This window comes from Rhamphochromis sp. 'chilingali' (assembly GCF_963969265.1).
Source record: "Rhamphochromis sp. 'chilingali' genome assembly, chromosome: 10".
NCBI lineage: Eukaryota > Metazoa > Chordata > Actinopteri > Cichliformes > Cichlidae > Rhamphochromis > Rhamphochromis sp. 'chilingali'.
Window position 1 is genome coordinate 19,273,152 of NC_137937.1, and position 72,089 is coordinate 19,345,240.

At 40.5% G+C, this 72,089-nt stretch overlaps 3 protein-coding genes across 4 annotated transcripts in view; 2 read left to right on the forward strand and 1 right to left on the reverse strand.

The window, feature by feature from the left end:
* pip5k1bb (phosphatidylinositol-4-phosphate 5-kinase, type I, beta b) overlaps positions 1–15,241 on the reverse strand; it is a 32,382-nt gene extending 17,141 nt beyond the window's left edge. Inside the window, exons 1-5 of one of the 2 annotated variants that reach the window (XM_080893262.1) lie at positions 15,044–15,241; positions 5,099–5,191; positions 4,936–4,998; positions 4,304–4,434; positions 1,177–1,294 (exon numbers count right to left, since the gene is read on the reverse strand). In XM_080893262.1, coding sequence (XP_080749388.1) covers positions 1,177–1,294; positions 4,304–4,434; positions 4,936–4,998 — 312 coding nt within the window. In that variant the 5' untranslated portion in view covers positions 5,099–5,191; positions 15,044–15,241. Of the gene's footprint in view, positions 1–1,176; positions 1,295–4,303; positions 4,435–4,935; positions 4,999–5,098; positions 5,195–15,043 lie in introns of both variants that reach the window. The other variant, XM_080893261.1, reaches the window with a different exon arrangement.
* A 9,631-nt stretch (positions 15,242–24,872) lies between these two features.
* On the forward strand, positions 24,873–30,245 carry LOC308403930 (uncharacterized protein; the record flags this gene model as incomplete). The annotated part of the gene is made up of 6 exons (XM_080893720.1): positions 24,873–26,368; positions 27,011–27,269; positions 29,017–29,088; positions 29,237–29,366; positions 29,955–30,070; positions 30,184–30,245. The coding sequence occupies exons 1-6, from the start codon at positions 26,342–26,344 to the stop codon at positions 30,243–30,245; spliced, it is 666 nt and encodes a 221-aa protein (XP_080749846.1). The 5' UTR covers positions 24,873–26,341.
* Positions 30,246–40,740: 10,495 nt separating this feature from the next.
* On the forward strand, positions 40,741–48,111 carry LOC308404492 (cobalamin binding intrinsic factor-like). The gene is made up of 9 exons (XM_080894564.1): positions 40,741–40,838; positions 41,288–41,382; positions 41,494–41,629; positions 42,076–42,191; positions 42,299–45,461; positions 46,157–46,228; positions 46,313–46,442; positions 47,103–47,218; positions 47,333–48,111. Exons 6-9 carry the CDS (start codon positions 46,162–46,164, stop codon positions 47,392–47,394), a joined length of 375 nt encoding a protein of 124 aa, XP_080750690.1. The 5' UTR covers positions 40,741–40,838; positions 41,288–41,382; positions 41,494–41,629; positions 42,076–42,191; positions 42,299–45,461; positions 46,157–46,161; the 3' UTR covers positions 47,395–48,111.
* The last annotated feature ends 23,978 nt before the right edge of the window (positions 48,112–72,089 follow it).

Here is a 72,089-nt window from a genome sequence, read left to right on the forward strand (position 1 = left end):
GCCACAGCAGGATAAAGGTCAGAGGAAATCACACCTTTTTGAAATCTAATTTTATTTATATACAGGTAGAGTATCAATTTAGCATTAAATTAGAACTGTCAAGCGTTTGAAATGAACACCAAAGACTTCAGCCAGGGAATATTTTCACAGACAAAAACACGTGCAAACGAGCAAAAACAAAAACATGAATCACACAAAATGCTTCTGTCTAAATGTCAAAATGTGCACCTGTGAGTCTGCATGTGTGAGGATTACAGCTGTGCTAATGAGGGCACATGCTCTGTCATTATTAGCTCCAGTATCTCCACCACCCCAATGTTTTGCCTTGACTTCACCCTCCTGGGGACTGCAGCATTACTGAACCTATTGGATTCTACATTAGTCAGCATTTAGTTGGTGGAAAGAAATTCCAGACAGACAAAAATAACGAGGAATTCTCTCTTCTTTATCAGACTTACAACTGATTATCTATGTCAGTTTGTGACGTGTGCATGTAAGAACCAGGTGAATCTCGCTGTAACACAGGAAATCTCAGCCTGTGTGGTTGTTTCTTTGGCTGCCCACTCCTCCTACACAACCAGGGAGATGACAAATCAAACTTGGCATGTAGAACATCTTAAAAATGCATCTACGTCATTACGTAGACTGGCAACCGCCTAGCAACAGCCTTAAAATGATGCGATTTCAGCATTTATGCCCCTGTAACACCTTACGTTGAATGTGAAGTTATAGCACCTAGCAAGCAGTTAGCTGAGCTTTGCATCGAGGCTGGAACAGGTAAAAAATCAAAATCCAATGTCATAGATCTCACCAATTTATAAAAATGATCTCTGTTTAATCTCATAAACAGCAGTGAGTTTATGCGGGTTATGTGCAGGGAAATACTGGGCAGGCAGTCAGTGACAGGAAGTGACTCAGCATATTTTCTTAAATCTCCTTTTTTTTTTTCCCTTTAAGTCTTGAAAGCAAAAACTTAAAATGACCTTTTTTTACCCCCTTGAATAGGACCAGCAGGTTAATTTCAGTTGCTGTGCTGAGAAATGAGAGTGCACTAGATTTGCTTCCTGCGGCATGGCTCCATACAAATGAGGTGGTGATCCAGACGGAGCTGAGGTCTGGATTATGAGCATGAACACAAATAATGACCTGCAAGGTCTGCCAGGTTTTTAGTCTTACCAGGTAGTCATCTGGCTTGATGCCGAACAGATCTCTGAAGTAGCGGAAGGCCAGCGGGGCGTACGTCTTGAAGCGGAAGTCAGGATAGTGATGTGCTGGAGTCAGGTTGCTTCCCTCACTGGTAATATTTGACCAAGACAAGATGAGACAAACACACAAACGGGTATATTAGATACATCTTTCAACACTAACTGACATGAAATTTAAAAAAGAAGCTTTAACATTACAAAAGGAAACATGTTAGTGTCAGTAACACAGATGCATTCTCGCGCCCCCTGGAAAACTGGCACTACCGCGGGAAATGAACACCAGCACCTAATCTTTGTGCCTGGTATCTACGCTATTGACTCTGGGTAATTTTATCAGAGGGCCCTTGTATTTTCTTCCATTCCTGCTTGAACAGGCTTCAGTAAGTCCTCTATGGGAACCCAGATCCACCAGCATTGTGCTAACAGAGATAGGTCTGTATAGAGTTCTTCGCCTGGAGACTGAAGATGGCTCTAATTACTGGATCGAACAATACCAAATAAAAAACATGCACTTCAGCTCAAATGGGGAGAAAATGGCTCAAATAAAAAGGTTTAAAACCAAACAAAATGAGACACAATAACCTGCATGTTTTTTTTGTTTTTTGCCAAGCGTGGAGTGGGAGACGTTTCCAGACGGGCTTCGACAAAGGCTGACCCTGTTTCTAACTAACCTAACCCATAATCCTGTAAGCACATTGGATAAGGGTAGCGTGAGTCAGCCGTCGAGTCTTTTTTTAAAGCTAAACTTTCATTGGAATCAGTTTTGTAGTTGCAGAAATAGGTTAATAAAGGTTTTGTTTCCCAGGGCACCTCTAAATCTGGTTACTTGGAAGCTGCTCTGGGTAGAGAGGCCCTTTTGTTGTTCCCTGCGTGTGCTATATTCAATGACACGGAGGCAAGGCGCAGGTGTAACACTATATCTGTGATCACGCAACAATGGCATTTGAATGGTTTGTTTAGTGCGCGAGGACAACGGGAATCATTTGCCACTGATTGAGAGTCTACTTAAAAGAAAAAAAACATTAAGCAACACAAGCGCCCGGAAAAATTTCAGTCTAATCAGGGATTCATCTCCCTCTCTGTGTCCGCGTGAGTCTGCGGAAAGGTGTGAGACAAACTGAAAATTAAGCGTGTGGGAGTCAAAGCGACATCTCCGTTTCCATCGTTTAGTCACTTGTTCAGGGTAGTCCTGCGGTGGGAGGAAAGAGAAGGGTTTGTGTGCTATTACAGAACAGAAGATAAATGCTGAGGGAAAGCAGAAAGAATAAAATAGGAAACTGTTATGTCAGAATAAAGATGTAAGACATTCATTTTCTCCCCTCACTCATTACACTCTGTTTGTTCTGTCTTGTGTAATTTTATTTTCTTCCTAACAACATGGCCTAGATTCTTTCTCCCCCTGTGAAAAAGGTGGCCCTGGAGACTGCCACCACTTTCATTTTAATTCAAACTTGGGCTGGATGAAACAAGCCTCATTTTAAACCAATTGTCGCTCGTCATTTTGCGCTTCAGAGCCTCAGCTAGTGTTGCCAACTCCTCAGTAAGGAAAATCGCTATTGGTTGTCCTAAAAGTCGCTAGAAGTCGCTAAATGATGTCATCGCTTAATTTGCATAATTGGTCATGCTAATCTAAATTGTAACCTATGTTGTTGGAGAGAGAAATAACATCGTGGAAGAGACATAAAGTGAGTAAAAACCGTCCTAAATGCATTTAGAGTTTATTTAGAACTACAAATTAAATTTCTTTTAGCAATTATTGTTTTTTTTTATGTCACAATTCCAGCCCTGCTTCTTTACCCGGGCTTGGACCGGCAAAAGTGACCCGAAATAGGCACTCTGGTGGAGTTACTTTGTGTGTGTGTTTATAAGTAGTTTTAAACCTTGTGATCCACAAAACAGCATAAGAGTAAAAGAGTAAAAGAAGAACTGACTGCGTTACAGCACCCGCTGCTTGTTGAGAGTAAAAGCGATACGCGCTTTCACGTCTGTTTTTAGCGACTTTTTTTTAGAAAAAAAGTCGCTAAGGGGTCTGAAAACTCGCTAAATATAGCAACAAAGTCGCTAAGTTGGCAACACTGGTCTCAGCGAGAGATGTGGAGTTTTCATCAAAGTCTTGAAAGTCATCAGGGCCTTTATCAGTCAAACACAACAAGAGCTTTGTTTGGCTGTTGCTGAGGAGCAGGACTGGTGTGCGTGCCAGAAGGAGGTTTGCATAAACCATGCCCAGTTTGCATATCCTGGTGCAGCATCTCTAAGGTAAACCACAAAGTACATCCTGATAGGACTGTAATTCTCCTCCTGACGTCCAAGGGTTAAACACAACATTGAATGACCTTGGATGTATTTACACTGGGATGGACAAACAGCAACTAATAGACATCTTTTGCTCAGCTGCTCCTGATTTAATTTGTTTTTGTAGTTCCTCTACAGCTCTAAAAGAAAACAAAAACTGATAAAGTATGTGCCGCAGCATCAGCTGTGTGTTAATAAACCATATGTGTGGACATAAGGCAACACTTTCGATGAATTCCTCGTCCTGCTTTAGATTATATAAAGCATTTCTTTGAGCTGATGATGTAATTTTGAAGATAGCTCAGCGGCGCGCCGCCGTACGTTTTGCTCTGTGGCAGTTAAGAGGCACACAGTAAGCTGATTCCACAGTTCTTGGCAAGATAATCCACTAGAATAGTTTTATCCCTGCGTCATGACTTAGACTAGCAAAACTGTTGATAAATGATGACGCTGGCAGTTTGAGGTGGTACCACATTTTCTTTGGAGTGGATTTCGAGCGCATGTAGTTTCCACCGAGCGGGATTAATAACAGCGGTTAATGTTTTTCATTCGAGATCCAAACATATAATATTTGCGGAGGCCGTCCAGGCGAAGCGTGCCCTTCACTCACTTCCCATTCATTCATTCACAGCCAACCTACACACAGTCTGTTTTTACGAAGCAGCTCTCCTATTCACCAAGTCCTGCAGATAAATAACCTTGAGCTTACGCGACAAGGACGCAAACCTTCAACGCACAAAAACACATATGCTGAGAGAGTGTTTCCGTGAATGTAACACTGTGGATGTGCGTGTGGGATCACTGACCTGGGCAGAAAGACACTCTCCACCACATAGAAGTCTTGCATAAGAACATCTCTGTCAGGCTTGGAGGTGAGGTTTCCCACTGTATAGCCAATACCAAGCTGAATGGCTCCCTTTAACGCCGAGGATGTGGTCTGGATGGGAAATTCGAAAAGAAAATATCACATTAGTCTAGCCGTGGCACACTTGCTCCCTTGTTTACCCTTTGATTTGATTTGAAATATGAGAATTTCCACACAAACACATCCAACTGCACTTGCAGACTTGGACACAAATCCAGTTTGTGTTTTTATTGCATGACACCTCTAAAACATATTTCCCCAAACCTGAACAGAGGTAGCTAGTATAAAGAAATGCATTATGGGTGAATCTTAAAAAAAAGAAAAGAGAGAGATGTTTCCATAAGGAGTGACGTCTACAGTACAAGAAAGAAAACAAATGTACCCAGCACTTGACTGACTGCTGGCAGCTGGCTGTGGGAGGGTCACGACATAATGTGCTGCAGAAGGAGTTAAGGGACTCGAGTGGCTCAGAAGCAAAAGCTGACTCTAAACAGCAGCATTTCCAAGTAAATGTTAAGGGATCGTGCTCATATTCATCATAACATGAAAATGTTACCAAACACACTCCTTTACCTTCTTGTAGGTTTTCTCTGAGCTCCGATTCCCTCCTGTCCCATTTTCTGTGGCCGTAGACATCTAAAAGTGACACAAAGTCATTCAGGCAACAAACTATAACACCGTAATTCTTGTCAATTGTCGTATCACTCTAAAATTTACTGAGCAGTCAAAAGCATACCTTGCTTAATGAAAAGCTGTGCCTGACGAGCAGCAATCAGGGCAGCAGCTCTTGATTGTCAGGCTGAGCAATCATCAGGAGTTGTCACAGGACCTTCTGTAAGAGAACGGGTGCCCAGTAAGTTACTATAAAATATTTTTAAAAAGGCACTGACATTGCATTAAAGTAAGTGAATCTTGCTGATTCTGCTAATCTCCACCTGATAAAAAAGGCACTTTAACTCTGATAGTCACTCCTGACTCATGAGATGTACATCTGTGTTTTGTAATAAACATCAGAGTTCTGCTCGAGTGCCGTGTTGGAGAAACAGTCCTTTCCTGCCTGTCACTTCAACACCTCACAAATCACAGCGTGCAGATACAGAAATCTTGTTACACTTTAATATAATCGCCGGCTTCTCTGTTTTCATATTGCCTCCATATTCAAGACTTTGTACGTGCAGAACAACACCTCATAAAGGAGTGGAGCTGCACAGCGTGTCACTGCCCGGCTTACAGCTCATCCAAGTCCTCCCTGAGCCACAAAGCACCAGTCTGTCTTGTTTCTACGTATGCTCTCCATGAATTTTCCACTCCTCCTTAAAATGTGTCTGTTTTTCTCCACTAACACTCCCAGAGAAAATGAGACAGAGTGGCGTAAGTCATTTAAATGTTGCCTCAGGACACACTGAGAAGAAGTGAGGAGTAAGAGCACTTGCAAAAGTTGGACTTTGACAAGCTCTCGCAAGGCTGCAGTCACCACATCACCTGCATATAAATGCGCCTGCTGTTACTGGAGCTTTGAGTATCGCACAATGTCTTGCTGCCCTCATGCCCTGCAGTCACCTGTTTTGTGACCAGCTGTCACATCATCATCACATCATCGCCATGCAGTGGAACACTAATTGAAAAAGTCTTGTTTGTGTTTGGTTCTTGCAAAGTAAAATCCTCGCAATATGTTGCACCTTTGTTGGAAATAGTCTCCAAATGGAGTAAGGTGCACTTGGACGAAAATACGCTCACACGCAGAGATTCAGATATTGAGAGTGTAGCAGACACTCAGCTCTTATCTCCAGACTGGCTCCTAATCTGCACACCAGCTTCTCTGTTGCTATAAACACATAAGAGACAAAAGCACAGACCACAGAGACCATCCTGGCTAGAGGCTTACTCGGTCTTATTCTGCCTCTGTGAATCATTCATAGCTTTTATATCACCTTAAAAACAATTTCCTTCCTTACGAAAAGGACACGAGCACATTCGCTCACACAACAAACCCAATATGGTTTTTTGTGCGAGCTCCTGTTTTTTGTAAAGCTCACGTCTGTCATAAAATCCTGTTATTGATCTCGAGCCTCGTCAGTCAGTGTAATGAGGTGTTGATCCACCTGAGCCTTTACACTATGTGCCCTGAGCCTGAGGAATGTTAATAAGCCCGTAGGCAGGCCTGTCTGGCTCTCAGCTCAGCACCGGCCTGAGTGTCAGTGTCAAAATGAATTGTGCGGACCTCTCTTTCGCTCTCTCTCTCGCGCTCCAGCCACCTCTCCCTCACCTGACCCCACAACCCAGCTGGTACTCTAACAGACTGCTTCGAGAACAATCCACGAGAGGCCCGCAGCTGCAGTGAACAACAGCAGGTCTCTTGTTCACCTCTCAACAAAAGAGAGGCAGACAGATGGTCGGTAAAAATGAACGGAGGATCCTAATCAGGAGCGTCTCACCGCTGTCAAACACTCCCATCCCATGGTAAATGCCACTCACACAGGACTCTAACGAGGAAAACAAGAGTACACTGTACACGTGTAACACAATACCTCGTGTTTCACAATTACATTAGACGACCTCGCTAACACAAAAACGCAGCTTTGTTAAATCAATGCCTCTGGTAGACAGTGGATGTGGATATTTGTGGTCTTGGGCGAGAACCAAATGGGGAAAGTGATCCAACGGGTCAATAAAAAGGAAACTTAGTACATGAAAGCCTGAGTCTGAATGGAAAACTCACACAGGCGTGTGCATAGGGAGTTGATATTTCGATGCCTTTGTGAAAAAGCAAGTAAGGTCAAAGATAGCCTATGTTACGATAAGACTTTGCAATGACCTGAAGAAAATTCCTAAGCAATGCAGGAAATGTCATTCCAGGATCAGCTTTCAACAACTTGATAAACTAAACGCAGACATTAAAGCCATTTAGTAAAACATTAAACTTTTTCCCTGACTTACCACAACTTCATTATGAAACGTTACTTTTCGAGCACCGTGTCCTTCCCTTCTTGTGAAGCTTTTTTTGTTTTTGTTTTTCTTTCTAAAACTTTGCATTTACCTCTCATCTCTCCCTGAGCCTCACTGTACGTAAACAACTCCATTCCCACTCGTCCCTACAGCCTTGTCAGAAACTCTACCACCCTTCAAACAAACACACTTGAGTGCAGATCAAACACTGGCTCTCATGCCGTATCTCCTCCGCGGCTTCGGGGTTATTGCCAAGGCTGCCATTCTGCCCCTGTGGAAGTCAAATAGCCACTCTGCAGCCAAGGCAGTCCTTGAAAGGAAAATATGTTGCAGAGAGCAGACGTGGGCTGTCTGGTATGATGATTATGCAGATTGAATAAATCTAAGCTGTCAAAAACTCAAAGTAGCTGTGCTAATATTCCCTCAATGATCCCAGCGGGCAAACCAGTAGTAATAATAAAGGCAGTGGTCAGGCAGATCAATCAACACATCATTAACCATGCTACGGAAATTATACTCTCTTCAAAATGATCTATATCTACCAGTGCCCTTCAGTAGAATAGCTAGGCTAAAATTAGGACAATCTGGATCACAATCTTTTTCAAAACCATCTGACTATGACTTCAAGGCTGTGAGGTATTCAGTCAACAAGGCTCCCACAGTCTCCATCTCCAGAGATATCACATATGGGTTCCTTTTGCTCTGCTTCAGTCCCCGGATACTATTGGATTACTGCTGCAGATTGGAGACATAATGGAAAATCAATAGCAGAGCAGCAATGCTGAGCTTCAAGGACTGGGCTGCTGGGCTTTCATGACCCATGCAATCCCACAACTCAGATGTTAGATAAGCACCGAGATCTGGATTTGGGTGGATACAATCAAGAAGATGCACGGGGAGCCAGCTTAGTCAGCCTGAAGGGGATCAGCTTCATCAACTTAAATGCTCTCATCCTTCACAGAAACTCGGGATGTAGGGCATTCAAAAAATATATACTCAATATTCCCAATAAATACACAGAGAAAAGGCTCATTGTCTGTATGCATCTGTCATGTGGGGCAGTGATCATTATACTTTTGATACCAGTGCTCTTTTGGTGTGTCAGTGTGATTACCTAAGGACTTTGTTTCCCCCATCTTGATACAGTAAGGCAGACAAAGACCATAACAGCAAGGAAGAACTACAGTTTAGCATGTATAGATACATATAGGTTTTCTGGTCCAATGCACAGCCACACACACACACACACACACACACACACACACACAAATACAACAGAAGAAGCCATTATAAAAGAAGCCAGGTATCATTTTGACCTGTTTTTGGCACGTTGTGTTCCATATTTTACGACGTGCTCTGGAGGTACGTTTCTTTTCATCTTTGCTCAGATGTAAAAGCTGTGATGCTGCTTCAGAGTAGTGTTTGTCCCTGAACACCAGGCACTATGCAGCACTGCAGAGCTTTCCAAGTGTTTGCGTATGTGTGCAGCAGGAAGGCTACATGATGAAATCAGACTAAAACGGCAGCCCACAAAGATGGCCGACAGGCTGGAGTAAGATACAGGTAGGCTACGTGACTTTTGATGGCAAAAGTGGCCAAAAAGCGTGGCTAAATGAAAAGACACAGGTCAAGCTGAAAGAAAATATTTCGGTTAATTACTGATATTAAGCCTGTATGTTACCATGAAGGGGCAACCTCCAGGCTGAAAGCCACCATCTCTGAAAACAAGTCGATTGAAATTAAACTTCCATCTTAAAATAATCAGCTGGTACAAAAAAACTGTGACAATACTGACCTGGATCTCCAGAGTTTGTGGTGTTGGTGCCTTTTGGAGCATTTTCAAGGTGAATATCTAAAACTAATATGGCTTAATGTGCTGTTATTTATATTAACAGCACATCAGAAAGTGGGCTCTCCAATTTTTTTACTCTTTTTAAAAATGTTTTTGATGTCTTTACACTAATTTGCAAGTACAGGTATTGATGGCTGTGTGATGCACCACAATACAGTCTATAGGTGGAACTTGCTAACATTAGCTGATAACTGAGCACTGCAGTCTCCTGTTAAAACATGGTCACCTGGGGTTCAAAACAACCAGGACTGATTGATAAAATGTGCTGACATTTTAAAAACAGCACTCCACTACCCAACGAAGAAAGCCATAGTGGCTATGGCCATCTTTTAGATACAGTCTATAGTAAACATGTGCATAATGTATTAGATGTTGATGGAAAGTAAACACTGAACACTGAGGTCTATTCATGAGGTTTACACTGATAAAGTTACCAGAAGAGCTTGTTTGGATTACAAAATAACAAACACCGATCTGTTTTAACATCTTCATGCTGCAAGGAGAGCCCTGACACAAGTGTAAAAAATGGGAGCTCCCTTCACTGAAAGCAGCTACCATCAATCACACAAGACGGAGCGTACAGCGTGTACTGAACACAGCATCCTTCTGAATCCTAAAAAAAACATGTTTCAGTGAGCTCGGCAGTGTGCATGTGGGCACAGTGATGTTCCCCTGACCATGCGTTCATCTCTAAACCTACATTTTATTCTGTGGTATTGCATATTAGCATGGTGTTTGACCTTTTGATGACAAGAAATAAAGCAGAAAAGAAGGCGGGTGGGATTACACCTACAGAGTGGCCTTACCTTTGAAATGCAACATGAACAGAAGAAACAAGCTACACGGGGCGAGGGACGTAGGACAAAAGATGGAGGACAGCGAGAGGCAGAGATTCTGAAAAGCTGTCTTGTAAACGTGTAGTCGGGAGTTATATCAAGTTTTATTCTATGTAAACCCCCTTTTCTTGAGAGAAGAGATAAATCTGTGGTAATAAAGTCACAAAAAATGTCTCCATTTCATTATATAAGATAACTTGAGCAAGAGGAAACCCAGGGAGAAGATTCGGTCTATTTGTAATTCAGAGAGCGTCTCGTTCTAGCTCCACTCCGCATGAGAAGCTGTGAGGAGGAGGTCACCCTCTGTGTCCAGTGTGTCACATGATTCGGCTGAGGGCATGGGGGAGGTGGGGAGAAACATAGAGATGAGTTAATGGACAGAAAACAGAGACAATGTTCTTTAAAGACACAGAAGCAGAGACGCTGCTCCGATGGGACGGTACAGTACAGCACGGCTGTACAGAACGTACTACAGCAGGCTTATTATGCTTAACTACCAGTGATAACTAACCACAGCGAGCCTCTGCTCCCAACGTCAAGGCCCATGGATATCGCTACCATATGGAACAGAAACAATAGGAGACAGACTTGCCCATGTCAGTTTTACTAAAGCCTGCACTGTAGTCCAAAGGTCCTCATATTTCCCTTTAAGCCGAGAGAAGCCGTTTTATTACCTATGCATATCACAAACGTAAATGCTCTACTTCTGAGAATCCATAAATGATGTACTTCTCTGAAGTAGACTATCACATGATTAAAAGGGGAGTATATGGCCAGGCCTTTATTGACCTGAAGTCACAGGTTACTAAAAAAATAAATAAATGAATGAATTTAAAAAAAAAAAATAGAAGATTTATACTTTGACGACCGTCTCCATCCTCTCAACTCATTTCTACTTCCTGCCATCTCGCTCTGGCGCTCTAGTGTCCCCCAAATGGGCCTCCGCAAACCTCGTCATTATCAGGGCATGAGAGTGGGAGGGGGCCACAGGGGACTCAGCCGGCCCAAAACAACAACAACAAAACATCACAACCTCCAAATAATCGGAATTCCTGCGATGCTGCCAACGGATCGCTCTGCCAGCAGCCTCCAACCGGCCAACACAACCACTAATGGTTATGCAGTGTAGAAGAACTATGAGCCAATTATGTCTGCAGGTCTCCTTTTTTTCCACTCTTTCAAAAGCTGGTGCTGACGTGCCGCTCGCCCACAGAGATGGGAATTCCCATTTGGAGGTCATTAAGATCAAAACGATAATACCGGGAAGTTCTGCATCTGCTGCAAAGTACATGAAGACACCATCGCGGCGATGATCGCTGACGTTCTTTTAAAGATTGTCTCTGTATTTATAAGTATGAGGTTAGAAAGTCATTTTAAGTTTGTAGTAAGTTTGAGTTGGTCGCAGAAGCTGTGACATCCTGGCTTTTCATCACTAGAACGGCTGCCACTCAGCAGCATCTTTTCATCGTTCTTCAAGCAATAATTACAACACGCTGAACTTCAAACCACTGACTTAGTGGGGAAACAGCAAAAAAACACTAACATGCTTAAAATAAACACATGCATCACATTTATATCCAAATAAGATCCAACACTTCGATCAATTTAAATGGAGGGTTGCACAAAAGAAGCTAATTCAAGGCTATTTAAGTGGTTTAACTAAAAGAGCAACAAGGATGAGGGTGACGATCTGGAGATAACACATTAACGCTTTGAATATTGTGAGGTTTTCTTTCCATTCGGCAAACAACATGTGAATGTAGCTGAACTGTCATGAAATGCAAGTGAAGAGATCTACAGACGCCTTTTTTAGGGCTCCATGCCTAAAATAAATGATCAGATGGTACAATTGATGATGTGTCCCTTTAACTATCAGTTTGACTTATTTCACTTTGTATGAGAAGAGAAAAACTAAACTAAACACTTTTGATGCTGTGGTCTGCCAGACAAACCTGAACATATTTAATAAATTTGAACTTTTCTGTTCCTATCGCATATTCTCTTTGCGGTTTTTCCTCTTTCTTAGTTCCTGTATCTAACAAGTTACCTGGGGAGATGATTACCTCTTTGCTTATAACTCACAAAGTTTAAAGGGTGTGGCACAAAAATAGATAAGAGACTCTAGATTTAATGTTCTCACTGCCGCTGGTGGCCGTCAGTAGCAGGCCTATGTGGTATGTGCTGACACGAGTGGAGCCTGGCCAGTGAATGAGGACAATAAAACAGAACAGAAAGAGAGGGCGAGCCCACACTCTGCTCAGGAGGTCATGCTGGACAGACGTATGGAGCCTAAACCTCCAAATATGACTCGAGTGTGTCTGACTGGCTTGTTTGAAGGACATACATTGTTTTATTCACCGTCATCTGTATTATAGATGGATACCATTTAGCTCATTTTCTCTGTCCGTGTTAACTTCACAACCAAGGAGACTTTTTAAACCCGGAAACTTAGTGCATGTCGGATATTTAGACTCTCAAATGATACCATTATCTGCCTCAAACATGTACAGCCAGACTATACTAAAGATACTTCAGCTCTGGTATTTGGTCACTTTGACCCAGTGTATTAAATTGTTAATTTAGCAATTGATTAACCAAAAAGACCAACCAATAAAAAAAAAAGTAAATAAATTTCCAAACAGAAACTTTGCTTTGTAGTTTTTCTACTGTACTAGAAAAACTACAAAGCAGTTTTAACCCCATGAGGAGCTGAAGGGCAGAATACTGCTCTTCACTACACTTACTTCAGTACTTCACAAGCAACAAAGCAGGAATTAGCTTGGATTTCGCTACAGCGGAGCATTGAGCAGAAGCAAGAAAAGGCTGACATGGTGTCGGATAACCCAAGATGACAAACTCCAGAAAGAAAGCAAACACTCCCGTTATGCTTTCAGCTCGTTGCAACTGGAGCGCAGCATGTTAGACAGCTTCAAAACAGACTGCAGACAATAGTGAGGGAGGATCCTCAGAGAGAAGAGCTAGAATGGCTGTAGTGGGAGGAGAGGTCGCACTGAACACACACAAACATTACCAGGTACCAGATTTCATTTTCACAACACAGTGAGCCTTTTTTTTTCTCTAATCTGAACATGTCACTCAAACCATTATCTGGAATGAGAGCGCTGCAAGCTAATGTTCAGACCACTGACTTATGTAACTGTCTTAATGAGTCTCATATGCCTGTTATTTTGGTCATATCACTACTCGAATCCCATGGTACAGTACGATCACAGTACACACAGTGCTCTTTGACCCATAAATCACAAGACTGAACTTAAAAACCCTACAGCTGGTAATTGTGCTACCTTTTTACACAGGGTGCTCATATATTTGGGAAAAAAAGCTGTATGAGCGCCCTGTGAGGCCCCTCTGCAAACAAGTACCTCTGTTTAATTACTGAAGTAAGAAAGAATCCGGTAAAACTCCAGGGAAAGACACAAAACTGCAGAAAGTCACAGAATCATCAAATATGATTTGTGTTGACAGTTTGGGCTTCGCGGTGCTGAGGCACTTCTGCTGCCACTCAAATGGAAAACATTATGTAATGCACAAATGCTTTTCACTCTTTTCAGTGCAAAGGCAGCAGGCAGCACAGGACAGGAGCACAGGTGTTACTCCCAAGGAGAGAGCAGGGGATTTGCATGAGCCATTTTCCTGTCAAAAATCCTGCGGCAAGCTGGTCAGCCTGGACAAACCCCACCTGTCTCCCAGTCAAATGAAGCAGGAACAGGAAGTTAATGAAGAGATTACACATTTATATATAGATGCTTTGTCTTTGTAGTATAGGCCGGCTTGGAGCTAGTCAGATTTGACTGATTATTCAAATTAGCGTCTAATTTCTGCAATATCTCAAGGACCAATGAGAAGATATTTGAGCAGCATTTGTTGCTTTATGAACCACAACGTGAATAACACCAGAAGCATTTCCAAAAGGAGGAATTTATCATCAACTGCTCCTCATAACCGAGAGAAAACTGCACTCTTATGCTTTCCATGTGATTATTCACAGCAACAAAGCAAAACTCAGTGAAGTCAATCATATATCACGTAAAAAAGAAACTCGTTAGCTGAGCCGCAACTAAACAGTATCTAAAGCAGCCTACAGGTTGTGGCTCTTCTTCTTTTGGACTCTTAAAACTGTTTCACAGTGGTCGCAGCTCAGGCCTTTGGTGTGGAGGCGCATCGGGATGAAAGGGGCTGTCTGTGAGGAGCTCAGCTGCCAAATACCAGCAGAGAAATGTAGCACCTCGCTGTAGAAAGAGCAGTGAGAACGTGACAGATGCTGAGGCGCGGGCCAGCACGTACAGAGAGAAATTTGGTGTTTTGCATGTCAAATGCAGGAAAGGTTCCTGAGAATTGTATCCACGTGCCAGGCCATGAAATGTGGAAATCTAATTGTCGTTCACCAGGCTCTCAAAACACACACAGGAAGTTAAAAAGATCACTTCACCCATTAACTGTCATCACATTTCGAACCACACTTTCCTTGCTCCATCCTCAGTTGCACAACTTCCAACTATGCTTGCCTCATTTCCCATCAAACTGTCTGTTTCTCTGTAAATGTGCAAGCCCAGGCTCACATGTGCAGATACATGAGGGGGGGAAACTTCATTTAATAGAAAACAGCTATAAAATATATATAAAGGAAGACAGAACTGTAGAGCAGCACTCATCTAAATAAAATCAACAAGATTTACATTCAGAGTGAAGGATGGAATTCACCTGATGTCACACGTGAACTTAGCATGAATATGTTAAGAAGATCTAAAATTATGACTCTTTCGGCAGAACATATCTTTTCTTTCTTTTTTTAAACTGAGTTATTCAGAGAAATGACACCTCCACCTCTTTATCAGACAACAAACGGAGCAGCTGGCTGACTCGCACACCTGCAGTTGTTCACCTGTCGTGACAACACCTGAGAACTGACGCTGTGAGACACAATGTCCACAAGGTTGTAAAAGATGTTGGGTGAACATCTGTGTCGGTGGCTACTGTCATTTTGTTTTCGTCTGTACGAATCTTTGGTGTGACGCATCAAACTCACAGTAATCGTCTTCTTCTTCTGCGCAGTCTTGTGGAAATATTCCCGTCTGAGCGGCTGCTGCAGTCTTTACCTTTCTGTTTCTTCAACGCGACTAGCCACCGATACAAAACTGCGGTTTAGAGTAGGACACGCAGCGTTTATTTCCACCGCAGGCTGGCTATGAACTGAGTCCTCCTCCTCTGCCGAGCAGACCTGTGTCGTGTGTCTCTGCCTCCCAGCCCTGCCTCTTTACAGCCGTGCCATTCAGTGCGCCACTGGATTCAAGCGAGTACGAAAAGTGGCACGAGCACGCCCTCTGCTGGCAGCAGCAAATCTCACAGTTTCGTTAAGCATCAATTTAGATCCAAGTTCAGCAGGGGCAGCAGGTGGTGCTGTGTGCTGGCACCATCCACCTTCTAGCAAGAAGGTCCAGGGTGGAGAGTTTCAGTGTCGGCTGTGCGTGTTTTCCCCGTGTCTGCGTGGGTTCCTCCCCAAAATCCAGAAACATGCACGTTAGGGTAGTGATTCTAATGTGAGTGTGTTAGCCCTGTAACAGACTGGCGACCTGTCCAGGGTGTACCCTGCTTCTCGCCCTAGGAAAAAGGGATGGAAGTGACATTAATATAAAGTTATCTTCAAATTCACTGGAGGGTAACTCATCCTGTTAACAAATATTTATTTATCGAAACACACATGATAAATCTTTGCGGTCAGGCTGGGATGCAGTGCTGCAAACATCGTCTGAAAATTTGCATACTTCCATCTATACAGAGTGTGAATGCATTTAATGTTCACTCAGCTCTCAGCGGTGTCTCCAGAGCTGTGGACTTGTGTTAGGTGCACAGTCACAGCAGGCTCACTGAAACATGGTGATATTAATATGAATGATATCACAGTAGAAAACAAATAAATGTTAACAGTTGTTTTGTTTTTTTTTATTTTAGTAACCTTTGTTGTTGTTGATTCTGTGGTGTTGTGTATAGGAGCAAACCAAAGACCAGCAGCCCCCCCCCCCCCCCCCCCAAAAAAAAAACAAAACTGTGGAAACAAGAAGTTGATATTTACAACTTCTAATTACACAATAAATAAAATATGTTAAAATTTAGATCTCACCTGACTATCATCATATTACAAATATTCTGGCCATCAACAAAGTTAGAAGCATTAAATTGGCATAGTTTAAAAAAATGCTGTGTTAGTAGCAGAAGCGATTGTTTTATTAAAAAGAAAACATGTATGAGAAAGTATGGCAACTAAAATCTCCACCACTTACAAACAACACATGTCACAGCTTAGGGTGACTAAGGGTGTGGTGGAAAGGGAGAAACTTCATTTAGAAAGAACAGCATCAGTTACTGTACATTTAAAAGGTACCCGAGGATTTTTGTCAATGTAATTTCTCAGTTTAATTCAAGTAAATGGCTCATTTATGATATCAGCTAACCAAGAACACCACACAGAGCTCAGAGATCCTACATAGACAGAAAAGGATTTACCAAACCCTTCAAAGCAAATGTTTGAACTTTTTTCAGGTAACTTTCTTGAGTCATTACTGACTGACATATATGATACTTGACTACCCTATTTAGATACGGGAAATTGTTAAAAGTCTGGAATGTCTTTGAACACTTTCCTTTCAACAAGTTTAGTTAGTAATTTATTTTTTAGTATATCACTTTCTGATGGTAACCCACTTTCTCTTTAACTGCTCAATCTAGCACTTCTTGTTTTGCTGATAGTCAAAATATGTTGGAAGGCTGGAAGGTTTCTAGAGCTCTGGATGGGTTGTAGGGGATCAAATAGTTACTTCACTCAATGAAATCCCAATCAATCCATAAATTTTATATAATGTGGTTCTCCCCCCCCCCCCCCCCCCCCCCCCTTTTTTTTTTTGGTTGATATTCTGTCTCTCAGCATTGAAATGATGCTGCCAAAATATTAGAGACTTCATTTCTTTGCATATGAACAAACTTGCAAATTCAGCAGGAGATCAAATAATTATTTCCCTGACTGAATTTGTTTTTCTGTCAGATTTGGAGAAACTTGACTTCGGTGCTGTGTCTGGTGAGTATGGGTGTATTGTAAAGCATAATTTAACTTTTTAAATTTGAAGTATTATAGATTGATACAAAAGAATATTGTTTGTGTTTTTGGATTGCGTTATCAGCAGTACTCCAAAGTGTCCACAAGAGGTCTCTCAGGTCCACAATAACAAATCATAAAAGGTTGCATACAGCAGAAAACACATCTGGTAAAAGTGTATAGAATGGTTTTATAGTGGGCCACTTGGCCTACTTGGTACTGAGAAATGCCCACTAGAAGAATGGCCACCAGGGCAAAACAATGGTTTTGACTTAATCAGCATTAACCTCGATTAACCCCCTGAGTTTGATGACTGAGGTTGACCAATATAATTAATTCATTTAGAGTGCTAAAAGAATTAATTGAATACATCAGAGGTCACTAACACTGTGAGTCTGAGTCCAGACCCACAAGCTGTCCCATACAGACATGGACCCACAACCAAAACAGATTTAAAACCTGATGGGCGCTTCTATTTTAATTGGTGCAGTTTTTCTGCTCTTTACGGTAGCGGCTCTCTGGCTGAAGAAACACAGGCAAATTGGATACAAGTTCAGCCACTCAGTCAATTAAATTTGTGCATTCCGGGTGCTAAACACTTGGACTCTGCAGCCCTGACAGCGTAGAGTTACATGTGAAAAGAGTAGAAAGAAGAAGAAAGACAGCAATGTAGAAAAAAAAGGGAGAAATACAGACGATAGCACTGGAGAAAGTGGAGAAAAAGAAAATAGAAAAACAGTGAATTGAAGAAAGGGAGCGAAAAATCAGGAAAAAATATGGTTGTGCAAAAAAAGAAACATGGAAAGTGAAAATAGAGCATTTAATGAGTAAATGCTGGAGTTCTCCACATGCAGTCGGTTGATCGCCTAATAAAACACAAAAGGGGAAATACAAGCTTTTCCTCCATTTATGTAATTTTTCTGTAGTTAGTTTATTTCAAAATGCATCATTTTCTTATTTTCTGTTATTTTGAAAAGGACCTCTACTTTAAAATTTTTAATGTGCGCATTTAACATGTCACTAGTCAAACATATATGTTTAGTTCTATGTTGCGTGAACAGAATATTTTTTTATATACTACATATAATGAAAATGTTTTTGATACATTTATCACACTGTTTATGTGATTAGACATTGTGATGTTTGCTTCAAGAAATTTTCTCCAGCTGGAACTCTTTAAATTTTAGTTGAATACCCCTGAAATACACCATTAAAGAATTAATAAATTAATAATTATTTAATGAAACAGATAATGAATTCATTAAATGTGATTATAAATTAAAATTTGAAATGATAAATTTTTAAAAAAGATTTTCAATGAAATTAATTGTTATTTAATTATTTATTTATGTAATTAATTTATTAATACCTGTGACTGCTGTCACCAGCAGTTATGCAGTTTAAGATAATTTCATGGTTTTAAGTTGCAATAAATAAGTTAAGATACTTTATTTTTAATAAATCAGATTGTAATGTATACATTGTTGGTTTTAAAAACTCACATTTACAGTTTTTTCTGATTGCTTAAGCACATGTTATGTAACTATTGGCTAATTTAGCAAAACTCTACACACAAATAAAACAACCTGTCACCCAATTATCCAAACATTTTAGTTCTCTTGCAAAAGCAAACACAGCTAGATTAACTCTTCACACCTTCGTAAAAATGGTGTTTCCGTATCAAACAGTACACACAAGCCATCATCTACTAAGCACACAATGCGCCAACTGCACACTGATGGTATGAATACAAAACACATCTGGCGTTTGCCTTCCCTGTGCACAAGGTAGGCTATGTCAGTTTGAGCTCATACTTCTGTCATAGATCCATAAGCATGGAGGGATCCAAACTTCAAGTACTGGTGTTTAGTCAAACACATCAAAACAAACACAAGTGTTTATTTCCAAGTATAGGATTATTTGCAATCGCCATAATGACTATATGGGTTACGTGGTCTGCAGTGAACATGCTTCCTCTGCCCCCTCCTCGTCTTCCTCTTGCTCCTCCTTGTCCTTGTCGTCCTCTTCATCCTACTTCTTCACCTCCACGTCCTCTTCCTCGGCCTCCTCTACTTCTCACTCTTTCTGCTCCCACCATTGTACTCCGCACACACAGCTTACCTGTATTATAGTGCTTAGGCTGATTGCAAAGTGAACGAATTATCTAAGAAAGTTTTCACATGTGAAAGTGTGCCAGACAGTTGGCAAATTAGTGTTAATGATAGCCATACATGTGTATACTTTTGCTAGGAGTGTGTTGGAAATTTGGAAATTGAGTGTTGTGCAGTGAATTGTGCCTACAGTCTTGCAAAGTGTGTGTTACAAAATTGCAAACTGAGTGCAAAGCAGTTTTTGTGCTTTTAGTTTTGCACACTCAGTGAGTGGTTTTGCTATAAGTCTGACTAGTTTTAGAAATTGTGCTACAGGATTCACAGTTAGTGTTTAGGCATTCGGTAAAAACTGTAAAGGTTTTACAGAATGTTTCCAGGGTGGAACCAATGTTCAGTCTGTTGTTTGGGTTGACAGTATTTTCAGTTACACGCCACACTCGGTAGAGGGCAGCATGCTTTCCTTTCTTAGTTGGTGCCTGGTACAGATTTGGAGACACATGCAACGAAGTTTTCCACCTGTGGGTAAAGAGTGTGCACTGCAAGATGTGTTTTCATTAAGAACAACTTACTGTGAAAATTGATTATTTTATGTTGTTTATACAGTTCTCACGGCATCGTTGGTAGCACCTGTGTCCAATAAATGCCAGTAAAAATCAAAAACACATTGTGTTTGTTTTTCAACTTAGCGGGAGCTACAAAACCTATTTGAATTAATTAACAACACATTTAATTCATTATTTAAATTATGTATTTATTTAAGTCATTTTGGCACTACTTTGACACGCTGTGAAATAGAGCTACAGATCAAAAATAACTTATGTGGTGTGCACTACATATACCATGGCAGCAGTGGCAAGACCGAGCAAACAGTATAAGCAAGACTGTAGACTGACAGAACAGGTAGTGAGAGACTATCGGATGGCCCTGATGAGGGCTTTTTAAGGGAACTAGCTAAGCCTCTCGGTGTGGCTGGTTAGGTGAGGCTGGCTGCAGTAATCGCTGCCAGTCTGCCGTAGCCATACGAGAGGTGAGTTGTATTGTTCCGCACACGATATAGCTAAGTAGTACAGCCACGTAAAACATGTTTGATTAGCTGACGAGCACCGAGTCTAATAAGTGCTTAGTGGACACATGTCCAACATCAGTTTTATGTACTTTTCATTTGTTTGTTATTGTGTAAAACTGTATGCTAAAGCGGAATGCTAACGAGATGTTCTGCCGTAGTGTGCTGTGCGGAGTGGTGTGTGGCGAGCCTGTGCACTGATAATACACCATTGTTTCCATTCAGCCAATAAAGTGGCAACGATCGATAAGAGACTCCTTGTCTTTTTAAAAAACACAACACAACGCAGAGTCGAGGAGTCTGTTTGGGCCGAACTGTTGCAGCGGGATGAAGCAGAAACCGGTTACACCAGTTATCCGGCACAACTGGTTGGGAAAGAAAAAGGAAAGAATAATACACGGAAAATAGTCTTCTAAGAAGTTTTGGCACCAAACTGGAAGCGCAATTGAAGCCAAAAAATGTTGGCAGCACACCTTACTTTGTGAAGCATGAATGCTGACAATGTGTTATTCATGTTCCAAATGATACAACTCAACACCAAAATATTAGCATTTCACAATGTAACTTAAACATCTCATTCGAGATGACTGTCTGATTGTTTCATTATAGTGATTTAATTATCAATTGATACAACTGCTCAATTACATAATGAAAAAGACCAAAGTCTGAAAAATATTTAATATGCAACTTACAAATAGATTACACAAACATGATACGCTTTCTTGGTCCCCTTCCTGGTCTACACGCATGGTTACTCAGTGAGGGCAAAAGGTAAAAGTGAAAAAGTGTCTCTGTGCTCCCACTAAATAATGTCCACAGTTTACACCAGAGCAAGATATAGGGAAGCACCTCAACACAGTTCACACATTATTCCTCAATGGCTGAAGGGAAACCCGCAGCCGAGGTCCGGTAAAGACACGCTGTGAAATGGAGCTACAGATCAAAAATAACTTATGTGGTGTCTACAAACATCCTGAGTGAAAAAAGATCAGTGCATCATGGAAAGCCCCCACTGAATCATAACTAAGGAAGGATTCACGGTCACCTGATCTAGCCCAGTGCCCATAGCCACTAAATGTTCTGTCAAAAAGAAAGGTTTTACACCTAATCTTAAAAGTAGAGAGTCTGAGTCCCAAATCTAAACTAGGAGCTGGTTTCACAGAACCTGTGCCTGAGTGCTGAAGGCTCTGCCTCCCATTGTACTACTATCCTAGGAACCACAAGTAAACCAGCAGTCTGACAGCAAAGTGCTCTACTGGGATCTTACAGTGCTATGAGGTTACTGAGATAAGATGGGGCCTGATTATCCAAGATCTTGTATGTATGCATGAGGAGAAGAACTTTGAATTTGATTCTGGATTTAAAAGGAAGCCAACAAAGAGAATCCAGCATGGGAGAAATAATATTAGAGATCTGGAAGAAAACAGTTCTACACATTTGTTTAATATACAGATTGACGGACATATCCTGGTCAAAACTGACTCCAAGATTCCTCACAGTGTTACTAGAGACCAAAATAATCCCATCAAGAATAAACATCAGGTTATAAACCACATGGCTAAGTACAATAGATAGTTGTATCTGAATTTAGAAGCAGGAAATTAGAGGTCATACAGGTTTTTACGTCTTTAAGAGATTCCTGCAGTTTAATGAGTCATTGTGTGTTATTTGGTTCATGGATAGATAAGTTAAATGACACTTTGTGTGGAGAAACAATGCGATGAGAACAAATGAGAAGAAGCAGACACTTTAGTAATCAAAACATCACCCCTGCATTATCAGAACAGTTTGAACTTTTGCTCTATTTCAGATAAAGTGTACTAAATCTGAATCACTGATTTGTGTCATGTCAGAAAGAATGAAGTAGTGCTGGCACAGCCTTCCAACATCTCTCTAGCTCTCACTTATATGTTAAAGCTAGTTACCAGCTACGAGCAAAACTTGGAACCCAAAGCATTAGCAATAGGTCTCCTTACTGTCACAGGGCTGGGTCTGTGACCCAATGTTTTTTGTATCTTTTTTCCTCTTTTGTCATTTTTAGGAGATAATGTTGATTTAGGATTATTGATTTGTTTACCTTGGGTTTATACAGTTCTCACGGCATCGTTGGTAGCACCTGTGTCCAATAAATGCCAGTAAAAATCAAAAACACATTGTGTCTGTTTTTCAACTTGGAAGGAGCTACAAAACCTATTTGAATTAATTAACAACACATTTAATTCATTATTTAAATTATGTATTTATTTAAGTCATTTTGGCACTTTGTGCATTCCATATTCCATGGCAGCAGTGGCAAGACCGAGCAAACAGTATAAGCAAGACTGTAGACTGACAGAACAGGTAGTGAGAGACTATCTGATGGCTCTGATGAGGGCTTAAAAAGCAGAGGCAAAGGGAAACTAGCTAAGGAGGAAGAACTGAGACTAAAAGATCAGACTAAAGGCATGCCAGTTATCCAGCACAAATGGTTGGGAAAGAAAAAGGAAAGAAGAATACACTGAAAATAGTCTTACAAGAGGTTTCAGCACCAAACCTGAAAAACAAATGAATGCACACAAATTAGGTCGGGAGGAAAGACTGAGACTGAAAAAAACAAACTCAGGGCGGACCAGTTATCTGCCACAACTGGTTCGGGTAGAACAAGGAAATAGAAGAGTCTTCTAAGAAGTTTCAGCACCAAACCAGAAAAAGGATCAAACCCACACAATGTACTTTCTGTCGGCAGCACACCTTACTCTTTGAAGTATTCATGAAGTATTTATGTTCCAAATGATACAGCTTAGCATCAAATTATTACCATTTCTCAACCTAACTTACACATGCATTTGAGATGACTGTTTGATTGTTTCATTACAGTCTTCACACAAACTTCATTATCTGCCCATTTACTCACCTGCTTCTTGCTGCTCTGTCCTCCCCTTCTTCTTTGCACTGACGGTCATGCACAAACACATTTAACTTCAAGATTACATAGTAATATAATCTGATCAGATTATGATGATAATATACGATATAATATATGAGCAGGTTGGGCATTCATATTTGCTATCAGTATAGCAAACTGCTTAGTTATGTGAAATCATCATAGATGAATATGGGGAAAACAGAAGCTATACTCCCTTTACAATTTTAGTCGTAGAAAAGAGTTTTCTACAGCCATTGCTCTGTCCCTTTCTCTCCCTCTCTTTCCTCTTCTGTCAGTCTTTGTGCTGTCTCCCAAAAGTTAAATGTAACACTGAAACTGAATTTAAACCCATGTAAATTTACACCAATATTCAGACTGAATACAGGCTGCTACTGAACAGAGATAAGTAACACCCTTTGACTCGCTATAACCTGGACCTGGAGCTGTACTGTAAACAAGAAATGAAGCCCAGAATAGGAATAGAAATCTTTTACAAGTAAAATAATAAAGCACATCAGCTCCTTTACTGGTAACTCGCGATACACAAGCAGACTAGTGACTCAGAAAGCTGAAATTAGCTAATAATCTTTAGCGACATAGGCAACCTTAGCTAATGTTGTCGATGTGATGAGAACAAATGAGAAAAAGCAGAAACTTTAGTAATCAAAACATCACCCCTGCATTATCAGAACAGTTTGAACTTTTGCTCTATTTCAGATAAAGTGTACTAAATCTGAATCACTGATTTGTGTCATGTCAGAAAGAATGAAGTAGTGCTGGCACAGCCTCCCAACATCTCTCTAGCTCTCACTTATATGTTAAAGCTAGTTACCAGCTACGAGCAAAACTTGGAACCCAAAGCATTAGCAAGAGGTCTCCTTACTGTCACAGGGCTGGGTCTCTGACCCAATGTTTTTTGTATCTTTTTTCCTCTTTTGTCATTTTTAGGAGATAATGTTGATTTAGGATTATTGATTTGTTTACCTTGGGTTTATACAGTTCTCACGGCATCGTTGGTAGCACCTGTGTCCAATAAATGCCAGTAAAAATCAAAAACACATTGTGTCTGTTTTTCAACTTGGAAGGAGTTACAATACCTATTTGAATTAATTAACAACACATTTAATTCATTATTTAAATTATGTATTTATTTAAGTCATTTTGGCACTTTGTGCATTCCATATTCCATGGCAGCAGTGGCAAGACCGAGCAAACAGTATAAGCAAGACTGTAGACTGACAGAACAGGTAGTGAGAGACTATCTGATGGCTCTGATGAGGGCTTAAAAAGCAGAGGCAAAGGGAAACTAGCTAAGGAGGAAGAACTGAGACTAAAAGATCAGACTAAAGGCATGCCAGTTATCTGGCACAAATGGTTGGGAAAGAAAAAGGAAAGAAGAATACACTGAAAATAGTCTTACAAGAGGTTTCAGCACCAAACCTGAAAAACAAATGAATGCACACAAATTAGGTCGGGAGGAAAGACTGAGACTGAAAAAAACAAACTCAGGGCGGACCAGTTATCTGCCACAACTGGTTTGGGTAGAACAAGGAAATAGAAGAGTCTTCTAAGAAGTTTCAGCACCAAACCAGAAAAAGGATCAAACCCACACAATGTACTTTCTGTCGGCAGCACACCTTACTCTTTTTTTTTTTTTTTTTTTTTTTTTTTTTAAATGACATCAGAAACAGCAGTATGCGACATTACGTGATGGCAGAGCTTCAGTTCATCCTTTGTCATTTTTTTTTTTTTTTTTTTTTTTTTTAATAAATAGGACAGGGGGAATGAATGAGAGAAAGAGGGGGAGAGAAAGAAAGAAAACCAAAGGGGAGAAGAGACGGTGAGAAGGGGGGGGAAGAGAGAGAGAAAAAAAAAAAAAGAACTCCTGGGTCACCTGTATGGAGAAAAAAACAAACAAACAAACAAACAAAAAAAACAAACAGAGGAGACAGCAAACAACAAAGAGCAACATAATAATAGAGAAAACAAAGCACCATCACAATAAACTAGCTAGTCATAGCTATCAATATTTACTAAATAATAAACGATATTGTGCAGCACGCAAGATAGACAGCGCACAGTGTGCTTTGAGGCAGCAGCCAAGAAAGCTTTAGTCCGCGTCTGTGAATACCCATGTGTGCATACCTGTGTGGATCAGCATGCTTGCATTCCAGAGGTTTCTCCATGTAATGATCTGCTAGGGAGTGTGGGGGGGCCACAGCCCCGTCCTCCAGGGTGTGAAGCGGGTATGGAGGAGATCAAAACTCCAGACATCCAGAGGCCCCCAGAACACAAGAGACCATGGAAGACCAACAGAGGGGCAGCCGCGCCACTGTCCCAGTAAGAGCTGAGGAGAGTCCCAGATGAGGGCTCGCCCAGCAGCCGCGGAGCAGAAGTCAGGGGGAGTTGCAGTGACGCGCCCGTGAGCTCCGCCGGCCCCCAGCTGTGCCTGAGTGACCGAGCCCCAGGCCGAGAGGCCGGGGGCACCCCACCTCCAAAGGGGCCCGAGCGAGCCCCAGGCCCCAGGCCCCAACAAGCGGCCGCCAAGGAGTGAGCCGGTGTGTACCCGGACGCCCACCCCCAGACACAAAGAACCACCAACACACCGACACCTGAGGGAGTCCGCCACCGGCAGGGGAAGTGGTGGTGGGTGGAGATAGGCCTCCAAACCTTGGAGGGCCTGAGGTGTCCCCAGAGAGGTGGCGTCTGATACCCAACCTGACATATAGACACAGACATACAGGCACACACAGACACAAACATCCATTCCCACCCTCATACTCTCATATGCACTCACTCCACACTCAACCAACGTGGAGACAGACATAAAGAGACGCTGTACACACAATCACACTCCCCAAGCGTACTCTACAAACCGGGTCTAGGTACCCTTGCCCCTGGAGGGGGGAATTGCACCCAGACCCAGGTGGTGTTACCCTTTTCCCTGCGGTGGGGAGAGGCAGACCACCCCGACTCCGCAGCAGCAGGGAGGCCCCACACCCCAGACCGCAGTCGGACGGCCAACTCCTCCTACTAGCCCTCCCGCTCCAGCAGGCCGCAGAGAATGGGGGTGGGAGAAGACTCCAAACCTCCCTCCACCCGCTCATTGTAGTGTTGATGCATGTGTGTTCTAAGGTGCAATTAAAACCCAGGAGGGCATGGAGCTACCTGCCAAGGAGCAGCAGGTAAGCGCATAGTCCCTCCTGCTAGCCCTCAATGACTAAGTGTATTTAAAATTGAGAGGTGGGCAACGACGTCAGGGGTGAGGTATACACCCTGATGGTGATTTGGACTCCGTGATTGTGCCCACCCCCAAGATCCTATATGTATGTGTAATGAGAGTGTGAATAATGTGAATGTCTAAGTTGTGGGATAAAATTGAGGCAGAGGCAGCCAGAAGGGGACGGGGGGGGGGGGGGGGGGGGGGGGGGGGGGGTAGCCTCCTCTGCACCCTGGTGACATACCCCCACTCCAAGGCCCTGCATGTGTGGGTGGTTGTGGAGGAGCGGGAAGAGGGAGGCAGCTGGAGATGGGGAGGGAAGGAAGGGAGGGGCAGGTAACCCCTCCCTGGGGCCAGCTCCCCCGCTGACCCCAGTAGGCACTCCCACCCTCCGCGACCCGCCAGGGAAGGGGGGCCCAGGCCCATCAGACCGGGGCCCAGTGCAGTAGCGCCCCCCGGCTCCACAGAGCCCTGGACAGTCCACCCAACCCCACCACAGAGAAAACTGCACCCACCCCACCATCCACACATCTTCCAGACTACATAAGACGGTAAACGCCCAGGCTGAGATCTTCCTCCACCTCTCCTGTATCTCCCCCTCCTGCAGAGAGTTCCTGAAGAGAAGAAAGCTCCTGCAAGATGTGACCATCCCCCCCACCAGTTGAAGAGCCCCCCAGGCGGCTCGACGCACCGGCGGCACCCTGCTCCAGGGCCGGGCCCCCATGCACCCACCCGCCCACAACCCCGGCAACACACCAACCAGGACCCAAGCCCCCGAGGCCCGGCCCGGGCCCCAGCCCAGAGACGGAGCGCCCCCAGAACCTCACGCCCATCCCGGACCCACCCAGGGGCAGCCAGGTTGCCAGGTCAGTGACCCACGTCCGTCAGCACAGACCCTCCCCTAGCCCCGCTGCACGCAGCCGCGAGGAAACAGTCACCTGAGAGCCAACAGAGCCCCCAACCGGACGTGACCGCTACCCCGGGTTGAGCCCCCCCTTACTCTTTGAAGTATTCATGAAGTATTCATGTTCCAAATGATACAGCTTAGCATCAAATTATTACCATTTCTCAACCTAACTTACACATGCATTTGAGATGACTGTTTGATTGTTTCATTACAGTCTTCTAACTGTCAAGGAATAAAAGTGCTCAATTATGTAAAGAAAAACAAAGACTGAAGTCTGACAAATAAGGTACGTGTAAATTCAAACAGAGATCCTGGAAACACGATTAACTTTCTAGGTCACCCTCCTGGCCTACTTGCATGGCTACTCAGCAAGAAGGCAAAAGTGAAAAATTCTCTGTGCTCCTATTAAACAGTGTAAAACAATTTCCACATTTTTTACACAGGACCAAGATAAAGGCAAGCAATACACAGGATACACAATTCATTAAATTACAATTTAATATAAGGTTATACTTTATAAAGGATTTGCAGACACAAGCACGCAGGATTTTCTCACTGTGAAAATCCTTAATAAAAATTGCACATTACATTTTTAAATTAGCATTATTTTTTGTCCTTTTATAGTGAGAGGGGAACACATACAGCAAATTCAAACCTGCAATTAAACAATTAATTGCAGAAAAAATTGCCAGATGTAGCAAATGTTATATGAATTAAAAGTCCTCCTATGCAATTTAATATACATGGTCACCTTTTGTCATTCGATAACATCCATGGTTAGTCAACACAGATTTAAGCTTCTCTTTTTTTTGATTGCACAAGTAAAGGGCTTGGTTATTTTTGTGTATCATCATTGGTTGTTTCTGTATAATGCTATGTGTGGCGCAGAGGTATAAAAGTTCCTAATCTGTAGTTCAGCTTCAACTTGAGGAGGAGGAACTGTTCAACTGAAAAGTTACAACCTCCACGGCTGCATTCTTACACATTTATTGAAAACAGAACTTGAAAAAGGTAAGAATATCTTTAAATATCATTGATAATAAATAAAAGCAGTTTACCTTTGATCTACTAACATACTAAAGCGATTTCCATGTCTCCTTTTTTTTCAAAGGCACAGTAACCTTTAATATTTAAATGTATCCAGTCTAAGATTTCAGATTTCTAACATGCAGTCTTTATATTAGAAATAAAAGGCAGCACCCAAAGCGGTCAAAATTAAAATAGTTTACTTGAATTAAAATGTTTCTTTTACTGCTCTGTGCGGTTCTGTTACATTTTTCATGTTTTTTACAGATTTTTGTCACCATTTTATCATCTGCTAACGTCTCTGGTTAGAGTAGGCTACACTCACAGGGATAACATGACACATGAAATCCTGGGCATTCAGAGTCTGAAGCAGAAAGCCTGACTTAACAGGGAAAGTTGATGGCCACTAATGAGATACTCTTTATCTCCAACTTAGACTTTAGGGTTTATCAAGCAAGAAAAGCTTAACTTTGTTGAACTTCCTTAATATTGCACACCTCACTTTTAGATGACTTGATAAACTCACGTACCAAATAAAAATAATAATAAAACATGAAGAGGTTTTATTCCATTATAAATGCTGTATTTTGGGATGGTGATACTCAGTGTTCAGGAACTGCTTTCCACAACGTATGTTTGTGTTCATGTTTGCATATCAAAATTTTATGTTTGCCCTGCAGTTGAAATGAAGAAGCCTGCTCTCCTCTCTGCAGCCCTGCTGCTGCTGTTTTTTGTTGGGACATCAGCTCAGGGTAACCTTTAGTGTTTTTTTCCTGTGTTGCTAAATAAAAAACAAAAAGAAATGCCAAAAAATCCTTGAAAAGTCACATAGATTAATCGCCTTTATTGTTTTTCTGCTCATCTTCGGTAAACTAACTTCACCCTCCTTTGTTATTTAAGGTAACACTAACTTCAGAGTGCAAGTGAATGTGCCACCCACTAACATTAAGACCTACAACACTTTTACTGCTTATAGAGGCAGCCTCTTCGGTGGACTGACGAGACTGAGATACTCAAACCAAGGCTTCAAGTAAGACCATCACATCAACTATTTCCTTACTAGAAGAAGCCATACATTTACTTTTGTTCTCTTAATGTTTAATTAAAATTGAGACCCCGTATATCTGGGTGTGAATTTTTAATTCCAGATGACTAATTGTGCCCTGGAATGTTTGTTGACATCTTAAAAAAACAAATCTTCATACTTTTTTCTTACAGTAGACCACAGAAACCTGTATATGTACAGTACAGTCAAAAATCACATAACATCTTTAGCTTTAAGAAATGCCTTCCTTTCATTAATGTTTCACATGGCCCCATATGAGCAAGCACTTGGCGACAGTAGAAAGATAAACTCCCTTTTAACAGAGAAGAACTTCGCACTGAACCAGGCTCAGGGGGACCCATCTGCTGTGACCTGCTGGGTGTGAGGGGAGGGAGACAGGACAAAAGACGCACCGTGGAAAAGAGCCAGAGATTAATAATAACTAATAACTGAATGCAGAGTTCTGTGTAAAAACATAGAGAGTGAAACTATTTGCATTGTTAAAAAGGATTTCATAGTTATATTAAAAACTGTCCACTTCACTCTTTAAAAAGTCATTCCCTATGTTTCCAGCTTTCAGTACATACCACATGATGACTATGGACCATTCCTTCAGAGTGTAAATGGTTTGGCAGGAAATTCATCACACTACTGGCAACTGCTGAGTGGTAAAACCCCACTCAATGTTGGTGAGTGAACCAATCTCACAATGTGTAAGATAAGCTGAGGTCAGACATTTGATGCACACAATCTAACTTGTCGTATTATATAATATTCTCTGAACTTTTACATTTTTTTACAGGTATGGGATGCTACCTTCCAAAGGCAAATGAAGTCGTCACCCTGAAATACACGAAAATTTAAGACCATCTAAAGTCTTATTATGACTCATGGTCAACCAATACACTTTGATCTTTGGCAAGTTGAGGTGAATAATTGACTTGTGTCATTTTTTGGCTTGGGAGTCTTCTAATCATAAATCAGTAGCCTATCACTGGCTTAGATTCTTTTACTGGGTTTCTGTCAGACTTTATGAATTAAGATTACAGCGTTAATCTACAATTCTGCCACAGTGTAGTAATCTGGAGTAATAGAAAACTCCATTAGTCACAAGAGCAGTCAGTAAAACATATACAACAACTTGAACTGTTTTTTAATTTACTGCCTTTATGGCAACTTTTATTGTGTTTGAGAGCAATTAGTAGTTTCTCAACTTGCCCCTGACTGCCATAATTTTACATTCAAATTCCATATTTGATGCTTACAAGTGGTCTCAGTTTTACTGTAAAAGGATGGTGTGGTTATACAGTAGACTGCCCAGAGACTGCTGGCCAGCAAAAACAGCAGGGGGGGTCAGCTGCTGACTCCATGTCAAAATAGCTTCTTTATCCTGCAAATCAAGTTATCAACAGCTTGCGAGTCAAAAGGCTTCTGAGATTGACTGGGCTGCTGACCTCCCCTATTTTTGAGCTTTTGGGGGTTTATTAGAGTGGCAAAATAAGATCAAATTCATTGCTGAATAATTTTTGTATGAGTGCATTTTTATTGTTGAATAAAATGTTACTGATTATTAGTGTTATCTTCCTCAGGCATTAAATAAAGCATGTAACTTGTAGTCCAAGTAAAATGTTTCTAGCCTTGGTTTGTTTTATTTTTACACAGGCTTATTTAAAGTGTTGTTAGCATGTCCACCATTATGTATCCTAAAACAATGACAGCTCTAGACCAGGGGTGTCAAAAATCAGGCCAGAGGCCAGAAACGGCTGTGAGATTATCATACTATCTTATGCCACCTTATCCTTCTAATCAAATAATTGTTGAATCATTATACGGCTATAGGCCACATTATGCCTTGGATTAAAAATTATGAAATCATTACACTGTTTTATGATGCATTATACTGCTGAGTTATAAGAAATGCTGCTTGTGTAGAATCATGGCCTTCCTTTTCTGATTACAAAGAGAACAGAACATACTGTAGAGGTTTTCTGCCCCATCTCATCAGGCAGAGATAAAACAGGAAGCCAAAGCCGTCACTTAGGCGCCGTAAGAGAGAAAGAATGTGGATGTTTATGTTTTATGACTTTGGAGGGGGGCTGAAGCTATAAGAATGTGAGAAACAGTCAGACACTTCCAGATCTGGCGGACACCCTCCTGTCCACATCTCCCATCCGGATGTTTATGCTCAAAGTGTTGTATGGAATAATGAGAATCGTATGGAATGAAGAGATTGTTGATTGAGCATTTATACACCGAGTGCTGTTCTTCCTTCAGCCCAAAGATAAAAGAATTGGGAGATTTAACACGGCCCGTCAAAGACTCCATTCCGACCCTCTGGATGGCTCAGGAAAATGTGAAGGAGTGCATAGATTTTGAACTTCTAACTGTATTTTCATAAGTTTAAAGCTTTTCCTATTAATAAAGAGCCCGCCTCATTTATACTACAGCAAAGTAATTAATAGATAAACAATTAAATGACAGAAATTTCTCTACTATATAAATTCACAGGAGAAAGTATCTTTTAGATCTTTAGAAATATGGGATAGTCTGGATAATGAATTACTTTTTGTGTAATTTTAAACATTTATCATGTAAATTCACTTTGGATCAAAGTAGCTTGTAAGTGGCCCACGATGTAAAATGAGTTTTACATCCCTGGGTCAAACTGCAAAACTAACATTTAGTTTACAGTAAAAGTATTCTGACAACTAACAACAAAGCTAAGAAGCTACTAAAAACTGTTACATTTAGGAGAGAACTGTTATTAGCCAAAGTGTTTTATATATATTCTTGGGGCAGGTTAACAGTGTCCCTATAAAAAGGTAGCAGTGGCGTCTTTGGAAAGATCATCAGCAGCTGCACAAATGTCTTTGACCTCAGGTTAATTCATGGACTGCTCAGCATCTGAGAAATCACCCCCACAATCAAACAGCCCCATATGAACAAGCACTTTTCTACAATGGGATGGAAAAAACAGAACCGTGTTAAGGATGGGCCAGCCAACTCCCCTAACCACGAAGATCTTCTAGATGAGCGCAAACCCATTTCCTCTTCAGCTTACTCATTATTAGACCAAGTCCTTTTCCACTGCTTCCAAGCACTTTGCTCTCCATTGTGTGCCTTTCTCTTCTTTTGTATATATTCCTCTAGTTTGTATCTCTTCTGTTTGATATTTGTTTCTGATGTGTTTACTATTAACAAGACAATTGAAAAGTGAATAAGAATAGCATTTTTATTTTATGACAAAAAATTTAATGTATTCTACATGCTTTTGCATTATTGTGAAATATATTTAGATACCATTCAGAAACTGTTACTAGTTGTTTTTTACAATGTGAATTTTTGTATTAGTGTTCTCAAATATTGAACTTCTTTGGGTGGTGTGACGTTGGTGGGTGTTTTTTGTTTTGTTTTGTTTTGTTTTGTTACATTCTAGTCAATACTCAGACATTTATATGTTTACATATCAGATTACAGATCCTGATTTATTTCGATGGTCAGGAAAAAATTGTGAGAACTTCAGGCTTTCATCTTCAAGAGGTTGAGCTGAAGGTGGTGAGAAACATTTTGTTCTTTGTTATTTTAAATTAGTCTAGCTGGGGCTTGTCTTTTATGGAAGGCCATGAGGGACAAAATTAATTAATTATATATGTTATTAAATAATTTAAATGTTTCACTGCTTAATTAAAATTGTAATTAATTAATTAAATAAATAGTTCAATAATTAATTAGATGCATATTTGTTTTATTTAAATCATTTAATAATGTGTTTATTTTAAATTTTGTTTAATTAATAACACTTTTCATTAATTAATTAGTAGGGGTGGGACTCAATTTAAAAAAATAAAATGCTAATTTAAGTACATTTTTAAAATGGTAGTGTCTCTTATAATAATAATAATATTTTCAACATAAATTGCAGTTTTTCTTCTTAAAAAACTAAGGCAGAAACATGAAAGGTTATTTGACCAGCTTCACATTTAAACTCTGTTATGACCTGTAACAGATGTTTTGTCTTGTAAATAAAGTGTTTATACCTGATTACACACTACAGTTGCCATTAGGATTCAACAAACAACAATGATAATTGTGTTAGACTGTATTAAATAATTGTATTAGACTGCAGTGGGCAGTCTTTATCGCTGATGGTGGATTCTGCTCAGGGCCCTGTTACACAGGGCTTCCTCATCTGAATCATCTGAATCAGAGTCTGGAGACATTGAAGAGAGGAGGAGGCTCTTTGTCTTTGCTGGCTCCTTTGTGGTGGCATCTTTACACTGTTCCTGCAGTAACGTCAAGGCTGGTCCAAACCTCTTCTCCCTCTCCCCCTTGAGCCACTGATGGTTGAGTGTAGCTACATGTTGGAATAGGTAAAGGCAGTCTTAAATTTCACCATGTAGTCTGGGTCATCATTGGAGACCTCCATGGTGTGATGCAGGTGGCAGTAAGCAGGTAAAACCACTGAACATGAGACATATGTCTCACCTCCAAGAAGCTCAGTCACAAACCTGTAATAGACAGTTAAAGAAAAGAATTATTAATCTACACAATAACTGTCAACTATAGAGCTTTTAGAAGAAACAGTAACAATAAGTTAAAAATTGTTTTATTTACCTGAATGGCCTAAGGACAGTCGTCAGCTTTTGCCGGCTCTGATGGAGTAGAAACCAACAAAAAGTGGATAAATTACATTAAGGATTTGCTAATTTCACTAGACTTTGAGCTGTATGAGAGCAAATGGATACAACTAGTTTCATGCAGTGTTGGGTAAGTTACTTTAAATTAGTAACTTAGTTACATTACTAGTTACTTCTATCAAAAGTAACTCAGTTACTTCAAGTTACTCGTTACTTTCAAAGTAACTAGTTACTAGGGAAAGTAACTTTGGTTTTTACTCAGAATTCTCCTGTTAATGTGTTGCTTCCGTAACTGGATACCCAGCAAGATTGCCAGTCTTCTAGCTTGTTTACTTGCCACAAGTGCACTGTGCCACCTACCAATAGAAAGGAAAAAATAATGTGCATATTTCCACGAGAGAAATCCCACGCCTGGACCGTCGTTGACCGCCGCCATGATTCTAGCCTACGTCACAGCGTCACGTGCGCTTTTTACATCCAACATGAAAACTGCAGCCGTGGTCCTTTGATTGTACTCAGAAATTCTGCCTTCTGAATAGGAAGATGTAGGCAACACCAGACTGCAGATGAGCTACATACAGGGCTGGACTGGGACAAAAAAATCGGCCCAGGCATTTTGACTAGAGCCCGGCCCACCATTATAGGAAAAACCATAAAGCCTTTGAATGAAAACAAACGCTGTTGTGACAGTGATGTACACTGTCTTGATGGTATATATGCATCAATCTATCAATCGTTTGTTGAAAGATTCAGATAATTATTTTTTAAAAGCTAGACATTTTAAATGCAAATAAGAAAGGATTTCTTTGTGCCCCCCTCTCATTGTTAATGCCCTACCTGGCCCCCTGGCAAAACTTTGCTAGACCCGCCCCTGCACAGTTACCAGCTGTCAGCTACATAGAAAAGGATCCTGGTGTTATTTGTCTCTCAGAAACAGTTCATAACTTCCCTTCAACTCATTCATGTCACCTAAAGGTAAACCTGTTTCTCCATCACCTGTTCAGCTCTGATGATTCAGTAAGGACATCTCCTGGTTTCATCTTCTTGTTTCCCTCTCACCACGTATCCAAACCGACATCATGACCAGCAGCTTTACAGCTGTGGCTCCAGCAAACATCAGCTGATACTAGAAATTAATATTAAATAAATTCTAACAACAGCTGATCAAGCTTAAACGTGCTGCTGTTGTTTAACGCGACATCCGCTGGTTTCTACTTTCTGGCGCAAAGTGGGCGATAAACAAACAAGAGAGACAATCAGCTGATCATTGATCAGTTTCATGACTGAAGTAGAAACAGGAGAGGGAGGGGCCAAAAAGGGTGTAATTTGTGTGTGTGAGCACCCGTGTGTACACCTGTGAGCATGAGCGCGCTTGTATTTAAAAGGTTCCTTCATGTAATGATCTGCTAGAGGGTGTGGGGGGGCCACTGCCCCGTCCTCCAGGGCTTGAAGCAGGTATGGAGGAGATCAAAACTCCAGACATCCAGAGGCCCCTCAGAACACAAGAGACCAATGAAGCCCAACAGAGGGGCAGCCGCGCCACTATCCCAGAAAGAGCTGAGGAGAGTCCCAGATGAGGGCTCACTCAGCAGCTGCAGAGCAGAAGCCAGGGGAGCTTCCTGACATTCCTTTTCACCTTAATATGAAACGCGTAATATTTTCTCTAAATGCGGGACGATTCCGTTTTTTAGAGGACAGTTGGCAACTAACTAACTAACCTTATGAATAAAATAAAGTTCAGCATCAGTAACATCATAGCATCCACCCAGCTGTATAGAAACTCCGTCATGCTAGCTAGTACCCAGTATGAAAAAGCCATCATAACGAAAATAAACTCCACCTAAACTTGGTTTATATCTGACCCAGATAGACTGCAGGTCATAACTTCTTACCTGAAGTTCAGTTCACCTGACACTCGGAGCGGATGGGTCAGAGAAAAAGAAGTTAATTCGGCTTTGGTGTTGTGTGCATGCGCCGCGTGTGTGCAGAAACATTGGGTAGGATGTTTTTTGAGGTAGGATGGATTCCCAGAACACCCGGCCCCGCCTCGGGTCTCTCGTCTTGCCTCCCCTTTCTCTCATCCACCTGCTGGTCTCCACCACTTGCTAATGTTACTGAATCTGTGGAAGCTCCGCGATAGCCACCGCAAGAAGTAACAAATAATGACCCTATCTAAATCCCAGTAACGATTAATGCGTTCCTGATTTTGGCATAATAACTAGTTACCATGCTCGTTACCACAATAATAATGTAGTTACTGTAACGCGTTACTTAATAACGCGTTAGTCCCTACACTGGTCTCATGACATAGCAAAACAGAATGGCTTTGGAGATGCTATTGACAAAAAGAGAAGGAGTGTATTCAATTTTTGAGGGAACTTGTTGCGCATTCATTCCAAATAACACTGCCCCTGTATGCCCCTTGTACAATCCCATGTCTGAGAACTTTCACAGGTAATAGCTCCCCAAAAATTAAGCCAAAATTTCTCTATCGCCCCCTGGTGTCTGGCTGCAGTACAGGTCACAAACCCCACCTCCTCCATTGTTAGTCGATGGGTCTGGGGTCACACTAAAATAACCAAACCTGAAAAACAACTGAACCCACACAATGTAGGTCAGGAGGAAATAATGAGGCCATTTCTCAAAGTTTAAAATTTTACTGTTTCTGTGACACAAAATAAACTTTTACAATATTTTCAGGCAAGAATGTAGATTTGTAAACTTCAAACATCTGCTCAAGTTATCAATATATTACTATTCGCTAAGATAATCTGATATTTTCGGAGATGTCTGTTACCCCACAAGCTTGATAGTTCAAGGCTCACTATAGCTGGTGAGAACGCCTGACTCCCTGCACACTGTTTTCCAACCCGCCGCGGGCGCGTCCTTATTGTCTGATGTAAAAATGTGTTGTTCTCATTTTAACAGCTTACTCTGAATTAAATCCAACATTAAAAACATTTTAATCCAGGAGGAAGTTTTTCACTGGGAGCAGAAACAGCATGTTGGTACATGGAGATACTGAAATGATCTCTTCCAAACACCAGCTGTCTTTTGTAACTTTTGAGTGTCTGCTACTTTTTGACCAATCATGTTAGCATTCTGTTTAACCACACGCGATAAAAGTGTTTACTGCTTGGGTGCGGCAGCCTTTATCTCTCGGAGCCATGTGGAGAGGCCGAGGTCAACAGCACAACAGCATCCATAGTCTTTTAGGAGATAAAGTTTGTGTTTCAGTCATGTAGTGACTGCAGTTAACTGTGTGAAGCTTATTAGACACAATGAAACAGAACGTATGTAAAAGTAAATTTTGTCAAAGTGCTTAAAATACTTGTTTAAAAATTATCCTTTATCTTTAAAAAAAAATCAGCTTATTACATAACGTGTAATTTTAGATCATGTGTAATTTCCATTGCAAATATTAATCACAGTCAAATTAAAAGGGGGGTGGTAGTAAAAACTCTGGGGCTGACGTCGTCAAGTGCCATTTCAATTGTAAAATGATGGTGCTGTGATCTCCAGAAGTCCAGACTCCTGTGTGAACTTGCAAAAGCAAGGATCACCAAGAATGCGTACTTGAGTACTGAGAATGAAAAAACAGAATAATTTATCTGCCACAACTGTTTGGGGAAGAAACCGAAAAAGGAGTTAAACCCACACAATGTCGGTAATGGGGAAAATATGTTATGCAATGTTCCAACTAGTGTGATCTGTATGAGTCAAGTATACACTTTAGGGCTGCCACGAACAATTATTTTGATAGTTGACTAGTCACCAATTATTTTTGCGATTAGTTGACTAATCAGATCATCATCCATTGGACGTAAAACTACAGCTTATTGCGCCAGCATGCATCTGCTCTTATATAACTATCATTAGCTTACAGCTTGAAGTGTTTAAGGTAGGTGCTAACTGAAAATAAAGACAAGATGATAGTTTATTAAACTTTTAATTACATTTGCAGATTGTCTCGGTGGAGTTTAATAAACTCCTTGCTATCTAAAATATAACAGGAGTAAATTCTCGAGCATCTCACACTTCTGTTTAATCAGTTCTGTTTGACATTTATTCAGCTGTGTAAAAACTATAACTTTAATCTCAGCCAAACTGATTTACTCAGGAACAAATAAAACAATGAAAAAAGACAAACAACATTTTTAAGTTATCTAAGTGACTTATATATCATGTTTAACCTGAGTAGCGAAAGACGGATTTGCCGGCAGTCCGGTGTTCTCACGGGTTCTAGTGAGCCTTGCCCCCGGTTAGCTATCGAGCTGCTGGGTAACAGACGTCTCCGAAAACGTCGGGCACTTTTGCAAATATGTGATGTCTTGATAAACTGAGCAGATATTTGAGGTTTACACAGCTACATTCACCTGAAAATATGTTAAGTTCATTTTGTGACCCAGAAATAGTAATAAGAGCAAACTAAGTATTACAGTTTTTTCTGAATGCTTAAACCCTAACTGTGATTCCTGTAGCACAATCTCTAAAACTATTCAGACTTATAGCAAAACCACTCACTGAGTTTGCAAAACTAAAAGCACAAAAACTGCTTTGCACTCAGTTTGCAATTTTGTAACACACACTTTGCAAAACTGTAGGCACAATTCACTGCACAACACTCAATTACCAAATTTCCAACACACTCCTAGCAAAAGTATACACATGTATGGCTATCATTAACACTAACTTGCCAACTGTCTGGCACACTTTCACATGTGAAAACTTTTTTACTTTGCAATCAGCCTAAGCACTATAATACAGGTAAGCTGTGTGTGCGGAGTACAATGGAGGGAGCAGAAAGAGTGAGAAGTAGAGGAGGCCGAGGAAGAGGACGTGGAGGTGAAGAAGTAGGATGAAGAGGACGACAAGGACAAGGAGGAGCAAGAGGAAGACGAGGAGGGGGGAGAGGAAGGGTAGGAAGAGTAAGAAATAGAATTGCTGATGACATCAGAGCTACAATAGTGGACCATGTAATCAACCGTGGAATGACCCTGAGGGTAGCTGGCCAACGGGTCCAGCCTAACTCGAGCCGCTACACTGTAGCAAGCACCATAAGGACATCTTGAAATGAGAATCGGTTAGTACAGTCACTTCGCACAAAGATTTGTAGCACTGCCATATGCCAATGAGAAACACACCAATACCATTGATGTAAAAATACTGAAGTTGTTACTTTACAGAATTGCTAGATGACCAGATGCTGGGGCAGAGGAAGCATGTTCACTGCAGACCAAGTAACCCATATAGTCATTATGGCGATTGCAAATAATCCTATACTTGGAAATAAACACTTGTGTTTGTTTTGATGTGTTTGAATAAACACCAGTACTTGAAGTTTGGATCCCTCTATGCTTATGGATCTATGACAGAAGTATGAGCTCAAACTGACATGGCCTACCTTGTGCACAGAGAAAGCAAAAGCCAGATGTGTTTTGTATTCATACCATCAGTGTGCAGTTGGCGCATTGTGTGCTTAGTAGATGATGGCTTGTGTGTACTGTTTGATACGGAAACACCATTTTTACGAAGGTGTGAAGAGTTAATCTAGCTGTGTTTGCTTTTGCAAGAGAACTACAATGTTTTGATGATTGGGTGACAGGTTTTCTTATTTGTGGGAAGAGTTTTGCAAAATTAGCCAATAGTTACAAAAAATGTGCTTAAGCAATCAGAAAAAACTGTAAAACTAAGTAGCTGCCACCATTGTTGGAGAACTGGAATTGGCTGGGCCGCGCTATGAATCCTGGGATAGGTTGGGCCACGAAGGATGCACTCGACTTATCCTTCAAATCTGGGGAAATGCAGAATGCATTTTTCGGCCGCGTTTGGGAGTCTTCAAATTTGAACAGGCTTCGCCATGTCGCTGTAATGTAATGTAACTGCTTCTTCTTCTTTGGGGTTTAATGGCAGCTGGCATCCTTGTACATGCGGTGCTGCCATCTTCTGTTTCAGTCCATTATTACGCTCTTAAATCCTACTACTTATTCCGCGTCTTTCTTACAAAGCTTCAAACGATGCGTCGACTATTAAATTAGTCGTTGCTGATTTTGATAGTCGACGTAATCATGACTAGTTGACTAATCGTGGCAGTCCTACTACACTTAGTACACTTAGTGCCTGGAAGTACTCCCAGGTTGCAAAAAAATATTAGCTGCTTATTACAGTACACACGTTCATATTTGTTCTTCTGAGAAGCCTGTAGAAGAAAAAGTGTTTATGTGTGACAGTTTTAAGGCAAAGGAGGGTGGGATTGACAAAATGTAATAAACAGGTCACTGGGAACTTCCTCCTTCGAGCACTTGCATGAAACCTTGTATTTGATGTTTTTGCGCCCTTGGAAGAATGAATACTCCAGCTGTTGACTGTTGCTCGTTTTTTTTTAAATATTTATTCTGACAGTAGGTCCAGAGGATAGACTGATAATGAAAAAACAGACTCAGGGAGGGCCAGTTATCTGCCACAACTGGTTGGGGAAGAAACCAAAAAAGTACTAAAACTAGTCAGGAAGAAAATACTATTGTACAAAAAGTCTTTATTCAGTGCTTTAATGTAATGTTATAACTACTAAAGGTTTAATGCAATCAGGCATGCAGAGACATTTACTGGTGGGTGTGGGGATCCAAAGGCAGTCTGTCAGGAAGTATTTTTCTGTATCATCATTGGCTGTTTCTGTGTAATACTATGTGAGGCATAGAGGTGTGAAAGTTCCTTATCTATAGTTGAGCTTCAACTTGAGGAGGAGGAACTGTTCAACTGAAAACTTACCAACCTCCACTGGTGCATTAGTTGTATTTGTTGGAAGGAGTAGGTGAAGAAGGTAAGATTTTTCTAACTGGATATATATATATATATATATATATATATATATATATATATATATATATATATATATATATATATATATATATATATATATATATATATATATATATATATATATATATGAATAAATCATTGTTCATTTTAATGTAAAAAGAAATTTTAAAAAAAGCTAAATTTTAAAAAAAAGCTAAATAACCAAGCTCTTTGTCATTGTTGACAAAAAACAGCCAACAGTGATTATTATACTTTTATTGTGTTGCACACTGACCACTTAGAAAAATTTTAGTGATTTACTGATTATCAACATTTAGTTAATCGTACTCTTACTCTCATGTACCTAAAGAAAAAAAAAGACTAAGAGGTTTTTATTTGCTTTCCACAATGGTTCGATTTATGCATTCCTGATGAATATTTGTGTTCATGTTTGCATATCTAACTTTTTAGGTGTGAATTGTGTTACCCACCAGTCAGAATGAAGAAGCCTGTTCTCCTCTCTGCAGCCCTGCTGCTGCTGGTTTGTGTTTGGCAGTCAGCTCGAAGTAAGCTTCAGTGTAGCTAAATTAAAAAAAGAAAAATAAATTTGAAAATGTCCTTAAATAGTCACGTAGGCCTGACCAGTCGCCTTTATTGTTTTTCATCTTTGCATACAGGTAACGATAACACTTACTTCAAAGTGGTGGTTAATACGCCACCCTTTAGCATTAAGAACTACAACACTTTTACTGCTCCTAATGGAAGCCTCTTCGGTGGACTGATAAGACTGAAAATGTCAGACCAAGGCTTTGAGTAAGACCATCTAATCAGCTATTTCTTTTCTAGAGGAAGCTATACAGTCTCTCTTGTTCTCTCAATGTGTAATTCTAATTGAGACCCTGTGTTTCTGGGTGTGGATTTTTGATTGTCAGATGACCAATTGTTTTCTGCTATTTGTTGACATTTAGTCAAGATGAAACAGCTTTGCTGACCTTTACAAACAATTCTTCACACTTTCATCTGATCATCGTAAACTACAGAAACCTGCATATATTTAGAGGACAGTCAAAAACCACATCACATCTTTAGCTTCAACAAAATGCCTTCCTTTCATTGATGTTTCATAAGTCTTTATGAGTTCTCAAGAGTGTCGGTGCTCTTGTACTTTTGCAATTACAATAACCTTCTTTTGAGCTTCGCAGTTATTTCAAAAACTGTGCATAATTTTGTCCATGAAAAGTCATACCCTGTGTTTACAGCTTTGAATACAAAGTAAATGATGACTATGGACCATTCCTCATCAGTGTGAATGGCTTGACAGGAAATTCATCACACTACTGGCAACTGCTGAGTGGTATAACCTCACTTGATGTTGGTGAGTGAACCATTCTTTCAATGTGTTAGATAAGCTGAGGTCAGACATTTGATGCACGCAGTCCGGCTTGTCCCATTATAATATTCTCTGAAATTTTTTTTTAACAGGTATAGGATGTTACCTTCCAAAGGCAAATGAAGTCATCACCCTTAAATACACCTCAACACAACAGGATCATCTGAAATCTCATTCTGACTTATAGGCAACCAACATGCTTTGGTTTTTGACAGGTTTAAGTTAATACTTAAACCTGGTAATTTTTCTGTTTGGAAGCTTTTCATGACAAAATGTGTCTAATCATAAGTTGGTAGCCTATCACTGTCTTAGTTTCTTTGACTGGGTTTGTGTTAGACTTTATCAATTAAGATTACAGCTTTTATCTACACGTCTGCCACAGTGTAGCAACCTGAAGTAACAGAAAACTCCATTGGTTACAAGAGTAATCAGTAAAACATTTTAAAGTTTAAAGACATGCAAGATTTGCATATTAGTCAACTGAAGTTCTTGAACTGTTTTTTAATTTACTGCGCTTATGGCAACTTTTATTGTGTTTGAGAGTAATTAGTAGTTTCTCGACTTGCCCCTGTGTGCTATAATTTTACATTCAAATTCCATTGTTTGAGAGGTACTTATATACTGACAAGGGATATCAGTTTCAGTGTAAAAAGATTGTTTGGTTATACAGTAGACTCTCCAAAGGCTGCTGGCCAGGAAAAACAGCCAATAAGGGCAGCTTAGCTTTAAAATGGCTTCTGCATTCTGTGAATCCAGTTATCAACAGCTTGGGAGCCAGGAGGTTTCTGAGATTGACTGGGAAGCTGACCTCCTCTTGGACACCAGCAAGTCTCTAAGATCAGCTGTGAAATTACAACTATTTTTGAGCTTTTGGGGGCTCCTATGGGGTTGTGAGCAGAATAAGAACAAATAAATTGCTTAATAATTTTTGTATTAGTGCATTACTGTTGAATAACTGTTTAATAAAAGCCTCCACTAACCACTCTGGTTTGGTGAGGAAAGGAAAAAGAAAACAGTAAAATATGGTGCTATTTCTCGCATTATGTCACAACAAAGTAAAAAAACAACAACTGGAGAATGGGATGTATGGTGAGCAAATCCCCATAAGTCTTTATCTGTCAAAACCTTAACACTTATTTTTTTTAAAGTTCCTATTTACTCCGGTGAATACTTTATGCTCTGTTTTTTTTCCTGGCTTGCTCTCTATCTGCTTGCACTGCAATTATTCTTACAGTTTTTTCTGATTGCTTAAGCACATTTTTTGTAACTATTGGCTCATTTTGCAAAACTCTTCACACAAATAAGAAAACCTGTCACCCAATAATCAAAACATTGTAGTTCTCTTGCAAAAGCAAACACAGCTAGATTAACTCTTCACACCTTCGTAAAAATGGTGTTTCCGTATCAAACAGTACACACAAGCCATCATCTACTAAGCACACAATGCGCCAACTGCACACTGATGGTATGAATACAAAACACATCTGGCTTTTGCTTTCTCTGTGCACAAGGTAGGCCATGTCAGTTTGAGCTCATACTTCTGTCATAGATCCATAAGCATAGAGGGATCCAAACTTCAAGCACTGGTGTTTATTCAAACACATCAAAACAAACACAAGTGTTTATTTCCAAGTATAGGATTATTTGCAATCGCCATAATGACTATATGGGTTACTTGGTCTGCAGTGAACATGCTTCCTCTGCCCCAGCATCTGGTCATCTAGCAATTCTGTAAAGTAACAACTTCAGTATTTTTACATCAATGGTATTGGTGTGTTTCTCATTGGCATATGGCAGTGCTACAAGTCTTTGTGCGAAGTGACTGTACTAACCGATTCTCATTTCAAGATGTCCTTATGGTACTTGCTACAGTGTAGCGGCTCGAGTTAGGCTGGACCCGTTGGCCAGCTACCCTCAGGGTCATTCCACGGTTGATTACATGGTCCACTATTGTAGCTCTGATGTCATCAGCAATTCTATTTCTTACTCTTCTTACCCTTCCTATCCTCCCTCCTCATCTTCCTCTCCCCCCTCCTCATCTTCCTCTCCCCCCTCCTCGTCTTCCTCTTGCTCCTCCTTGTCCTTGTCATCCTCTTCATCCTACTTCTTCACCTCCACGTCCTCTTCCTCGGCCTCCTCTACTTCTCACTCTTTCTGCTCCCTCCATTGTACTCCGCACACACAGCTTACCTGTATTATAGTGCTTAGGCTGATTGCAAAGTGAACTAATTATCTAAAAAAGTTTTCACATGTGAAAGTGTGCCAGACAGTTGGCAAATTAGTGTTAATGATAGCCATACATGTGTATACTTTTGCTAGGAGTGTGTTGGAAATTTGGTAATTGAGTGTTGTGCAGTGAATTGTGCCTACAGTTTTGCAAAGTGTGTGTTACAAAATTGCAAACTGAGTGCAAAGCAGTTTTTGTGCTTTTAGTTTTGCAAACTCAGTGAGTGGTTTTGCTATAAGTCTGAATAGTTTTAGAGATTGTGCTACAGGAATCACAGTTAGGGTTTAAGCATTCAGAAAAAACTGTATTACCTCATAATGCTTTGCAAGACAACTATAGTGCCATCACTCCCCTCTGCTGGATAAAATTGGTACTGCATATATTAAACATTAAAACTGGCTTGAATAGCAGTGGATAACTTTGAGAGGGTTACATTCTCTTCCTCTTAAGCCGCATGCATGTGGAACTTTACACTGTTTCAGTGTCCTGGGGATAAGTTGATCTACACTACGTACACTGTCATGGGTCAAGGCTAAGGTGAAAGCTTGGTCTAACCCAGACAGAATGGAGTGCATGACTCTCACTAAAGCGGACCTTCCCAAAGTGTGGGGCTCAGTTCAACTTCAGTTGACTAATATGCAAATGAAAAGGGGGGGAAAAAAACAAAACGCTTGGACACTGCTAGCACAGAGCGCCCACAGAAACGCAAAGCAGGCAAATGTTATTCAAATTAAAAGTCCTCCTATGCAATTTAATATACATGGTCACCTTTTGTCATTCGAAAACATCCATGGTTAGTCAACACAGATATAAGCTTCTCTTTTTTTTGATTGCACAAGTAAAGGGCTTGGTTATTTTTGTGTATCATCATTGGTTGTTTCTGTATAATGCTATGTGTGGCGCAGAGGTATAAAAGTTCCTAATCTGTAGTTCAGCTTCAACTTGAGGAGGAGGAACTGTTCAACTGAAAAGTTACAACCTCCACGGCTGCATTCTTACACATTTATTGAAAACAGAACTTGAAAAAGGTAAGAATATCTTTAAATATCATTGATAATAAATAAAAGCAGTTTACCTTTGATCTACTAACATACTAAAGCGATTTCCATGTCTCCTTCTTTTTCAAAGGCACAGTAACCTTTAATATTTAAATGTATCCAGTCTAAGGTTTCAGATTTCTAACATGCAGTCTTTATATTAGAAATAAAAGGCAGCACCCAAAGCAGTCAAAATTAAAATAGTTTACTTGAATTAAAATGTTTCTTTTACTGCTCTGTGCGGTTCTGTTACATTTTTCATGTTTTTTACAGATTTTTGTCACCATTTTATCATCTGCTAACGTCTCTGGTTAGAGTAGGCTACACTCACAGGGATAACATGACACATGAAATCCTGGGCATTCAGAGTCTGAAGCAGAAAGCCTGACTTAACAGGGAAAGTTGATGGCCACTAATGAGATACTCTTTATCTCCAACTTAGACTTTAGGGTTTATCAAGCAAGAAAAGCTTAACTTTGCTGAACTTCCTTAATATTGCACACCTCACTTTTAGATGACTTGATAAACTCACGTACCAAATAAAAATAATAATAAAACATGAAGAGGTTTTATTCCATTATAAATGCTGTATTTTGGGATGGTGATACTCAGTGTTCAGGAACTGCTTCCCACAACGTATGTTTGTGTTCATGTTTGCATATCAAAATTTTATGTTTGCTCTGCAGTTGAAATGAAGAAGCCTGCTCTCCTCTCTGCAGCCCTGCTGCTGCTGTTTTTTAGTGGGACATCAGCTCAGGGTAAGCTATAAAGCAAAAAGATCACCTTTATTGTTTTTCTGCTCATCTTCGATAAACTAACTTCACCCTCCTTTGTTATTTAAGGTAACACTAACTTCAGAGTGCAGGTGAATGTGTCACCCACTAACATTAAGACCTACAACACTTCTACTGCTTATAGAGGCAGCCTCTTCGGTGGACTGACGAGACTGAAATACTCAAACCAAGGCTTCAAGTAAGACCATGATATCAACTGTTTCCTTACTAGAAGAAGCCATACCTTTTGTTTTGTTCTCTTAACTTTTAATTAAAATTGAGACCCCGTATATCTGGGTGTGAATTTTTAATTCCAGATGACTAATTGTGCCCTGTAATGTTTGTTGACATCTTAAAATAAAACAAATCTTCATACTTTTTTCTTACAGTAGACCACAGAAACCTGTATATGTACAGTACAGTCAAAAACCACATAACATCTTTAGCTTTAAGAAATGCCGTCCTTTCATTAATGTTTCATAAATCCTCATGAGTTTTTGAAAGTGTCTGTGCTCTTTTGTGCAGTTACAATAGAGGACCTTCTATAACTCTTCTTTTCAGTTGAATTTTATTTATATAGCACCAAATCACCACAACATTTGCTCAAGGTACTTTATTTTGTAAGATAAAGACCCTGCAATAACATACAGAAAGTCCCAACAATCACATGGCCTCACACAGGAGGGAGACAGGACAAAAGACGCAAAACAGCCAGAGATTAATAATAACTAATAACTGAATGCAGAGTTATGTGTAAAAACATAGAGAGTGAAACTATTTGCATTGTTAAAAAGGATTTCATAGTTATATTAAAAACTGTCCACTTCACTCTTTAAAAAGTCATTCCCTATGTTTCCAGCTTTCAGTACATACCACATGATGACTATGGACCATTCCTTCAGAGTGTAAATGGTTTGGCAGGAAATTCATCACACTACTGGCAACTGCTGAGTGGTACAACCCCACTCAATGTTGGTGAGTGAACCAATCTCACAATGTGTAAGATAAGCTGAGGTCAGACATTTGATGCACACAATCTAACTTGTCGTATTATATAATATTCTCTGAACTTTTACATTTTTTTTACAGGTATGGGATGTTACCTTCCAACTGCAAATGAAGTCGTCACCCTGAAATACACGAAAATTTAAGACCATCTAAAGTCTTATTATGACTCATGGTCAACCAATACACTTTGATCTTTGGCAAGTTGAGGTGAATAATTGACTTGTGTCATTTTTTGGCTTGGGAGTCTTCTAATCATAAATCAGTAGCCTATCACTGGCTTAGATTCTTTTACTGGGTTTCTGTCAGACTTTATGAATTAAGATTACAGCGTTAATCTACAATTCTGCCACAGTGTAGTAATCTGGAGTAATAGAAAACTCCATTAGTCACAAGAGCAGTCAGTAAAACATATACAACAACTTGAACTGTTTTTTAATTTACTGCCTTTATGGCAACTTTTATTGTGTTTGAGAGCAATTAGTAGTTTCTCAACTTGCCCCCATGTATCATAATTTTACATTCAAATTCCATATTTGATGCTTACAAGTGGTCTCAGTTTTACTGTAAAAGGATGGTGTGGTTATACAGTAGACTGCCCAGAGACTGCTGGCCAGCAAAAACAGCAGGGGGGGTCAGCTGCTGACTCCATGTCAAAATAGCTTCTTTATCCTGCAAATCAAGTTATCAACAGCTTGCGAGTCAAAAGGCTTCTGAGATTGACTGGGCTGCTGACCTCCCCTATTTTTGAGCTTTTGGGGGTTTATTAGAGTGGCAAAATAAGATCAAATTCATTGCTGAATAATTTTTGTATGAGTGCATTTTTATTGTTGAATAAAATGTTACTGATTATTAGTGTTATCTTCCTCAGGCATTAAATAAAGCATGTAACTTGTAGTCAAAATAAAATGTTTCTAGCCTTGGTTTGTTTTATTTTTACACAGGCTTATTTAAAGTGTTGTTAGCATGTCCATCATTATGTATCCTAAAACAATGACAGCTCTAGACCAGGGGTGTCAAAAATCAGGCCAGAGGCCAGAAACGGCCGTCATTGACTCCACTCTGACCCTCTGGATGGCTCAGGAAAATGTGAAGGAGTGCATAGATTTTGAATTTCTAACTGTATTTTTATAAGTTTACAGCTTTTCCTATTAATAAAGAGCCCGCCTCATTTATACTACAGCAAAGTAATTAATAGATAAACAATCAAATGACAGACATTTCTCTGCTATATAAATTTACAGTGGATTCACAGGAGAAAGTATATTTTCTTTGAATGAATGAAAAATGTATATTTTAGAATCACGGGATAGTCTGGGAAATGAATTACTTTTTGTGTAATTTTACACATGTATCATGTAATTTCACTGGTCTGGCCCACTTTGGATCAAAGTAGCTTGTAAGTGGCCCACGATGTAAAATGAGTTTTACATCCCTGGTTTAAACTGCAAAATTAACATTTAGTTTACAGTAAAAGTATTCTGACAACTAACAGCATTGCTAAGAAGCTACTAAGAACTGTTACATCTAGGAGAGAACTGACATTAGCCAAATGTTTGTAGATATATTCTTAGGGCAGGTTAACATTGTGCCTATGAAAAGGTAGCAGTGGCGTCTTTGGAAAAATCATTAGCAGGTGCACAAATGTCTTTGACCTCAGGTTAATTCATGGACTGCTCAGTATTTGGAAAACATCCCAACAATCAAACAGCCCCATATGAACAAACACTTTTCTACAATGGGATGGAAAAAACTCTGACAGAACCATATTAAAGAATTTAAGGATTAAGCCATCTCCCCTAACCATTTGGAGGATGAGGGGAAAGAAAAAGAAGAAGAGAAGAAAGAACAAAAGACATAATATGGGAGAGGGAAAACAAAATTTAATGACATAGTAAAGCATGCCACTGGTCCACTGTGTCCATTCCATGCTTTGCCTCTCCAGAGCGTGAAATTGACACACATGCAAAAGTTGCAGTACTAGCATATTATATTTGAAGTCAAGAAGTTGCTAATGAGCAAGGAAGGTTAGAGAATTGGCAAAGACAGCTGGACCAGGTAAGAGCTTTTTAACTAATAGGAATAGGAAGATGTCTTAGCTTTACAGACAGCTATGTTTTCAGAGTAAAAAACTATTTCTCCAGGCCAAACAAAGATCTTCTAGATGAGCGCAAATCCATTTCCTCTTCAGCTTACTCATTATTAGATGAAGTACTTTTGTACTGCTTCCAAGCACTTTGCTCTCAGTTAGGTTCTCTTATCCTGTATATATGCCTCTACACTGTATGTATATCTTTTCTGTCTGTTATTTATTTCTGATGTCTTTAATATTTATATATATTCTTTTACCCCTGCACAGCTGGCGTGGAGCACCCATCATTTTGTGGCACATGTACAATGACAAAAAAGGGCTATTCTATTCTAATATTTGCTTTAAAGTGTGTGTTTGAGAGTTACACAGTACCAGGAAATCAAGCATCTCTGTCACAGTCCCGGACTGTGTGATCCAGCGCTTTGAGTTTTCTTGTATTTTGATATTCATTGTTTATGTTTAGTCCTTTTGGTATTAGCTCCTAGGTTCCTCGGTTGTACTTCTTTGTTCATTTAGATTCCTTTGGGTCTTCACTCCTGTTTTAAAGTTCCCCCTGTTGTTGAGTGTGTCTTGCCTGTCATGTTTTTGTCTGCATGGTTAATGTTGTCAAGTTCATGTCATGTCTGCGTTTTGTCATGTTTCCTGTTTATTTTGAAAGTCTGGTTTCAATGTCCATTGTGTTTAATTTACATTTTTCTGTGCATCATTATGTTCATTCTAGTCAGCTGTTTCCTCATGTGTCTCCACTTCCCCTGATCACCTCATATGTGTATTTAAGTCCTTTGTCTCTTACTGTTCATTGTCAGGACGTCTGCCTATTTCCCTTCATATTGATCAAGTCATAGTCACAGTACTAGTTGCAGTCGCAGTCATAGTTCAAGTCACAGGTTTACTTTTGTCTGTTTACCTTCATGTAAACTTGGTCTCGTTTTTAGTTTAGTTCATGTGTTTGGCCAGAATAAAGGCTCGCCTTTAGTTGAGAACGCAGTTCCTTCCTTCAGTGTCTGCTCTTGGGTTTGTGCAACAAAACACACCGGTGTAACCTGCCGTGACAATCTCTGACTTGTCTTGTTTTTCAGAGGAACCATTCAGGGCCGTACACAGTGAGGATGTAACACTATTAACAAGGCAATTACCTTTGTGGGAGTAACGTTTAGGTAGCTGATCTGCATTGTGTTGGCACGTGGCATTGAAGAAGATAACAGTGAAGGAATCATTTGTTGCTTTGCTGTAATCTTAGTTACAGCAAAGCAACAAATGAAATGATTCACTAACAGGGACTTGGAGGAGAGAGGCCTAATGTTTAATACTCCACACTTACTCAATGGTGCAGTTGAGGGTGTTATATTGAAAAGTGAACAAAAATAGCATTTTTATATTGTGACTAAGAATTTCATGTTAGGAAGTTTCATGTATTCTACATGCTTTTTATTTTTATTTTTGCATTATCCTGAAATGTAACTATATACCATTCAGAAACTGTCACTTGTTGTTTTTTACAATGTGAATTTTTTTTTTATTCGTGTTCTCAAATATTGAACTTCTTCAGGTGGTTTGGAAGTTAGTGGGGTTTTTTGTTTGTTTGTTTTTTACATACCAGCCAATACTCAGACAGCTTTCATCTTCAAGAGGTTTTTTTAAATCTAGAAAAGTAGTTTTACAGCACTCATCATATATGTTCAACAAAATGTGTATGCAAATGGTTGTGCAGAAAACAGAACATAGCTAGCAGATGAAAATGTAGGGTGTGCGAAAGGTCTCGCAGCAGTTTAAACTGAAACCTCTAGTAATAATGACCCACACCCACCTTGGCTTGTGTAATGAGGCACATGATTAATAGTGGGGTACTACCCTTCTTAAGGGACAACCCCAACTAGAGTTTAAATACCTGGGACTTTCCACCATTTGGTTTTAGAACTGAAAAAGTCTCTTTGATGAGAGGTGAAAAACTTTCCCAAAACTTAAAGTCCAACTTAATTTTTACTTCTAACAATTTGTTATAAACACAAAAGTGTTAAATTCCAAGTGTCTTCTAATCAACCATACAAACAAAAGAGACCAAAAATTTAAAACATCTGGCAGCAGTAAAGGTTGCCAAAGATGCTTTTATACTAAGAGGACAGGGCAGTAGAAGGGTGACAGGAGACATCCTGATGATACTGCCAAGTGGCAGCATGTAAATAACAAAAAGTACTGGTCCCAGTACTTTTTTTTGGTTCTGTTATTGTGGAACTGTTACTGTGAATTTGGATAAATTTGTCAAAACAGTCATTACAAAGAGGCTTTGAAAACAGATTTGGAAATGGGACGTCTGACCGAGTCAAATCTAAAGATTAATCAGTCATGCAACAATGAATTTGTGCTGTTGTTCTGGTATTTTATTACATGGTCTGCGTTTTACAGGCCCAACTTTTACAGGCATTGCAAACTAGCTTAGGCTATAAAAGCAATGTTGTGTTGCTTGCTTCATGTGACATACCTGTCCCAGTGTAAAACTAAACTAAACTGCATTCAAAGTGGTTTATTTTGACGTTTGTCATGTCACTTCTTAAATCTTGTCCTGAAAACTCAATTAATTAAAAAAATCCAAACAAATGATAATGCTGGTGTTTGTTTACTGAATACTAATACTGAGAGGATGAAACAAGTCATATCTGATAATCCATATGTACTGTATAAACATATATATATGGTCATGGTCCACGGGAGTGTCTGGGGGGTTTCCACCTATGGCAATTGATCTTCTGTCCACCCCTTCGGGGTGGAGCTTCCAGCATCTCACCTGGGGCTCATCTGCAAGCAATCAGTAAGAGAGCTTCTTAAACTGGTGCAACCTGCTACTCCTTGCCAGTTCATTATGCTCTCCGTGGAGGTAACTAGGCAACTCTTCTCAGTTATCTGCTTCCTACTCAAGCAATAACTCCTTCTCCATCTCTACAGCCATTACTTCAGTGTTTTGATGATGTTAAGGGTTGAACGTCTCTTAACTTTTTAAAATTCAGTCACAAAAAAAGAGCACAGACGACAGTCATGACCTAGTGATGGGCAGATAAAGCTTCATGAAACACCGAAGCTTTTCATCCAATTGGTTCACCCCAGCGCAAAGCGTCTTGAAGCTTCATTTGCTCTAGTAGGACACCTACTGGACGTAAAAATATTAATTGGCATGAATTTGAAGAGTGTGGCCTTTTGCACACAGCCTGTAAATGTCAACAACAAAAAGAGTGTGTAAAACATGTATATTGTAGTGATGGCAGTATACTGTGTATATTTATACTGGCAGTATGGAAAAGGATTATTTGGAAATGCTTAAAATGGAAATGATCATTTACTGTGAGGTGAGGTGTGTTTGGGGTGTGGACAGTGGTTGTGCTTTTGTAACGTTGAGGTATGGACAGCTACACACTGAGGCTTTGAGCCTCAGTCCTGCCCACATTTTATTCTGTAAAAACTAAATTTTCACTGCTTTTATGACCTTTTTAGTGGGGAGAACATAGCTAGGATTTAATGATTTAACAAATCTTTTAAATCCTTTGTCCTCCACAATGCTAAATGGCTGGGAGTCCTCAATCACCATGCTGACCAGGTCTTCATCTATTTGAGATTGTTCTCCTGAGGAAAGACAATAAAGACAAAGCACAGATATAAATATCACACATGTAACTTATAACAGTTGTATAATATTGTTATATCATTTAGTAACATTATGGCATGCTATATTATCATGGCATTTGATGGCTCACCTGGTCTTGCTCCACAATCGGTGTTCCCCTTATTCTCACGCAAAGCTCTGTAGTGCCTAAGCATGGATGAGGTGTTGTTGTTATATCCCATCTCCCTGGCACATAGCAAACACTTCACCTTGTACAAAAGTAAAGACAGCTTAACATAAATTGCATTGCACCATCAGTATTATGAAAATACATCTTCTGTAGAAATTTATATACCTTGTTGGGAGGAATAAGATCAAAATGTTCCCACACAGGGGAGGACATCCTCCTCTTCTTAGCTGGCTCCATTCTCTCCTGACTTTCTCTCCTCACTCTCATAAACCTCCAAACTGTCTCCAAACTCTCACTAACCGCAACTCTCCATCAAACACCCACATTTTTGAATGAAGTCTGAGGGGTTTATATCGCTGTCATAGCTCGAGGCAAAGTTCGAACCACTTCATGAACCAGTCACGTGGTACAGCCGGGCAGCGAGGCTTCGGACGTCATCATTTTCAACTCCTCCCATAAATGAAGCAAGCATTGCGGAAACGCCCCCTCAATTAGTCGACACCAGCTTCGAAGCCTCGATACAGAACATCACATCACTATCAGGACCCATTCTCTGACCCGAAGCCTAAGGGAACAAACCCCCTCGTCCACTGGGAGAAACCCCAACATACCAGCAGCAACCCGAAGGGATACCAAGATATCCACCCCAGCCCGACACCTCTCACCAGGGGCAACTCCAGACTGAGACCGAGTCCAGCCCCTCTCCAGGAGACTGGTTCCAGAGCCCTGGCCATGCGTTGAGGTGAGCCCGACTATATCTAGCCGGTACCTCTCAATCTCACGCACTAGCTCAGGCTCCTTCCCCACCAGAGAGGTGGCATTCCATGTACCAATTGCCAGTCTTGGTAGCCGGGGATCAGTCCGCCAGGGCCTCCACTCCTGGCCGCTGCCCGACTCACACTGCACCCGACCCCTACGGTGCCTCCTGCGGGTGATGGGCCTGCAGGAAGATGGGCCTATGTCCCTTTTCCAGGCTGTGCCCGGCCGTGCACTATGGACTAAGGCCTGGCCACCAGACGCTCGCCCTCGGGCACCCTCCCCGGGCCTGGCTCCAGGGCGGGGCCCCGGTAACCCTATCCCGAGCAGGGTGAACTGTTCCCTCGATGGTCTTTTCATAGGGGTCTTCTGAATCGCTCTTTGTCTGGTCCCTCATCCAGGACCAATTTGCCATGGGAGCAGGGGCGGATCTAGAAAGGTGGCATGGGGTGGCAAGTGCCACCCTAAATTGATCCCTTGCCACCCCAAGTGCCACCCCAGTTTTGCATATGACAGTGTTGTTTAATAAAACAAGATAGCATTAACAGATTGAGCGTAGTTACAGTCAACAGTGAATATAAATGCTAAAACTGAATATATTGCATAGTGTTCCCCCCTCCACCATTAACAAATGGTTCAGCCCAAAGCAGGACTGGCTTTTTTCTTGTTTTCAGTAGCAAGCGATGCTTATGATTGTGCCAGAGCACATTTTTAACAACACCATGGGAATTTCGGATTTTACACAGGTGGTTGGATGTTACACTCTGGAAATGAAAGGAAGGTGAGTGTTATTAACCCTCTGTGGTCCACCTACACGCTGCACCTCCAAATCACGTGACTATTTTAAGCTGACATAGCAACAAGCTGCAGCCACGCTGAGTCTCTATTTCAGCCCACTTTGAAAGTTCGGACTGCAAAGTTTTTAAATTTTAATTACAGGACAGTAAATCCAGAGTTATGATATATATATAAGCCATGCTTTGTTCGAAATACTGTCATCACGTGTGTGTGTGTGTGTTTAGCGTTTTCTCACGAAAGCGCGAAAACAGTAAAGAAAGGAAAAAAGCCACCTCTTTCCTATCGGTGGAAAAATGTACCATGTCGACCAATTTTAAAAAAAAAAGTCAACAAGTGGGATTTGGTTGTTTAGGAAGAGAGGAAAGTTTTGGGAGTGACGGTAACGGCAGCGAGACAGAGCGAGCGAGTGAGAGAGAGAGAGAGTTTTTAGATGTGGGAGATTTGTGACGTTTAGCGTGGAGTGTTGTCTTGTGTAGTTGTTCTGTTGTGTAGTCGTGTCAGTGAGGGCACTAATAAATGTCACAGAGGCACATTTGCAATGTAAACACTGTCACTAAGTAGAAAACCAGCAGAGTGATACACCTCCTGTTGTCAGGCCTGCAGGTTTATCCCTGTGATGCTCTCCTCTGTCTTTTGGTGGACAAACTTTTTTTTTTTTACTGGCACACATCATTTGTGGGGCATCTTATTGCGAAACTTGATGGTTCTCTCATTTTAGTTTTAGTAATATTTTTAAATGGTTGTATAAAATGAAAAAACAGCAGGTGTATTGGCTGCATTTTTAGATAAATAGTTGTATATGTTTACAAAATGTACCATTTATCTTTGCATTTCAGATCAGTAATACTAATGCAGTATGTCAGTGAAAAAACAACTAAATTCAGTTGAGCTGAAAAGAATGATACCAAACAAGGCAAGGGGAAAAAAACAAAAACAATTTGAGGGTGAACTACAATAGCTCCAGATAAAACCTGGCGCTTTTCCTCAACATTTTGCCGCAACGTTTCAAAGAACCAGAAAGTAAATAAACGGCAGATGGAGTTGGCGCACGTCAAATCGTCTTACGTTTCATGCATGTGCAGTACAGGAATGTCGCGTTTTCAGTGTGGATGAAAACGACTGAAAGCGATAGTGTGGACACGGAGCGATTTTAGACAAAAAAAACAAAACAAAAAACATTTTTCAAATTTATCCGTATTAGTGTAGACATAGCCTCTGTTAGCAGCACACCTTGACTTTGTGAAGCACGAATGGGAACAGTGTGTTATTCATGTTCCAAATGATATAACTCTACATTAAACATTCCCATTTCAAAATGCAATTCACTCATTTCATTTGAGATGACTGCTTGATTGCAGTGATCTAACTATCAATTGATAAAACTGTTCAATTATATATATATACACACACACACACACACACACACACACACACACACACACACACACATACATATATATATATATATATATATATATATATATATATATATATATATATATATATACATATATATATATATATATTAGGGGTGCAACGATATTCGTATCGATATTGAACCGTTCGATACAGTGCTTTCGGTTCGGTACGCATATGTATCGAACAATACAACATTTGTAATTTATTTTATCAATTTTCCTTCTGACGATGCTGTCTGTGTTGAGCGCTCAGTGAATCTGTGTTCGACTACTCCGCCTAGGCTGCACTGTCGAGCGCAGATCCACTGAGCGCTCAACACAGACAGCATAGTCAGAAGGAAGAGCGCAGGGCAAGCTAGCGAGACAGAAGTTAAGCTCTACTTGCAACAGGCAAATTGAACCTCATTCAGATCTGGCGTTTGGAATTATTTTGGTTTTCATGTGACGTATGACCCTGAAGGTAAGCGAGTCATGGACTAAAGTAAAACAGTATGTTGGATGTGCCATGCAATGCTCAATTACATTGGTGTGAACTAGTGTGTTAGCGCAGTTAGCTCGTTAACGTGTTTGCCGTCTAGCCCCATGCACGGAGCGATCGGCGGTAGCTCGTTAACGGAGATTTGCCGTGTTGTGGCGTTAAGGTCATTTCAACGAGATTAACCTGAAAGCACTAGTGGGAACACAACGAATATGACTGCACATTTATGCCGACATCATCCTAGTGCAAAGACAAGTGGAAGCAGACAAAAAAAAAGCAAGCATGCTACTAACTTTAGCCGAGTCATTTAGACAGCTGTTAGCACATGATTCTCCTTATGCTGCTGAGAATATAGCCCAGAAGAAGCGGATAGTATAGCTTTTATTTTGGAAAGAGCCATTTCTCTGTAATAAACTCTCTTTTCCAAAGATGAGTGATTCCTCAATCAGATACAGGGCTTGCAATATCGCTAGCCCGACGTCCCGGAGCTAGCGATTTTTTCAGTCGGGCTACCAAAATCTATCTCTTCCCTGCCCGTCGGGCTATTGTAGGAAAAATATATGTCAATGCTTTTGCATTCTTTCAGAAATGTAGCTGGGTAATTATGTCATTGGCATCGGTGAGCCACTGTCAATATGTGACATATTGAAGTCGCGTTTGAATTTGCGCTTGTTTTTTTGCTTTCACTTTGCAATCGTGCGAACTGTGTATAGAGAGCGACAGCACTGATCTGTGAGTGATGATAATTTGTGCACCAATTCCTCTGACATCGTCTTATTAATAGTTAGCTTACTATGCAAACATGACAAGTGAAATCTCCCGCAGCAAGCTTAAACATGTGAGAGGTTGATCGCGCAGAGAATCGCTGAGCTTATGTGAGTGAGCGTGTAAAAGCATTTCAGTTCTGCTGAGCCAAATAAGACAGGTCAGGGTGAAGAAGTGACAGCCAAAGAAAAGCTTACCACAAAACGGAGAAGTTATGACAAATGAGACTATAAGGCAAAAAGAAAGTGCAGCTTTATGGTTTCATGGACAAAAGAATTTCTGTGGCTGCAATATGACGAGCTAAATAACCAGGGCTGCACATAAGTGGTCCGCAGGTGCGCATTCGCTGTCAAAATAAAAAACACGCACAAGGGTTAGGGTTAAATTTAAAAACTGTACTTTTGAGTTAAAATATATATTTATAATTTTAATAAATGACAAATTAAAAATGCATGAACATTTTTTTGTATTGAAAAAATATCGAACCGTGACACCAAAGTATCGAACCGAACCGAACCGTGAATTTTGTGTATCGTTGCACCCCTAATATATATATATATACATATATATATATGTATATATATATATATATATATATATATATATATACACACACACATTCCAAGGCCTCAGGTATGGACAGCTTGCTGTATTTCTTAGGCACCTTATTTGTCGCACCTTTCTGCAACTCCGTTAGTTGGCTAACCTCCCTCCGTGCTACTTTGATCTTGCCCTCTAGCCTCCTTCTCCATGGAGGGTACTGCCCCTTGTGGCTGTTCAACTTGTAGCCAAGCATCTCACTGATCACTGCTGCTGTATTGTAGATCAGCCTGTTAGTGTCGGTAATCGTGGTTGTAGGTATTGCCCATAGTGCTGCATTAACATCATCTAGCAGACCTTCTGAGGGTACTTCACGTAATCTTGGTAACCGGCTACGGGGGATCCAGGTTTCAAGCTTGGCCATTATCCTATTTTTCAGGTCAGTTCCTCTCGCACTCAACGATCCTTCTCCTATCGCACTTGGGGCTATGTACCCAATCTCGGGTGGGGGTGATGATATCTCCCCCCTGACCTGGCGTCCTGACTCCTTGCCGTAGCATTTGTGTTGTACCTCGTCAATCTCTAGCTGTGAGAGCAGTCCCTTCTTTCGAATGTTGGAACACTGAGCTACTAGTTGTTTCGCCGTCATTGTGGATGTTGGGTATCGAAGAATCCATAGGTCCCTCAGCCTATTCATGTAGCCCCTTCCGCCGGGGTTACTTGCGTAGTAGCATTCCAACAACGCCCTGTTTTCGTCTCTTGCCCACCGATGCCTTCTTGTTCCAGTAGCCCACTTTTCGTCAGGGTGCCCTGGTTCCTCCACACCTGACGCGGATCTTGTTGATCCGGGCGACGTCCGAGCCGGCATGCCTTCATATTTATCTGTCTCGCTCATGTCTGCGGTAGGCTTGCTTAGCATAGGGGGTCTAGCCTTAGGACCCTTACTGGATATAGTGTACTTGCATGGTTACTCAATGAGGCTTGAAGGTGGGAGTTAAAAAAGTCTATGTGCTGCAATTAAATAATGTCCACAGTTTACACAAGAACAAGATACAAGCAAGCACTTCCACACAATTTAGACATTTTTTTACACTTGTTGAGGAAGCATGCTTACATATTTTGAAACTAGATTTTTACCATCTAAACCAGTCAGGGAGAAAATACTATTGCACAGTCTTCCTTTAATACTTCAATATAATGCACATTCTAAAGGTTTAGTGAAGTCAAGCATGCAGGTACATTATCTGCACCCATTAGCTGATGGGTATGGGGATCCAAAGGCAGTCAGTCAGGAAAAATTATTTATTTTTCCATAAAGTCTTTAAAAATAATTAGTGACTACTTCATCTTGATGCATTCTCAATCATCCAGGAAAGTAAATCTCCAAAAGTTGATTCTGTTCATCTGGACGTAGCGTTTTGTGAGAGAAACGTTTCGTCACTCATCCAAGTGACTTCTTCAGTCTCAGCTGACTGCAAGTTTCCCCAATCTTACTGTCCACCGAGGATGTGGACAAGTGGGTGAAGAATTTGTCTGACAGACAGCTCACCCAAACAGAGAAAAACATCCTTGCTAAAGGGTTAAATTTTGCTGTCACACCGAGACAAATCCCGCTAGTGGAGCTGATCACAGCCACAGAAACAGCAATTCGTAACAACAATATTGCAGAAGTGGAAGCAGAGCAACTACGGACGAAAGTTTCGCCCTGTCTCAGCAATGCAAAGCCCCCAGCATCCAACATCACCATGGAGGAGAGGAAGGCACTCACATCACTTAGTGATGACAACAACATTATCATCCTTCCGGCAGACAAGGGTATGTGCACAGTATTGCTAAACCAGAAAGACTATCATGAGAAAATTTTGTCACTACTCAGTGATGGAAATACTTATGAGCCCCTGAAATGATACCCAGGAAGTGGCTACAGGAAGAAGGTGATAGACTGTCTGAAGCAGTTAGAACAAGACAAGGCTAGTGACCGGACCTCATACCACAGGCTATACCCAGGGAGTCTACACCAAGTCTGTATGGTTTACCGAAAATACATAAACAGGCACCCTATACCTTTAAGACCGATTGTCTGCATGATCAACTCTGTCACCTATAACATCTCCAAATTTCTGGCTTCGATCCTCAACCCGCTGGTGGGCAGCTCTGAACACCACATCCAGAACACCCTAGATTTTGTTGAGAAGGTGAGAGATGTCATTATGGAGGCAGATTAAACCATGGTCTAATATGACGTTACATCTCTCTTCACATGCATCCCAGTCACGGAAGCGTTGGAGGTAGTCCGTAAGAGATTACAGGATGACCCCAACCTCAGCAACAGGACCACTCTCAGCATCCACCAAGTATGTTTGCTTTTGGAGCTGTGTCTTCATTCCACCTACTTCACATACAAGGGTCAGTTCTACAGGCAGAAACATGGGTGTGCCATGGGCTCCCCAGTTTCACCCATCGTGGCCAATTTGTACATGGAAGAAGTGGAAAAGAGGGCTTTGCTATCCTACCCTGAAACACCACCAAGCCATTGGTTCAGATATGTGGATGACACCTGGGTAAAAATCAAATCTCAGGACGTACTACATTTCACGGATCACATTAACTCGGTGGACAGACACATCAAATTCACCAGGGTGGATATGAAAAGTGGCAGGTTAGCCTTCTTAGACTGTGAGATTTCCATCAGTAATAGGGGACATCTAAAAGCTGACGTGTACCGTAAACCTACACATACGGATCAGTATCTAAGGTTTGACTCTCATCATCCACTGGAGCACAAACTGGGTGTCATCAGGACGCTACAACACAGAGCGTACACCATCCCCACTGACACAGCGGCCAGGGAGGCAGAAGAACAGCACATCAAGAAGGCCCTGAGTAAATGTGGTTACCCCAGCTGGATAACCACATTCTCTAGCTCTAGCTTTCCAGCTAGAAAAAGGCCTTTCTCTAGCTGGAAAGGCACCTAGAGAAAGCTCCACACGATCCAGGAGAGAAGGACAACCACTGCCCAAGCGAAAACCTGTAGTGATCCCATATGTGTCAGGAGCAGAGATGGGTAGTAACCAAATTTGCTGGCACCCCCCCAGTGGCCCTCCCTGGCAAGGCTGTCCTATGTTGGTAATAATTTCTTCTGCTCAGCTCTGCTGAGAAACATTACAGCAGTGGTTGGGACTTCCAGTCAATCAATCAATCAACTAAAATTGATTACAATGGATTTTAAAAACTTATTTGATTTTCATATGTACCTATTTTCAGTGATACCAACTTGTAGGAAATTAACTAGGCATATAATTCCTTTCTTTTTCTCTTGTTTTCTAAATCTTTCGAGTAATCTGTATTTGACAACAGCATAATAAAAGTGGAAATTCTGTTTTTGGTGTATAATCTGGAGTTTCCCCTGCGGGTACTCCAGAGAACCACAACTGACTAGTACACAGCAAATTCAAAAGTGTTAAATGTTTTGGTGTTAATAGTCTTCTTGCAAAAGTAGAGTTAAATTTACTCTAAGTAGAGTCACATTCTTTTAATGTAACTCTGAGGTGTAAAATGATAGTAGTTAAAATCGAGTGTTAAAAATGAGTGTTTCTGTGTCAAATCTGGAGGTGTTACAATGGAAACATTAACTCTTGACCTCTTAACTCTGAACTCCTACAGGGGCTATGACACCAATAGAGTAAATTCACAGACTCCGCCCCCAGCACCATAGGCTCCAATTGAAGCTGAAGTGAAGCCGTTTCAGAACATTTTGCTCTACATATTTGAGTTGTTTGCCATGCTTGGTAAGTCATTTTTTCAAAGATTGTTTCAATTATTATTATGAGCTTTTACTTCTGTGGCTCTTTGGAGTTGAGACAAAGCTGTGTGAAAGGCATTAGCCATGTTGCTCGCTGATAGCATAATATTCTGTTTTAGCTAGCTGAAAGGTATTGTTTGCGGGCAAATACCACAGCCTTGACAAAAAGCTTGCATGTGAATTTTCAGTCAAATTTTTGGTCAAATACACCTAAAACAATGTCTAGAATGTGAAATGTTGGTGTAATGGTGCTACTTGAAGCCTGAAAATGATCTCCCATAAAAAAACGAGCAAACAGCAGTAGCAGATGTCCTGACTGGGTTCTACGTTAGCATTTAGATCCCTCCAGAGTTTTGTGCACACGGTTTAGGTAAAAATGAAAAAGGTTGAGGTTTTACATTTAGTTCAGTATTACCTGTTGCCTGTGTTGTTGTCTTTTGGGAAAATACTTTACACAAGTAATGGCTCAAAAAGGATTCCTTTTTTTTTTTTTTTTTACTGTGCTGCAATTGATTACTGGATTATTTGTGCCATTAATTAGTGTCAACTAATTTTTATTCAATCTCCACACAGGATATGCTTGTGAAGATGGAATATGGGGGAGAGCAGAAGTGCGTTGAAGTTCCACAAAGTGATGAATGAAGGACATGCATATTGTATTGAAGAAATAAGTGATGAGAATGCTGTTATTTGCATTTACCAGCTCACCTATGTCAGACCTTTTGATAAACAAAATTCTAATGAAAGTGAGAACATGTACACTGTTACATCTTTCAGCAAATGTTTTGAAATTGTGGTGCACAGTTCAGAATAAATGTTTTTCAAAAACCATTGCGTCTTTTTAGTAAATGTTTATTTCCAAAAGAAATTTCTAGAAGTTCAGAACTAAAATACTCTTTGAGAGTTAATATATAAACTCTTAACACCTAGTTAGCATTAGTAAGTGTTAAATTATCAACTCCAGACAGATTTGGTGTTTAACACTAAATCAGAGTTAACTTACCAACTCTCCAAAAGGAGTTAAATTAACACTCTCTGGTGTGGACCCATATAGACACTTTAATAGTGTTGAAATCAAATCTGACAGTGTTAATTTGGACATGCTGGATTTGCAGTGTAGTAAATCAACAGACTTACTGACTGACTGACTGGTAGCAAAGTAGTACATCCAGTTTGTTCACTGTTGCTGGGAGCTTGCCTTGGAAGCCTAAATAGACACTGAGTAGCCTACACAGGTTGTCGCTTGTGGAATGGCTTCACATCTCAGTGGATTCTTTGGAGTGGAGATCTATTAGGACGAAAGGAGATGTTTGTAAGAAGCCTGCCAGCAGAGAAATGTAGCACCTCGCTGTAAAGAGCAGTGAGAATGTGACAGATCCTGAGGCTCGGGCCAGCACGCAGACAGATATATTGGGGGAAGTGTATCGATCTATTGACAGACATAAGAGGAAATGAAATTGTGCTTACTGTGGACTGAAAACACACACTGGAAGTTAAAAAGTTCACTTTACCCATTACTTCTCATCATGTTTTGAACCAACCTTTTCTTGCTCCATCCCCAGTTACACATGCTTACCTCATTTCCCATCAAACTGCCTGTTTCCCTGTAAATGTGCAAGGCCAGGGTCACAGAGTAACAGTTATAAAAATATACAAAGTAGCACAGTGAAATGTAACGCAGCACTTACCTGAATAACAAGATTCAGTTTAGTTAAGGATGAAATTTAAAAACAGCCAAATCTCCTGATGTCCCACCTGAGGGAAAGCCTGCAGTTCTTTAATGTAGTTGTGGGTTTGACCTCCTGGATGACCTCCTTGTAGTAATTTTGGTAGGCCCGTAACTCCTGGGAAGGTTTACCACTGTTCCGAGTTTTCTCAGTTTGTGTTGAATGGCTTTCACTGCGGTTCACTGAAGTCCTAAAGCATTAGAAATGGGTTTGTAACCCTTTGCAGACTGATAACTGTCAGTGACTTTGTTTCTTAGGTGTTTCTTTGGATCTTGGTATGTTGTGTTGCTTTTTGATATCTCTTACCCTGCTTCCCTTTTAGATGGGTGAGTGTGTTTTGTAAAACTAAACTCACCTTTCCAAAAAATGTGGTTAATCACAGTTAAGTTGTGATTTAACAAGAGGGGCAATTACTTTTTCACACAAGGTAAGTAGGTTTGGATAAGCTTTCCATTAATTAAATCATAATTTAAAAACTGCATTTTGTATTTACTCAGGTTGTCTTTGTCTAATATTAAAAATTGTTTGATGATCTGAAACATTACAGTGTGACAAACCTGTGCAAAACACTAGGAAATCAGGAAGGGGGCAAACATTTTTTCACATCACTGTATGTGGAAATCTAATTGTAGCTCAATCTGCACTCAAAACATACACACGGGGAGTTAAAAAGGTCACTTTGCCCATTAACTGTCATCATGTTTTGAAGCAAGCTTTTCTTGCTCCACCCTCACTTACAAAACATCTAATAATGTTGGCCTCATTTCCCATCAAACTGCCTGTTTCTTTGTAAATGTGCAAGGCCAGGTCACGGTGTAACAGTTATAAAAATATACAAGAAGAAATATTCGCCTCTAACAGGCTGGTGTACTCCTCACAGTATGCCTTTCTCTTCAATGCAATCAACAACTGATAACAAACTGCAGTTTACAGTAGGAAACATAGTGATTATTTCCACCGCAGGCTGGCTGTGAACTGCCTCCTTCTCTGCCAAGCAGCTGAGACAGGACTGGGACGGGAAAAAAAATCAACCCTGGCATTTTTTGTGCAGGTGACTCATGATCACTCAATATATGTACAGCGGGTAAAATAAGTATTGAACAGCTCACCAATTTTCTAAGTAAATAGGTTTTAAATAGGTTAAAGGTGCTGTTGACATGAAATTCTCACCAGATGTTGGTAACAACTGCTCCAATCCACACATGCATAGAAATCAAACCATAAATTATGTGTAATAATGAGAAATGACACAGTAAAAAAGTATTGAACACATACGCACATATACACATTTTCAATAACCCCATTAACACCTCAAGGATACACAGCCTACAATTATATATATATATATATACCCATACCAACAAACCCGTGCATGCGCACACACATGAAAATATTAGACAAGAACACCCTATCAAATCTCTACCTTTTCCCTGTACCCTATAAAAACCATATCCTTAAACCGCTTTTTAAACTGTGCCATGCTTGGACTTTGCTTCATATCTTTACTTAGTCTGTTCCACAGCTTCACTCCACACACAGAGATGCAAAAACTTTTTAATGTTGTACGGATACGAGGATGTTTTAAATTTAATTCCCCCCTCAAATTGTATCCCCGTTCCCTTTTAGAAAACATTTTTAGAATATTGTCAGGAAGCAGGTTATTTATTGCTTTATATATAATTTGTGCTGTGAGAAAATGAACCAGATCTGTGAATTTTAGAATTTTTGATTTTAAGAATAGTGGATTTGTATGATCTCTGTAACCAGTTTTATGGATTATCCTTATGGCCCTTTTTTGTAATATAAAGATTGATGATAGCGAACATTTGTAAGTATTGCCCCAAACCTCTGCACAGTAATTCAAATATGGTGCAATCAGGGAACAATAGAGAATGTGGAGTGATTTGTGGTCCAGAATGTGTTTTACTTTACTCAAGATTGAGACACTTCTTGAAATTTTGTTATGTATATGATTTATATGAGACTTCCAGTTTAATTTATCATCTATAATCACACCAAGAAACTTATGTTCAAGTACTCTTTCAATTTCCACACCATCTACATGAATCTGCACTTGTGCATTTCTAAGGGAATTCCCAAATAAGATAATTTTAGTTTTACTTGGATTTAGCGATAGTTTGTTCCTGTTAAACCATTTTTTAATTTTGCACATTTCTGAAGTAATTGTATCCAGCAGCTCCTTTAGATTCCCCCCAGAACAAAAAATATTTGTGTCATCTGCAAATAATACTAATTTTAATATATCAGATGCCTTACAAATATCATTTATATAAATAATAAATAATTTTGGACCCAGTACAGAGCCTTGTGGAACACCACAAGCAATGTCCAAGCATGATGAGGAATGGACACCCAGCTTCACAAATTGTTTCCGGTCACTTAAATAATTTTTCACCCATTGCAGTACAACCCCCCTAATCCCATACCGTTCCAGTTTATTAATTAATATGTCATGATTGATTGTGTCGAATGCTTTCTTGAGATCCAGAAATACTCCAGCTGCATACTGTTTCTGATCTATAGCATTCGTAATCTCCTCAATTGATTCGATTAATGCCAGAGATGTTGATCTTTTTGATCTGAATCCATATTGACTGTCAGAGAGTAATTTATATTTATCTAAGAATTTGTCTAATCGTTTATTAAACAGGTTTTCTAGGATTTTGGAGAATTGTGATAGTAAAGAAACAGGCCTGTAATTTGTGAAGTGGCGTCTATCCCCGGTTTTATACAGCGGCACAACTTTAGCTATTTTCATTTTGTTTGGCACTTTTCCCGTCTGAAATGATAAGTTGCAAATATATGTTAGAGGTCCTACAATTCCTTCAATGACCTTCTTGACGATTTTCATGTCAATATCATTACAATCAGTAGATGTTTTATATTTACACATGTGTACAATGTCAATTATTTCTTTTTCCTCCACTGATGTGAGGAACATTGAGTTAGGGTTCCTATCAATCAGGTTTTCACTACATTCTACTGATGGCAGTGACTCAGGAATTTGTTCTGCCAGTTTTGGTCCAATATTTACAAAATAATGATTAAAGCTGTTGACCTTATCAGCAGTGTTTTCCATAATATTGCCATTATCGATAAAGTATTGTGGATAACTTTGTTGTCCAGAATTATTTTTAATGATACCGTTTAAAACATCCCATATTCCTTTCATATTATGTTTATTGTTGTTCAATATTTTACTATAATACTCCTTTCTACATACACGTATAATATTGGTCAACTTATTTTTGTATTTTTTATATTTATTTTCAGCATCTTTTGTTCTTTGTTTTAGGTATTCCCTATAGAGTGTATTTTTCTTTTTACATGCATTTTGTAAACCCTTAGTGAGCCATGGTCTATCTGAATATTTGTGCTTTCTGTTGTATTTTATTGTTGGACAGTTTTTATCGTACAACTCCATGAATGTTCCGGTGTTCCATTGAGTTTAATGAATACTTTGCAGTTGGTGGTCCATGTATTTTGAATTTTTCCCTGTTTCTTCAAGTAACGTGCTTTCCTGGCAATGTCCGCATTTCTTTTTATCAGATGTTCGTTCATGAAGACATCGGATCCTTTCAGTTTCTTTCCTTGTTTTAACAGTGCTGTTTTCTGTTTCCTGTTTGCAAATCTCACAATGATGGCTGGTTTGTCACTGTCATTTTTTCGGGGTAGAGGGTGGCAAGCCTCAATGTTGTTATAATCCACTTCCACACCTTTGGACCGTAGAAAGGTAACCACTTGATGCTCCGTGGAGTTGACATCTTCCTCTCCTGGCCCTCCTACATTGTCAGTGGCGACCGCCCGGGCGTATGACCGGGGTTTGATGCGAAGCCCCGTGATGATAACATCGTTCATCCGGGTGTACTGCTCCAAATCCGCCACTCTGTTCTCCAGGTACGCCAGCCGCCGATCCTTCTCGGCGTTCTGGATGCGGAGAGCCTTAACTTCCTCGACCAGGTCCAGGATGGCTTTCTGCTGCAGTTTGACAGTAGAAATCTCCTCTGTCATAAACTCCAGCGACTTCTTAATATCGTCTCCTTCCTCGGCTGACAGAACTTTTTTCGGGCCCATGCTGAGAGACGCTCTTGTAGCTTTGCCGTGACGACCGGCTAGCTAGTTGATGCTAGCGTCCTTCCTCTCACTCACCGCTACGGTTCAAAAACATCAACTTATGAGTTTTCGAGAGGTCGCAAATCACGAGCCACCACAGGTTTAGTGCGCTGATCTTCAAAAAAGTCTCGAAAGTTAGAAAGACGTCAAATAGGTGTTGTAAAAATGCTTTATATCTTTCTAGTGCCGAGAGCTCGAAAAAACACTCCTCTTCACGCCGCCATCTTGCGCACTGAGCTTGACAGACATGACCTGTAACCCTAAAGATAGAACACATGAAGAAAAGGAGGTGCAAAAGGCATGGAAAGTCATGACAACAGCTTGAACCTATCAGTAATTGGAAGCAATCCTGCCACCTAGTGCAAATTAATATCAGATGGTTCAGCCCAACTGAAGGCCTACACACAAGATGTCTTATTACCAAGGTGCTCCCCGCATGATTTCAGACAGAGGACTAATAAGAATTATCAGAACAGTTGTCCAAGAGCCAAAGACCACTCCTGGAGAGCTGCAGAAAGACCTGGAAAACAAGTATTTACTCAAATGCCATGGCCTGTATGCACGCTCAAGACGCCATTGCTGAAGAAAAAAGCATGTTGAAGCACATTCAAAGTTTACTGAAAAACATTTAGACAAGCCTGTGAAATACTGGGAGAATATAGTCTGGTCAGATGAGAAAATTAAACTCTTTGGATGCCATAATACACACAGTGTTTGGAGGTCAAAAGGTGCTGCATATCACTCCAAAAATTCCATACTAAGTGATGTTTAGAGATGGGAAGATCACGGTATTGAGCTGTTTTTCAACATATAACCCGGCACGCTTCATGTAACTGCTTCATTCAGTTACATGAAGCATCACTGATGAATGGAAAAATGTACAGAAACATTCTTGATTACAGTTTTTTACAGTCGCTAACAAGCGTTTGTCCAAACAGTTGTCACATTTGCAAAACTCCAAACACAATTAGCACAGGATCGGTCTGTTGTGGCCATACCATTCACACATTTCATGTCGTGTTCACCCAATATGCAGTCAGTGAACACATTTCCACAATGCTTACATTTTCTTAACAGACAAGTTATACCTCCCAACAAAACTATGGACTGTTCTTGTAGTATCTACGAATGTTAACACACAACATCCCACAATAGCAAAAACAATATTCCAAACCTTAGATACAGTATAAAAACCTCTGCTTCTGCAATGATATCAGTACAAAAACAATATCAATATCAAAAATATATCTCAGCTGATAATAAACAAACAATTGAATAATTGACACACAGCTGATTTATGTTGGGTAAATTGGGCCAACCACAGCTTCTTCCATTCTGGCTTAGACTCAGTGGGGTTTATAAGGCAAGACCTTGAGGAGTGATGTTTTTGGAAACAAGAAAAAGACAAACACTGTAATGTCTGGTCGAGGAAGAGTAAGAGCAAGGGGCCCAGGGAGAAGAGCAGGCCCAAGGAGAGGGCAAGGTAGAGGTGTAAGAATGCGTGGTGGTGGCATTCCAAGGGCTGCAAGAACAGTAGTCAGTGATGAAATCCGTGCCACTATCATTGACCATGTAATCAACCATGGTCTTTCACTAAGAGAGGCTGGTGAAAGAGTGCAGCCCAATTTGAGGCGGTCAACGGTTGCCTCCATTATACGCATCTTTCAACAAACCAACAGGTAAGTATTGCATTTTACATGGATTGTTTCTATTCTCACTTGACATGTCAATATGGTCATACAGTAATGCATATGTTGAATTTTTTGTCTTTCTAAAGAATGCAACGTCTTCCACCCTCTGGGGGAAGAGGAAAGCTCCTCAGTAATGATCAGGAGCTTGCCATTGTAGAAATGGTTACTGCAAATAATTCAATAAAACTGCGTGAAATTCAAACTAGAATTGTGGCGGACCATGAGATATTTGACAATATCGATAGAATCAGCCTCACAACCATTACGCGGACATTGTCCAAACACAGAGTGCGGATGAAGCAGCTCTACACTGTTCCCTTTGAGAGGAACAGTGAGGGGGTCAAGGAGCTACGACGACAATATGTCCAGGTATAGTGTATATTCAATCCAATGTCCAGTTCTATAAGCTTTGCACTTTGCAAGTAGGTAACCTACACAATACTAGGTTACAGTACAGTATGGTATACAGTAATAACATGACTTACATAAACTTTGTTTCAGAGAGTTATGGAATTGGAGGCCAACCAGGCCCCTCATAAATTCATATACATCGATGAGGCAGGATTCAATCTGGCCAAAAGGCGTCGACGTGGACGAAATGTAATTGGAAAAAGGGCCACAGTTGATGTGCCAGGACAGAGAGGGGCAAACATTACCATGTGTGCAGCAATTGCAAATGCAGGATTACTCCTTCACAGATGTCAGGTTGGACCCTATAATACAGAGCGCTTGCTTGCCTTTCTCAATGATCTCCACCAGCGCCTGGTTCCAGAGCAGGGTCAGGAGGGTGAAAACATGAGGACCTTTGTAATTACCTGGGACAATGTGGCTTTCCATCACTCGCAAGCAATAACAACATGGTTTGAAGTCCACCCAAGACTGGTAAGTCTCTTCCTTCCACCCTATTCACCTTTCCTCAACCCCATAGAGGAGTTTTTTTCTGCATGGAGGTGGAAGGTTTATGACCATCAGCCACATGACCAGATGTCCCTCCTTGAAGCCATGGATGCTGGCTCCAGGGACATCACAGTTGACGATTGCCAAGGGTGGATCCGACATACCAGGCGGTTTTATCCCAGGTGCATCGACTTGGGTAACATCAGATGTGATGTTGATGAAAACATGTGGCCTAACCCTGAAGATCGCAGAGATTAGATGCAAATTTTTTGTCTTTTTTTAGCCCCCCTCCCCCTCCCCCCTTTTTATCTTGGCTTTTTGCTGTTGTTTTTTTGTTCAGAATGCTCTTGTGTGTTTCATGGATATTTTGTTCACTGTAAGCAATACTGTAAAACTTTCTCTGTCCTATCATACCGTGTTTCTACTGTACCTCCTGTAGTAAACAGTGGAGAAACAAAAACTTGTTTGCTTTTTACTGGAATGCTTTTGAATGTGAACATTACTGTACATGTGGACATACAGTTACCAACCAAGACATTTCTGGTGTCAATATGGTGGATTGCATGTTTCGCATGCAAATACCTGTGACACTGAAACATAAAAGTCTATGCAGTTTTTGTAATGTCAATAATAGCCAGTATTTTGAAACCTGGTGTACTTTGATTGACTGCATGTACCTTGTGAAGTGAAAACAAGTGTTATTCTTTGACAGACTAATTTCATTTTGAGTCAGATTTATAGTGTTTTTGTACAGTTAGTGTGTGCAGAGAAAGATGTGTTCTAATTTTGAAATGAGGAGTTAGTATATATTTAACAAAGTGTATTTTTGGGAAGGATATTATCCATTTGGCCAATTGTGTTTTGTAGGTGTGGGTCTGTGTTAAGAGTTTAGAAAAAGTATCTGAAGTATGGGTAGGCGCTTGTTAGCGACTGTAAAAAACTGTAAAAAGAATCTGCTGCCACCTACCAGGATGATGAAGATGAAACAAGAGTGGATGTTTCAGTAACACAACAATCCCAAACACACTGCCAAGGAAACTCTCAATTGGTTTCAGAGAAAGAAAATAAAGATGCCAGAATGGCCCAGCCAATCACTTGAAACCAATTGAAAATCTGTGGAAAGGACAATAGAAGGGGAGCACAGGACCTTCAGGATTTAAGGACTGTTTGTGTTAAAGAATGGGCCAAAATCACATCTGTGCAATGCATATGACTAGCTTCTCACCAGTGTCATTTCTCATTATTACACATAATTTATGGACATCTATGGTTTGACTTCTTTGCATGTTTGGAGTGGACAGGTTGTCACTGACATCTGGTGAGAATTTCGTGTCAACAGCAACTTTAGAAACATATTTCCCTTTAAAATTGGTGACTTGTTCAATACTTATTTTACTCACTGTGTGTGTATATTGTGTATATATTTAATTTTAAAAATCACGTCGGTACAGTTGCTGGGTTAGGGGATCTTAGTTGCACGGACAGTAATACCGCATGCGACAATTAAAACTAGCAGTGCATCATGGTCAAAGTAGCCCTTCATTTTACCTGAATCCTTGCATCTCTCCCTTCCTGATTAATTTCACCTTCCTCTTCTTCGCTCTGTTGTTGGCACTGCTCGCTCTCCTGCATTTCTCCACAGCTAATGTCCAATGTGCCAGATTACCAGTCCAGGCCTGGGAGGAGACCTGTGTGGTGTGTCTCTGCCTCCCAGCCAGCCCTGCCTCTTTACAGCCATGCCATTCAGTGCGCCACGGGACTCAAGCGAGCACGGAAAGTGGCACGAGCACGCCCTCTGCTGACCAGTTCATTTCTGTGGTCAGGCTTAGATGTAGTACTGTCATTTTTCAACCCAGAACCAGCTTGAGTGCATCTAAAGATACAAAAATTCCAGAGATGTGAATCTCTTAGGTGCACAGTCACACCATGCTCACTGAAACTGTGACGGTCCTGGGTCTGTG

What these genes read in the sequence shown, in the direction of transcription:
- LOC308404492 (XM_080894564.1), top strand. Translation starts at nt 46,162, where the DNA reads ATGAAGAAGCCTGCTCTCCTCTCTGCAGCCCTGCTGCTGCTGTTTTTT. An exon ending in TAGTGGGACATCAGCTCAGG is followed by an intron (nt 46,229 to 46,312) that starts GTAAGCTATAAA and finishes TTGTTATTTAAG; the next exon opens with GTAACACTAACTTCAGAGTG. An exon ending in TACTCAAACCAAGGCTTCAA is followed by an intron (nt 46,443 to 47,102) that starts GTAAGACCATGA and finishes CTATGTTTCCAG; the next exon opens with CTTTCAGTACATACCACATG.